The following is a 72,089-nucleotide window of genomic DNA, read 5'->3' on the forward strand; positions in this document are numbered from 1 at the left end:
TCTTGTGCTATTCAATTCTATATTGCTTGCATCTTTTTTTTTATTATTATCATTTTGTACTTGTGTTACTAACTCTTATGCTTCATATCTCATTCGTTCCATAAGCACCTAATCTTTGTACCCTCATTGCTCCTAATTTAGGTTTTCTTTTTGTATTCATTTCTATGCCAACTGGTTTGTAATAAATTTAGTTAGTTTAGTTTAGTTTACATTCTTGCAAGACCATAGCATGTATCTAGGACTCGATGTAAAGGACTATGGACACTATAAGTGATGTACACCGACACAAGCACCGACACGCACACACGTTGCATGATTATCGTTTAGATGTATGCTTAGGAAACGCGATTTTTAGACAAATGTCAATTTTCAAAAATAATAAACCAATTCCATCACTCAAATTTTTCCAAACAAACCTTGGAGTCAAAACTCCATTGAATTTCTTCCTTTATTTTCTTAAACAAATCCAAATGAATCCTAATCCCTACTTAGACTTTTTTTAATAACAATTGAACCAACCATTCACCATTTTCTTCTCTTATGCCTTTAAGGCCTCTTTCTTTTCTTCAAAACCATTTTCCAACAAAAATTAAAATCAACCAAACACACAAAAAACATTTTTTGAGAGAGAACTACATGGAGTTTGATCCCTTAAATGGGTATGTAGGCATGAGGTCAAAACCTCTCCAAGTCCACTAAAATAAAACCTCAAACACTTTCTCCCCCCATTCTTAACATAAATAAATTTCCTTTTTCATAAATAGCATTAAAAAATAAAGTGTAGACATAAACTAAGAAAACGGCTCCTATAGAGTACTATAGTCACCGCGGGTGCCTAACACCTTCCCGTAGTGAAAACGACCCCCGAACTTAGAATCTAAGGGTTTTTTCTCAATTTTGCCCTTCCCAAGAAAAAATAGAGAATATCAAAGATTGAAGGGTTCAAGCCTAATTAATGACTTGACACCCGAAAATCGTGATAACAATAAGCTACCACCTTACCTTCTTGCATAAGCACACCTCCTAAACCCAACTTGGACGCATCACAATATACCACAAAAGGATCATCAGACTTCGGCAAAATCAAAACTGGAGCAGTCGTCAAACGCTTCTTCAATTCACCGAAACTTTTCTCACAATGGACGTCCCACACAAAAGTTTTACCTTTACAAGTCAACTGCGTTAGCGGAAGAGCTAACTTAGAAAATCCTTCAATAAACCTTCTATAGTAACCAGCTAAACCCAAGAAACTTCTAATTTCAGTAACGGACTTAGGAGTATCCCATTGCGATACAGCTTCGACTTTAGACGGATCCACAGCAATACCATCTCCGGAAATAACATGGCCAAGGAAACTCACTTCATTCAACCAGAATTCACACTTAGACAATTTAGCATAAAGTTTCTTCTCTTTCAACACTTGTAAAACAATCTTCAGATGCTCAGCATGTTCTTCTTCAGTCTTGGAGTAGATCAAAATATCGTCGATAAACACAACCACAAACCGATCTAAAAATGCATGGAAGATGCGATTCATATACTCCATAAACACTCTAGGTGCATTGGTCACACCGAAAGGCATAACTTTATATTCATAGTGACCATAACGCGTTCTGAAAGCCGTCTTCTGCATATCTTCATCCTTTACTTTAATCTGGTGATAACCTGATCTCAAATCAATCTTGCTAAAAATGCGTGCACCCACTAACTGATCCATCAAATCATCAATTCTCGGAAGTGGATACCTATTCTTGATAGTTACCTTGTTCAACTGCCGATAATCAATACATAACCGCATACTACCATCTTTCTTCTTTACTAACAAAACCGGCGCTCCCCAAGGTGAAACACTTGGTCTAACAAACTTCTTCTCAAGCAAGTCTTCCAACTGTTTCTTCAACTCAGATAACTCGGAAGCAGACATACGATAAGGTGCCATCGAGACCGACTTCGTTCCAGGAACAAGATCAATAGAAAACTCAACTTCTCTCTCTGGAGGCACATCAGGAATCTCATCTGGAAAAACTTCAGGAAATTCACATCACTGCTTGATTCTCAACAGATAAAGAAGCCATCAATGAAAACATCAAGATACCATCGCGTTCCAGTTGCTTCAGCTGCTTAGTAGATAAAAACTCTGCACCACTTTCCTCTTCGACGGAAGAGAAATGCACTGACTTGCTAAAACAATTAATAAGAACGTGATTGTACTCTAACCAGTTCATACCCAGAATCACATCCATACCACTCAAAGGTAGACAAACTAAATCCATTTCAAAATCACGACCAAACATAGACAAAGGACATTTCAAACATACGAGAGAAGTAGTCACCGAACCCTTAGCCGGAGTTTCGACAACCATCTCTCCATTCATATCAGACAAATCAAGACCCAAAGCAGAAACACAATCGAAAGCAATAAAACAATGCGTAGCACCAGTATCAATAATAGCAACTAAAGGAGTATTATTAATATAGCAAGTACCTCTGATCAAACGATCCTCATTCTCTGTCTGAGTCCCAGTCAAAGCAAAGACTCTACCAGTAGTCGGCGCCCTCTTAGGCTGAGTACACTGTGAACTAATGTGACCCTCTCCATTGCAATTAAAGCACACAATGTCTGTACGATTGCAATCAGCTACAACATGACCTTTCTTACCACACCGGACACACTTCTTGATTTCCTCGGGGCAGGCGTTGCTCTTGTGGCCTTTCTCACCACAATTGAAGCACACAATCTCTGCAGCATCCTTCTTCTTAGGCCGCCTAACATCGACCATCTTCTGTTTACCTTTGTCAGCGGGGGCACTGTACGGCTTAGGACGACTCTGCTGTCCCTTGCCCTTCCTTTCATTCACTACCTTGTAGTGAGCCTTGGTATCCTCCTCATAGATTCTGCAGCTGTTAACCAAATCCTGAAAAACTCTCAGTTGTTGGTATCCAATCGCCCGCTTGATGTCGAGCCTCAGACCATTCTCGAACTTGATGCATCTCGAGAACTCAGCATTCTCAGCAGTATAGTGCGGATAGAACTTAGACAGCTCCACGAACTTGGCAGCATACTCTGTCACGGACATATTTCCTTGCTTCAGCTCAAGGAACTCGATCTCCTTCTTCCCGCGAACATCTTCCAGAAAGTATCTTCTCAGGAACTCTCTCCTGAACACAGCCCAAGTCATAACAGCTCCCTCCTGCCCAAGGGTAGGCAGAAGAGCAACCCACCAGTCATCAGCTTCCTCGGCTAGCTGATGAGTACCAAACCGCACCTTCTGTTCTTCAGTGTACTGCATAACTCGGAAAATCCTCTCGATCTCCTTAAGCCACGTCTGGGCTCCATCAGGGTCATAACGTCCTTTGAAAGTCGGAGGGTTCTTCTTCATGAACGTCTCCAACATCCTAGCTTCAGCATTCGCACCAGCATTCACGTTAGGTTGTTGTCCCACAGCTTGGGCAACAGCTTGTAGAGCAGCAGCTAACGCAGCATCGTTTCTTCCAGCCATTTCTGATATTCTACAAAAGTAGCAACAACAACATAAGATAGTAATATAAATATTACTAAGACTCGACACGACTCTCTAATTGACCGGACCGACCGACCTGCTCTGATACCAATTGTAACACCCCGTTTTCCCAATATTTAAAATTTCTTTAAAAGCATAACATTTATCAGAGTAAGCATCAAGCAACGGGATATCACATATAACGTAATCCAACAGTTAAATAATAATTTAACCAATATCTTAAACATTTGCAGCGGAAAATCATAAACATAAATCATAAACGTTTTGGCACGCAGGCCCAACAAGTATCTCAAAAGAGTTTATCAAAGCATAAATTATCATGGCAGTTCACGTAAAAGAATGAAGCATGTTATAGCATTAACCCCATCCCGTTACGTATCAGAGCGACCTAGACGACACAGTGAGGCAAGGCCACTCACAGAAGCAACTGCACACTAAGCACGATCACCTGCAAGTTACCCATACGAAGGGCAACATTTTCAAGCAGAAGGGGTGAGATTTCATAATAAAATAACATTAATCAATGTAATTGCGAATCATAAATTAACATCATAATCATTCCATTATTAACTTTGCATAAATGCTAAACAGTTATCACGTAATCATATATCCAATCATTATAAACAACATAACATAATCAATGAACACTTATCATGTAATCACATATTCATTCATCATCAACAAGGCATCTTAATCATGACAATGTGACAATGCTCCTAGACTCCTTATATGCATGTGGTACCAATCGTCATCATAAGTATTAATATACTTTAATCGTGCGGAGGACAAAGCTCCTATAAAACGTGCGGAGGACAAAGCTCCTAATATTCGTGGTGAGGACTAAGCTCAATGATATGCTATGCATGGACACATATGAACAAAACATCGTAATCACTTATCAACATGCATCCAATAATTTGGAGCTAAACTTCATCATATAATTATGCACTTAGTTAAATAACGGAAGCAGCATAAACAGGTCACATAACAAGATGATATCATTATATCAAAGCACATAATTTGTATCATTATCACATCTTCTTATCTTGCATGAATATACAATACAATAGTTCATATTCAATTAATATTAATATAACTTAAACAACTCTACAGTTTGCATTAAACGACATCACTAGGTCTCATTACCAGTTAGGGGTTCACAGATCGCATAAACACATAAACAAGCTCTTCCTGGTTGTACTCGCGAGGCGAGAGTACTTACTCGCCATGGCGAGTACCACTCAACTCCCAAACTAAGGTTGTTCTGGGTTCCCTCTGATCCTACATTCATTCCTAATCAATACTAGGTATGTTCAGGTACTCAAAGGCATACAAGATTCAACTAAAAAGGTCGAAACACGAAATATGACATGCACTCTGCCTAAGCTCGCGAGGCGAGGAAAGGTTGCTCGCCATGGCGAGTTGCACCAAACAACTCGCGAGGCGAAGGAAAGGGGCTTGCGTGGCGAGCGATGAAGTTCATCACTCGCGAGGCGAGGATCATCACTCGCCGTGGCGAGCGATGAATAGAAGCACGGGCAGACTTGGGTTTTTCTCAAAAATCCATCACACAACATGGTTCAAAGCCTAATTTTGATTCCAGAATTCATCCTAAACATATTCTAAGGTTAAAGGACGGTTCTATCATTAATCTAACAAGTTTTACCGTTTGATCATCAATTTTTAGGGTTTTGACCTAATTCTAAAACTTCTCTAAATCAATCCTAACTTTGTCAACTAATCATCAGAATTACAGCAATTAACATTATTGAATTATTAGTCTCACCCTTACCTGGTTATGAAGAAATCACAGCCCTCTCTATGCTCTTCTCCCTTCTAAGCTTTTTCTCCTTTTTTTTCCAAAAGTTTTCACATACAATGAGTTTCTAAAATATTAGGTCTTCTCCTATTTATATCTCTTCCAAATTACTTATCTTATCTCGCTTTCACCCCCAAAACTATCTAAAATATCAAAACGGCCCTCAACTAAATATTTTATATTATTTTCAATCTTTATTTTATTTAACAATAAAATAAATTCTCTAATCTTATCAAATCCTCCAAAACTCATAACTTATCACGTCATCAATCAAATCATCAGAATCACCACAAATCATCAAAACATATCAAAATCATGTATATATTATATAATTATAATATAATTGCCTAAACTCGATTAAATAACGATTAAGCGAAAGTGGGCGTTACAGCTCCCTCCTGCCCAAGGGTAGGCAGAAGAGCAACCCACCAGTCATCAGCTTCCGCGGCTAGCTGATGAGTACCAAATCGCACCTTCTGATCTTCAGTGCATTGCATAACTCGGAAAATCCTCTCAATCTCCTTAAGCCACGTCTAGGCTCCATCAGGGTCGTAACGTCCTTTGAAAGTCGGAGGGTTCTTCTTCATGAACGTCTCCAACATCCTAGCTTCAGCATTCGCACCAGCATTCACGTTAGGTTGTTGTCCCACAGCTTGGGCAACAGCTTGTAGAGCAGCAGCTAACGCAGCATCGTTTCTTCCAGCCATTTCCGAGATTCTTAAAAAGTAGCAACAACAACATAAGATAGTAATATAAATATTACTAAGACTCGACACGACTCTCTAATTGACCGGACGGACCGACCTGCTCTGATACCTGTAACACCCCGTTTTCCTAACATAAAAATTCTTAAAAACATTTATCAGAGTAAGCATCATAAACAACGGGATATCACATAAAACATAATCCAAAACAGTTAAATAATAATTTAACCAATATCTTAAACATTGCAGCGGAAAATCATAATCATAATTCATAAAACGTTTTGGCACGCAGGCCCCATCAAAAGTTGATAATCACAATCCATAACATTATAAAAATAACATATTAGTCACGTAAGAGAATGAAGCATGCATAAACATAAACCCCATCCCGTTACGTATCAGAGCGACCTAGACGACACAGTGAGGCAAGGCCACTCACAGAAGCAACTGCACACTAAGCACGATCACCTGCAAGTTACCCATACGAAGGGCAACATTTTCAAGCAGAATGGGTGAGATTTCATAACAAAATAATGCTAATCAAAGTAATTCGAATCATAATTAACATTAACATCATAATCATTCTTGGATAGCTTCGCATATTCAAATAACAAGTATCACGTATTCATATATTCAATAAACAAATATCATGTATTCACTTATTCAATCGTCATCAACAACATAGCATTATGGACATGACTATGTGACAATGCTCTTAGACTCCTTATATGCATGTGGTACCAATCGTCATCATGAGTATTAATATACTTTAATCTTGCGGAGGACAAAGCTCCTAATAATCGTGCGGAGGACAAAGCTCCTAATAAACGTGGTGAGGACTAAGCTCAATGAGATGCTATGCATGGACTCTTATGAACAAAACATCGTAATCAACATATCAACATGCATCCAACAATTTGGAGCTAAACGTCATCATTTCATCATGTATAAATATATACAATGCACTTAGTTAAATAACAGCAGCAGCATAATCAAGTCACATAACAGGATGATATCATTATATCAATAGCACATCAATTATTTCATAATTCAACTTCCATATCTTACATAAATATACAATACCTTAATCATACTCAATCAATATCAACATATCTTAAACAGCTTACAGACTGCATTTAACATCATCATTAGGTCTTATTATCATAAGGGGGTTCGCTCTTGATCAAAACGTGCGATACAAATCGCATAAACACTCATAACACTCAAGGCTGGAGGTGCTCGCGAGGCGAGGGTTCTTGCTCGCCATGGCGAGTACTAAACAATTCCCAAACTCAAGTTGTTTTGGGTCTAATCTTGCCCTACATTCATTCCTAATCATTACTAGGTATGTTCAGGCACACTAAGGCATTCAAGGTCCAACTAAAAAGTCGAAAATACAAAATCTAACATGCTCTCTGCCTTAGCTCGCTATGGCGAGTAAGGTCGCTCGCTATGGCGAGCTGCATTGCACAACTCGCGAGGCGAGAAAACAGGGTTCGCGAGGCGAGCGATGAATGTTCATCACTCGCGAGGCGAGATTCATCGCTCGCCGTGGCGAGCGATGAATGTCGCTACGGCCAGACTTCCTAAATTCACAAAAACTCGACGTTTCACATGGTTCTAAGCTTGTTTTTGATTCCAAAGTTCGTCCTAAACATTATCTAAGGTCTAGGAACACTTTCTACATCAATTAAACCAATTCTCACCGTTTGATCATCAATTCTAAGGTTTTGACCTAGTTTTGTTTTCTCCAATTCACTCCTAATTCTTGTTAACTAATCATCAGAATCACATTCAATTAACAATACTGAGTTATTAGTCTCACCCTTACCTGGTTATGAAGAAATCGCAGCCCTCTCTATGCTCTTCTCCCTTCTAAGCTTTTTCTCCCTTTTTCAAAAGTTTTCACGTACAATGAGTTTCTAAAATATTAGGTCTTCCCTATTTATACCTCTTTCTAATAACTTATCTTATCTCACTTTCTCCCCCAAAACTATCTAAAATATCAAAACAGCCCTCAACTAAATATTTTATATTATTTTCAAATCTTTATTTTATTTAACAATAAAATAATTCCCATATCATAATCAAATCCTCCAAAACTCATAACTTATCACGTCATCAATCAAATCACTAAATTCACCACAAATCATCAAAACACATCAAAATCATGCATATACTATATAATTATAATATAATTGCCTAAACTCGATTAAATAACGATTAAACGAAAGTGGGCATTACAACTCTCCCCCACTTAAAAGATTTTCGTCCTCGAAAATTTACCTCAAGCAAACAACTCTGGATAAGACTCCAGCATCTTACTCTCGAGCTCCCACGTCAAGCTTTCACTAGTCGCTCCCGTCCAAACGACTCTCACGAGAGGTATCTCCTTGCCTCTTGTAACACCCTGTTTTCCCAATATTTAAAATTTCTTTAAAAGCATAACATTTATCAGAGTAAGCATCAAGCAACGGGATATCACATATAACGTAATCCAACAGTTAAATAATAATTTAACCAATATCTTAAACATTTGCAGCGGAAAATCATAAACATAAATCATAAACGTTTTGGCACGCAGGCCCAACAAGTATCTCAAAGGAGTTTATCAAAGCATAAATTATCATGGCAGTTCACGTAAAAGAATGAAGCATGTTATAGCATTAACCCCATCCCGTTACGTATCAGAGCGACCTAGACGACACAGTGAGGCAAGGCCACTCACAGAAGCAACTGCACACTAAGCACGATCACCTGCAAGTTACCCATACGAAGGGCAACATTTTCAAGCAGAAGGGGTGAGATTTCATAATAAAATAACATTAATCAATGTAATTGCGAATCATAAATTAACATCATAATCATTCCATTATTAACTTTGCATAAATGCTAAACAGTTATCACGTAATCATATATCCAATCATTATAAACAACATAACATAATCAATGAACACTTATCACGTAATCACATATTCATTCATCATCAACAAGGCATCTTAATCATGACAATATGACAATGCTCCTAGACTCCTTATATGCATGTGGTACCAATCGTCATCATAAGTATTAATATACTTTAATCGTGCGGAGGACAAAGCTCCTATAAAACGTGCGGAGGACAAAGCTCCTAATATTCGTGGTGAGGACTAAGCTCAATGATATGCTATGCATGGACACATATGAACAAAACATCGTAATCACTTATCAACATGCATCCAATAATTTGGAGCTAAACTTCATCATATAATTATGCACTTAGTTAAATAACAGAAGCAGCATAACCAGGTCACATAAAGATGATATCATTATATCAAAGCACATAATTTGTATCATTATCAAATCTTCTTATCTTGCATGAATATACAATACAATAGTTCATATTCAATTAATATTAATATAACTTAAACAACTCTACAGTCTGCATTAAACGACATCACTAGGTCTCATTACCAGTTAGGGGTTCACTCTTGATCAACAAGTGCGACACAGATCGCATAAACACATAAACAAGTTCATCCTGGTTGTACTTGCGAGGCGAGAGTACTTACTCGCCATGGCGAGCACCACTCAACTCCCAAACTAAGGTTGTTCTGGGTTCCCTCTGATCCTACATTCATTCCTAATCAATACTAGGTATGTTCAGGTACTCAAAGGAATACAAGATTCAACTAAAAAGGTCGAAACACGAAATATGACATGCACTCTGCCTAAGCTCGCGAGGCGAGGAAAGGTTGCTCGCCATGGCGAGTTGCACCAAACAACTCGCGAGGCGAAGGAAAGGGGCTCGCGTGGCGAGCGATGAAGTTCATCACTCGCGAGGCGAGGATCATCCCTCGCCGTGGCGAGCGATGAACAGAAGCACGGGCAGACTAGGGTTTTTCTCAAAAATCCATCACACAACATGGTTCAAAGCCTAATTTTCATTGCAGAATTCATCCTAAACATATTCTAAGGTTAAAGGACGGTTCTTTCATTAATCTAACAAGTTTTACCGTTTGATCATCAATTTTTAGGGTTTTGACCTAATTCCAAGACTTCTCTAAATCAATCCTAACTTTGTCAACTAATCATCAGAATTACAGTAATTAACATTATTGAATTATTAGTCTCACCCTTACCTGGTTATGAAGAAATCGCAGCCCTCTCTATGCTCTTCTCCCTTCTAAGCTTTTCTCCCTTTTCCAAAAGTTTTCACGTACAATGAGTTTCTAAAATATTAGGTCCTCTCCTATTTATATCTCTTCCAAATTACTTATCTTATCTCACTTTCACCCCCAAAATTATCTAAAATATTAAAACAGCCCTCAACTAAATATTTTATATTATTTTCAAATCTTTATTTTATTTAACAATAAAATAAATTCTCTAATCTTATCAAATCCTCCAAAACTCATAACTTATCACGTCATCAATCAAATCATCAAAATCATCAAAATATATCAAAATCATGTATATATTATATAATTATCATATAATTGCCTAAACTCGATCAAATAACGATTAAACGAAAGTGGGCGTTACACCTCTCAACATCTTCACTTTACGATCATCAATCCTCACCGGTAAAGTCTCTACCGTAAGGTTGTCTCTAACTTGCACATCATCACTTTGGATTACATGAGATGGATCTGGAACATACTTTCGAAGTTGCGACACATGGAAAACGTTGTGCAAATTCGAAAGATGCGGCGGTAAACCCACTCGGTAAGCCACCGTTCCAACTCTTTCCAATATCTGATACGGACCAATGAACTTCGGGGTCAACTTCTTTGACTTCAAAGCACGTCCTACACCAGTCATAGGAGTGACTCTCAAAAACACGTGGTCTCCTTCTTGGAACTCAAGATCTTTCCTACGCTTATCATGATAACTCTTTTGTCGACTCTGCGACGCTTTCATTTTCTCTTGGATCATCTGAACTTTCTCAGTAGTTTGCTGAACAATCTCTGGTCCTAAGACTACTCTTTCACCTGACTCAAACCAGCACAACGGAGTTCTGCATCTCCGACCATATAAAGCCTCGAAAGGTGCCATTCCAATACTTGAATGATAACTATTATTGTATGTGAACTCGATCAACGGAAGATGACTATCCCAAGTTCCTCCTTGCTCAAGAACACAAATTCTCAACAAATCCTCTAGCGACTGAATTGTCCTCTCTGACTGACCATCTGTTTGTGGATGATACGCCGAGCTCAACCTCAACTTCGAACCCAAAGCCTCTTGCAAACTTTTCCAAAATCTAGAAGTAAATCTTGGATCTCTATCTGACACAATGCTCGAAGGAACACCATGCAACTTCACAATCTCCTTGATATAAATCTCTGCCAACTGGACAACGGGGAAACTAATATTAATCGGTAGAAAATGAGCCGACTTCGTCAATCTATCAAGAATAACCCAAATTGCGTCGTTCCCTCTAGGAGTATTTGGCAAACTCGTCACAAAATCCATGGATATACTATCCCATTTCCATTATGGCACGTCTAAAGGTACCATCATTCCAGCAGGTTTCTGATGCTCAACTTTCGACTTCTGACAAACTAAACAGGAATACACAAACTGTGCCATATCTCGTTTCAAACCAGACCACCAGAAAATCTTCTTTAAATCATGATACATCTTCGTAGCTCCCGGATGAATACTCAAGCTACTTCTATGACTCTCTTCAAGAATCATCTTCTTAATCTCTTCATTGTCTGGGATACAAATTCTTCCTCGGAATCTCAACACACCTTGATTGTCGATTTTAAAATCACTGTCTTCAGTCTGATCTCTAGCAACCAACAAGTCCACAAACTTTACATCAACTTTCTGTGCTTCCTTGATACTTTTCAGAAATTCACTATCAATTTTCAGCATACCCAATTTCACACTCTGAGGTGACCATTCGCAAACCAAACTCATATCTCTAAACTGTTCAAGCAATTCGAAATCTTTGACCATCATAGCGGACATATGCAATGTCTTCCTACTCAAGGTATCAGCAACAACATTAGCTTTACCTGGGTGATAATTCAAACCAAAGTCATAATCTTTCAACAATTCAAGCCATCTTCGCTGTCTCATATTCAATTCCTTCTGATCGAACAAATACTTCAAACTCTTGTGATCACTAAACACCTCAAATCTCGAACCATACAAGTAATGTCTCCATATCTTCAATACAAAGACTACGGCCGCCAACTCGAGATCATGCGTAGGATAATTCTTCTCATGGATTCTCAACTGTCTTGAAGCATAAGCTACCACTTTACCTTCTTGCATAAGTACACCTCCTAAACCCAACTTGGACGCATCACAATATACCACAAAAGGTTCATCTGACTTCGGCAAAATCAAAACTGGAGCAGTCGTCAAACGCTTCTTCAATTCACTGAAACTGTTCTCACAATGGACGTCCCACAAAGTTTTACCTTTACAAGTCAACTGCGTTAGCGGAAGAGCTAACTTAGAAAACCCTTCAATAAACCTTCTATAGTAACCAGCTAAACCCAAGAAACTTCTAATCTCAGTAACTGACTTAGGAGTCTCCCACTGTGATACCGCCTCAACTTTAGACGGATCCACTGCAATTCCATCACCAGAAATAACATGGCCTAGAAAACTCACTTCTTTCAACCAGAATTCACACTTAGACAATTTAGCATAAAGCTTCTTCTCTTTCAACACTTGCAAAACAATCTTCAGATGCTCAGCATGTTCTTCTTCAGTCTTGGAGTAAATTAAAATATCGTCGATAAACACAACCACAAACCGATCCAAAAATGCATGGAAGATGCGATTCATATACTCCATAAACACTCCAGGTGCATTGGTACCACCAAAAGGCATAACTTTATATTCATAGTGACCATAACGCGTTCTGAAAGCTGTCTTCTGCATATCTTCATCCTTTACTTTAATCTGGTGATATCCTGACCTCAAATCAATCTTGCTAAAAACACGTGCACCCACTAGCTGATCCATTAAATCATCTATTCTCGGAAGTGGATACCTATTCTTGATAGTTACCTTGTTCAACTGTCGATAATCAATACATAGCCTCATACTACCATCTTTCTTCTTTACTAACAAAACCGACGCTCCCCAAGGTGAAACACTCGGTCTAACAAACTTCTTCTCAAGCAAGTCTTCCAACTGTTTCTTCAACTCAGAAGCAGAAATACGATAAGGTGCCATCGAGACCGGCTTCGTTCCAGGAACAAGATCAATAGAAAACTCAACTTCTCTCTCTGGAGGCACATCAGGAATCTCATCTGGAAAAACTTCAGGAAAATCACACACCACCGGTAACCTATCAATCACTGCTTGATTCTCAATAGATAAAGTAGCCATTAACGAAAACATCAAGATACCGTCGCGTTCCAGTTGCTTCAGCTGCTTAGTAGATAAAAACTCCGCACCACTTTCCTCTTCGACGGAAGAGAAATGCACTGACTTGCTAAAACAATTAATAAGAACGTGGTTGTACTCTAACCAGTTCATACCCAGAATCACATCCATACCGCTCAAAGGTAGACAAACTAAATCCATTTCGAAATCACGACCAAACATAGACAAAGGACATTTCAAACATACGAGAGAAGTAGTCACCGAACCCTTAGCTGGAGTTTCGACAACCATCTCTCCATTCATATCAGACAAATCAAGACCCAAAGCAGAAACACAATCGAAAGCAATAAAACAATGCGTAGCACCAGTATCAATAATAGCAACTAAAGGAATATTATTAATATAGCAAGTACCTCTGATCAAACGATCCTCATTCTCTGTCTGAGTCCCAGTCAAGGCAAAGACCCTACCAGTAGTCGGCACCCTCTTAGGCTGAGTACACTGTGAACTAATGTGACCCTCTCCGTTGCAATTAAAGCACACAATGTCCGTACGATTGCAATCAGCTACAACATGACCTTTCTTGCCACACCGGACACACTTCTTGATTTCCTCAGGGCAGACGTTGCTTTTGTGGCCTTTCTCACCACAATTGAAACACACAATCTCTGTAGCATCCTTCTTCTTAGGCCGTCTAACATCGACCATCTTCTGTTTCCCTTTATCAGCGGGGGCACTGTACGGCTTAGGACGACTCTGCTGTCCCTTGCCCTTCCTCTCATTCACTACCTTGTAGTGAGCCTTCGTATCCTCTTCATAGATCCTGCAGCTATTAACCAAATCCTGAAAAACTCTCAGCTGTTGGTATCCAATCGCCCTTTTAATGTCGGGCCTCAAACCGTTCTCGATCTTGATGCATCTCGAGAACTCAGCATTCTCACCAGTATAGTGCGGATAGAACTTCGACAGCTCCACGAACTTGGCAGCATACTCTGTCACAGACATGTTTCCTTGCTTCAACTCAAGGAACTCGATCTCCTTCTTCCCGCGAACATCTTCCGGAAAGTATCTTCTCAGGAACTCTCTCCTGAACACAGCCCAAGTCACAACAGCTCCCTCCTGCCCAAGGGTAGGCAGAAGAGCAACCCACCAGTCATCAGCTGCCTCGGCTAGCTGATGAGTACCAAACCGCACCTTCTGTTCTTCAGTGCACTGCATAACTCGGAAAATCCTCTCAATCTCCTTAAGCCACGTCTGGGCTCCATCAGGGTCATAACGTCCTTTGAAAGTCGGAGGGTTCTTCTTCATGAACGTCTCCAACATCCTAGCTTCAGCGTTCGCACCAGCATTTGCGTTAGGTTGTTGTCCCACAGCTTGGGCAACAGCTTGTAGAGCAGCAGCTAACGCAGCATCGTTTCTTCCAGCCATTTCCGAGATTCTACAAAAGTAGCAACAACAACATAAGATAGTAATATAAATATTACTAAGACTCGACACGACTCTTCTAATTGACCGGACGGATCGACCTACTCTGATACCAATTGTAACACCCCGTTTTCCTAACATAAAAATTCTTAAAAACATTTATCAGAGTAAGCATCATAAACAACGGGATATCACATAAAACATAATCCAAAACAGTTAAATAATAATTTAACCAATATCTTAAACATTGCAGCGGAAAATCATAATCATAATTCATAAAACGTTTTGGCACGCAGGCCCCATCAAAAGTTGATAATCACAATCCATAACATTATAAAAATAACATATTAGTCACGTAAGAGAATGAAGCATGCATAAACATAAACCCCATCCCGTTACGTATCAGAGCGACCTAGACGACACAGTGAGGCAAGGCCACTCACAGAAGCAACTGCACACTAAGCACGATCACCTGCAAGTTACCCATACGAAGGGCAACATTTTCAAGCAGAAGGGGTGAGATTTCATAACAAAATAATGCTAATCAAAGTAATTCGAATCATAATTAACATTAACATCATAATCATTCTTGGATAGCTTCGCATATTCAAATAACAAGTATCACGTATTCATATATTCAATAAACAAATATCACGTATTCACTTATTCAATCGTCATCAACAACATAGCATTATGGACATGACTATGTGACAATGCTCTTAGACTCCTTATATGCATGTGGTACCAATCGTCATCATGAGTATTAATATACTTTAATCGTGCGGAGGACAAAGCTCCTAATAATCGTGCGGAGGACAAAGCTCCTAATAAACGTGGTGAGGACTAAGCTCAATGAGATGCTATGCATGGACTCTTATGAACAAAACATCGTAATCAACATATCAACATGCATCCAACAATTTGGAGCTAAACGTCATCATTTCATCATGTATAAATATATACAATGCACTTAGTTAAATAACAGCAGCAGCATAATCAAGTCACATAACAGGATGATATCATTATATCAATAGCACATCAATTATTTCATAATTCAACTTCCATATCTTACATAAATATACAATACCTTAATCATACTCAATCAATATCAACATATCTTAAACAGCTTACAGACTGCATTTAACATCATCATTAGGTCTTATTATCATAAGGGGGTTCGCTCTTGATCAAAACGTGCGATACAAATCGCATAAACACTCATAACACTCAAGGCTGGAGGTGCTCGCGAGGCGAGGGTTCTTGCTCGCCATGGCGACTACTAAACAATTCCCAAACTCAAGTTGTTCTGGGTCTAATCTTGCCCTACATTCATTCCTAATCATTACTAGGTATGTTCAGGCACACTAAGGCATTCAAGGTCCAACTAAAAAGTCGAAAATACAAAATCTAACATGCTCTCTGCCTTAGCTCGCTATGGCGAGTAAGGTCGCTCGCTATGGCGAGCTGCATTGCACAACTCGCGAGGCGAGGAAACAGGGTTCGCGAGGCGAGCGATGAATGTTCATCACTCGCGAGGCGAGATTCATAGCTCGCCGTGGCGAGCGATGAATGTCGCTACGGCCAGACTTCCTAAATTCACAAAAACTCGACGTTTCACATGGTTCTAAGCTTGTTTTTGATTCCAAAGTTCGTCCTAAACATTATCTAAGGTCTAGGAACACTTTCTACATCAATTAAACCAATTCTCACCGTTTGATCATCAATTCTAAGGTTTTGACCTAGTTTTCGTTTTCTCCAATTCACTCCTAATTCTTGTTAACTAATCATCAGAATCACATTCAATTAACAATACTGAGTTATTAGTCTCACCCTTACCTGGTTATGAAGAAATCGCAGCCCTCTCTATGCTCTTCTCCCTTCTAAGCTTTTTCTCCCTTTTTCAAAAGTTTTCACGTACAATGAGTTTCTAAAATATTAGGTCTTCCCTATTTATACCTCTTTCTAATAACTTATCTTATCTCACTTTCTCCCCCAAAACTATCTAAAATATCAAAACAGCCCTCAACTAAATATTTTATATTATTTTCAAATCTTTATTTTATTTAACAATAAAATAATTCTCATATCATAATCAAATCCTCCAAAACTCATAACTTATCACGTCATCAATCAAATCACTAAATTCACCACAAATCATCAAAACACATCAAAATCATGCATATACTATATAATTATAATATAATTGCCTAAACTCGATTAAATAACGATTAAACGAAAGTGGGCGTTACAATACCAATTGTAACACCCCGTTTTCCCAATATACAAATTTCATAAACAATTATCAGAGTAAAAACCATAAACGGGATATCACATAGAAACGTAATCCAAAAACAGTTAAATAATAATTTAACCTTCACAAATATCTTTAACATAGCAGCGGAATATTAATTCGAAAGTCATAAATTAGTTTGGCACGTAGGCCCCATCAAAATAGTTGATTATCCATAACATAATAAGAATAACATATTATCCACGTAAAAGAATGAAGCATGTATAACATTAAACCCCATCCCGTTACGTATCAGAGCGACCTAGACGACACAGTGAAGGCAAGGCCACTCACGACGGCAGCTGCACACTAAGCACGATCACCTGCAAGTTACCCATACGAAGGGCAACATTTTCAAGCAGAAGGGGTGAGATTTCATAACAAAATAACATTAATCAATGTAATTGCGAATCATAATTAACATCTTAATCATTCCTTTATCAACTTTGCATAAATGCTAAACAGTTGTCACGTAATCATATATCCAATCATTATCAACAACATAACATAATCATTAAACACTTATCACGTAATCACATATTCAATCATTATCAACAAGGCATCTTAATCATGACAATGTGACAATGCTCTTAGACTCCTTATATGCATGTGGTACCAATCGTCATCATAAGTATTAATATACTTTAATCGTGCGGAGGACAAAGCTCCTATAAAACGTGCGGAGGACAAAGCTCCTATTAATCGTGGTGAGGACTAAGCTCAATGAGATGCTATGCATGGACACTTATGAACAGAACATCGTAATCAACATATCAACATGCATCCAATAATTTGGAGCTAAACTTTATCATATACTTATGCACTTAGTTAAATAACGAAAGCAGCATAAACAAGTCACATAACAAGATGATATCATTGTATCCATAGCACATAAATTGCATCATTATCAAACCTTCATATCTTGCATGAATATTCAATACCTTAGTCCATATTCAATTAATATTAACATAACCTAAACAACTCTACAGACTTCGTTTAACGGCATCACTAGGTCTCATTACCAGTTATGGGTTCACTGTTGATCAACGCGTGCGACACAGATCACACAAACACTCAAACAAGTACATTCTGGTTGTACTCGCGAGGCGAGAGTACTTACTCGCCATGGCGAGTACCACTCCACTCCCAAACTAATGTTGTTCTGGGTTCCCTCTGATCCTACATTCATTCCTAATCAATACTAGGTATGTTCAGGCACTCAAAGGCACTCAAGGTCCAACTAAAAAGGTCGAAACACGAAATCTAACATACACTCTGCCTTAGCTCGCTATGGCGAGTAAGGTGGCTCGCAGTGGCGAGCTGCATCACACAACTCGCAAGGCGAAGGGGATTGCTCGCCATGGCGAGTTGAACTAAACAACTCGCGAGGCGAAGGGAAGGGCTCGCGTGGCGAGCGATGAAGTTCATCACTCGGGAGGCGAGGATCATCACTCGCCGTGGCGAGCGATGAACAGAAGCACGGGCAGACTAGGGTTTTTCTCAAAAAACCATCACACAACATGGTTCAAAGCCTAATTTTGATTCCATAATCCACCCTAAACAAGTTCTAAGGTTAAAGGACGGTTTCTACATCAATCTAAACAAGTTTTACCGTTTGATCATCAATTTTTTGGGTTTTGACCTAATTCCAAAACTTTTCTAAATCAATCCTAACTTTGTCAATTAATCATCAGAATTACAACGATCAACGTTATTGAATTATTAGTCTCACCCTTACCTGGTTATGAAGAAAATCGCAGCACTCTTGGTCTCTTGCTCCTCTCTAAGCTTTTCTCCCTTTTTCCAAAAGTTTTCACGTACAATGAGTTTCTAAAATATTAGGTCTTCTCCTATTTATATCTCTTCCTAATTACTTATCTTATCTCACTTTCACCCCCAAAACTATCTAAAATATCAAAACAGCCCTCAACTAAATATTTTATATTATTTTCAAATCTTTATTTTATTTAACAATAAAATAATTCTCATATCATAATCAAATCCTCCAAAACTCATAACTTATCACGTCATCAATCAAATCACTAAATTCACCACAAATCATCAAAACACATCAAAATCATGCATATACTATATAATTATAATATAATTGGCTAAACTCGATTAAATAACGATTAAACGAAAGTGGGCGTTACAGCAATTCCCTGACACAGATGGTCAAATCCTACTATAGGGTAGGCGCAGAGGAGGCACAAAACGGGAGGGAAAAAGCGTGGGTGTACTGCAATTTGCGAGGGGTTTAGCCCCTGGCAGGCCTGCAACGGACCAGCTTTCCCAGTGCCTTGTCAAGTCAATCGAAAAAAGGCTGACATGCGAGGTGTTTAGCCTCTGGCAGGCCTGCAACGGACCAGCTTTCCCAGTGCCTTGTCAAGTCAACCGGAAAAAGGATGACATTCTTTGAATTTTGCGCATCCGAGGGGCGCATCCTTGGCAGAAGCCGTTGGTTTTCTCTGACACAGCAGAGATTCCTTCAGCTTTTGAATTTTCAAACTGGCGCCTAAACAAAAGCCACGCCATTTTACAAAAAACGAGGGGCAAAGTCCCTGTCTTTTATGCCAACGGTTGTCCTTGGCATTTTCCCTGGCAAATTTGCCAGGGGTTTCAAACCCTTGACAAAATCCCTGGCAAAAGGTCATTATTCTTGCAGTGTTTGTAGTCTCTTGCTATTTTGAGTAGTGAGCAGTTGTAATCAGATATTGATTTTAGTGAAATCTCCTTGGAAGTGCAAGGGGGTCATGACTACTTCCGGTTTGTGGAAGAAACCTATATAATTGTTGTGTCTTTCTTCTCTATCTCTCTCTTTACTTATTCGCTGCATTTGGATTCTGAACATCACTTCAGAAGTTGAACTCTATCAGGTTGTGAACAGCGATTTCAGTTTTAGGAGAAGAAAAAGAAACCACAATTCAACCCCCCTTCTTGTGTTTTTCTCACCTTCAAATTAAATCACTCGTTGCACCACTGAAAGGGGAGGCTACATCGCAAAGGCAAGGATTTGGATCTGTGAGGGATGAAAAGGAAAGTCGGTTACTGTTTGTTTCAGGAGTGAGAAGAGAGCTTGTTTTCAACAACATAAGTTTTGTGTTTACATATCATTCATTTGTTTTTTTAGTCCATCCAAGATTATTTTTTTTGACTACGTTAACAACAAAAAAAGTATCGCAACTAGTTTTTTTTTTTTTTTACAAAGGTAGTTAAAATATGATTCATTTATTTTTAAATCAACTAATAAAATAATACACATAGTATTCATTTAACCAAATAAAAAACATTTAAAGCATACAAAATAATTGCAAATTACAATAAATATCAAAGACTTAAGACTAATTATTTAATTTTAGTATTATATAAATTTATAGTTATAGCATATATAATGTTCGAGATGAGCACTAAAGTGCCCGTACTTGCACTCGCACTTGTTCAAATTTCGAGTACTCAAGTTCAGGCCAAGACCCAACAACATCGACATTTAGCCTGGCCATCATGAGTATATTTTGTGGATGTCCATTAGATTTGAGTCCAATTGTCATCCATACGAGTTGTGTATGAAGAAAAAGTTTTTGAAAAATTCTTAGATATTTTAAGTTTGAATCGATAACAATAAGTATAAGGTCATACTAACAAATACGTAATGACACATGTTAAGAATTTAAAAAAGAAAATAACTAATAAATTTTATATAAAAAAATGTTTCCTTTTATAGTTTTAATATGATAAAATTCTCTTTTTTAAACCCTTAACAAATATTTTTACAGCTTTATTAGCATTTTTCATAAATTATTTACAATCTTTATTACTAGTGTAATTCTTTTTTTTTTTTTTTGACAAAATTACTAGTGTAATTCTGGAGACTTAAGTTTTGCAGTTACGCGGGTAGTATTATTTTTTACTCGTTTTATGCCAAAATTAAAAACGTTTTTCTTATCTTAGTCGTTAATCGTTATATTAAGTGTCAAGGTTTGACCAAAAAAACAAAGTGTCAAGGTCAATCATAGTGAGAGGTTGAAATGCACAACACAGATTTAGAGAGAGAAAACTTTTACCAAACGAAATGAGGATAATTGTGACATAGAAAAATCATATAGTACATGCATAACTCAAATTTTATTAGTTTCAATAAATCATAAGTTAAAGGCTTAACTTGATGTCTCTGTTTAATGCTTACTCCATTTGTGAAATTGGTAAAGATGCAGCTGGAATTGCTGGTACTACATTTTCTTCCTCAAATTTTCAGTGATTTTATTACATTTAACATTTTAAACTTATCTTTATCTTGATCTCAATTCTTCCTTGTTTATTTGTAGGTAATATCTTTGCATTTGGGTTATTTGTATCTCCAATGTAAGTTTCTTAAAGTATTTTTTTTATTAAATTAAAAATTAAGCTTAGAAATTTTTTCATGTATGTATTTTGATTATTAATTAATTTTGATTATATTGTGAATTGTAGACCCACATTTAGGAGAATTATGAGAAATGGGTCAACAGAATTGTTCTCAGGATTGCCATATATTTATTCTCTATTAAACTGTTTGATCTGTTTGTGGTATGGTACTCCTCTTATATCATGTGATAATTTGTTGGTTACCACTGTTAATTCAATTGGAGCAGCTTTTCAGCTTGTGTACATTTTCTTATTCTTAATCTATGCTGAGAAACCAAAAAAGGTTATTTTTCTAATACTATATATGGAAAGTTTATGATAAATTTCGTCACATGGATTTTGAAGTGTTACTAAGATGTGTTATTATTGTATACTTCTTTTTGATAGGTGAGAATGTTTGGATTATTGCTGGCAGTTTTAGGTATATTTGTGATCATACTAGTCGGGAGCTTGAAAATAACCGATAGTTCTATTCGCCGAATTTTAGTTGGATGCTTGAGTTGTGCTTCTCTCATTTCAATGTTTGCCTCTCCGTTGTTTATAATTGTAAGTTTAACATTTTCCTAGATATCCATGTAATACTGAGTTTTACTAGTTTGTGTGAATTCAAGCTTGGTGAACTTGTTTATATCAATATAATTTCGCAGAAATTGGTCATTCGCACGAAGAGTGTTGAGTTTATGCCGTTTTATCTTTCGTTTTCGACCTTCTTAATGAGCATCTCCTTCTTTCTTTATGGATTACTCAGTGACGATGCCTTCATTTATGTAAGAGTCTTTTCATCTCATTTCTTTCTGAAATATTGATAACAGTTTTAGAATTCAGATGTTTATTCTGTTGGCTTATATTTGTATACCTACATTTTGTGTTTGATTTGTTAGGTACCAAATGGGATAGGTACTGTTTTGGGAATGATACAGTTGATTTTATACTTCTATTACAAGCGTTCATCTAGCGATGACTCTACAGAACCCTTGATAGTATCGTATGGATAATCTATGCTGACAAAGGTAAAGGCAAACGAACACACAGTTTGTGATTATGATTTATTAGTCTTCCACAGTCTGTGTTAGGCGATTTTCTGAAATTAGTCTCAAACATTCATTATGTATGAAAATATTAGCAATCAATGAGACAATGATGTTAATATCCACCTTGTGATATTAAAAGCTAAGGCCATAATTGTAAACCGTTCAAAAATCTTGAACTTTTTTCTTTATGTATTTAATTTCTTCTGTACCAGTATAGTGAATAATATGTTCGCTGATAGGCTCATTAAGAGGAAAAAAGTGAGGTGTTATGAGGAGCATGAAAGAGTTCTGTTTAGTGGTTTAAGGCCCATTTAGATTTCATCCATCTTATAAGGATCTAGTGTCCAACCATTTTCAAAGTTCTTTCATTGATTTTCTAAGGTTATTGTAACAGAGGTATATTTCTCCAAGATAGCCAAAATTCATTATCAGTGTTATTCACTTGAGACCTTGAGGAGGAGCGCACACTCCAATGTGTGATGTCTTGATTAGTAGGGTTATCCATTCCTCGATTAAACTATGCTAGATGGAAAGTTTAGCTCTTTCTCATTCTGTATTTGTGGGATATAGGTCGGTATTTAGCAGCCTTACAAAGAGAACACCTAAATGCTATACTTAATTGATTGAAAAAATGTTGATGCATATTACATGTGACGTGATCATGAATAATGCTGTAAACATGTTGTCAAATATAAATTTAGAGTGAAAGAGAAGCATCGTTACATAATAGTATTAAGATTTAAATATTTCATCCAAGTAAAATTTCCTTCTAAATGAAGTATTGATTTGACCAAAAAACTACATGAATATTCTCCTGTGATGACATGTTAGTTGAATTGAATATCATTCTGTGTCTGTTTCCAAATTGTCCAGTTGACATTGGACTATCTCCATTTTGTGCTTAGAAGCTGTATTTTGAGGAGTGAAAGAGAAGCATTGTTGCAGAATAGTGTTAAGATTTAAATATTCCATTAAAATAGGTTATCCTTCTAAATGAAGTCTTGATTTGACAAAAAAAATATGAAAATTGTCCTTTATGGTGAGATGTTAGTTGAATTGAATATCTTTTTGCGTCTGTTACCATATTTTCCAGATGGCATAGAACTATCTTCACTTTTGCTTATACACTGTATTTACAAATGAGTCATTTGAAAATACTACAGAAAGTGTAAGAAGGTTATCGGTGTGTTTTTGCTTTGGAAAAATATATATTATGAGAGTGATATGATAATTACCTTTGCAAAGAAAAAAGTGTGATATGATAATTTCATTACAGTAAAACCTCATTGTCTATCTGATACAACTTAGAGCAGAAAGAAAGACAGTGTAACATAAGTACTATAGTAAATCTTTTAGTGTAGTCCTCACTGTAACATCTCTTTCTTCCTGCACAAAAGAACGATCTCAAAGTCAGACATAGAAATAATAGATGCTGTAAATATGTTGTCTGAAACTAGAGGTAGCAACATTGTTTTGATTCAATATTTTGGAACAATTAATGTTGCATTCTATAGAGTGATAAGTTATTATTGAGTATAGCTCATAGGCTCAGAAGAGGGGCGATGGATCTGAGCTAGCGTAGAGAAGCGACCTTCACCCTAATCATTCAAGTACGGTTTAGGGTATTGTTGTAACCTGGACCGTATTATACACACACACACACACACACATATATATATATATATAGTTTGTGACACTGTAAACCCTAATCATTCAAGTAATAATACAGCTACTCTGTAATTGCAAATATAGGCACACTTGTCAAATTGCGTAAACAAATGATCGTGTTCCATTGTCTGCAATTTTGTTTCTTTCTTTTACTAGTTGTTGTTCCAACAGTTACTAGTACCTCAGAATTTTTGTGTCTTTCTAGATAATCATCTCTGGGTTTTCAACTATATTAAATTTTCTTTGGTAGTATAGACACAGCCCTTCTCTCATGTCATGTTGCCTTTATTTTGATTAAAAAAAGGTGTTAGAAATTAAAATTTGTGGTGTTTAAACGCAGGTCCCTTTATATGTAGACCCTGTCAAAGACCTGCTGCATTCCAGTTTTAAATTTTCTTAATAATAATTTCAAAACAAATTTGCACCAAACCCTGCGTATGCGGAAGCTTTGTGGATCGGGCAGCCCTTTTTAGTTTCAAAACAAATTTTCTCAATCTCTTTAAAAAATAATTTCAGGGAAGAACAAAATTAGATGCATTGATTAATTATGTGAGTAGTTAATTAATTGAGAAAATAGTCATTCTGAGTTTCAATCATTTGATAAAATAGTGATCTTACGCTCAGTGACAGAGGTAGTAATATTATGAATGAAGTTCAAAAGTTTTACATATTAATGCATTCATTTGAGTGTTGCAATGTGCTTTAAAGTGGTACTATTTGAAAGAAAAGCATATCGCATCGTTCGTTATCGAGGCCAAGTTCAGTAGATTTAACATGACATGCAGCTACAAACAAGTAATTTCAGCAATTTGATCTCACAATTGTCTTACATTAATAGTTATATCATGCACTTTACTTATGAATAAGTACGCCATCAAATGGTATTTGTAGGAACAAATATACATTATACTATCTACAATAATGGATTTAATGAAGGAAAAAATTGATTACCTGTTCAGAAATTTCCATGCATTGTTGTATCTCATTCACAGAATCATTAAGCAATCTTCCTTTTTCATCATAGAGAATGAGTCCACTAAAACTTGGAAGCTCACATTTCTCCCCTCTCAATATTGGTCTTTGCCACACTGCTGATGCTGAATCATGACTAACACTTTTCCACCCATTTTCAACCCCATGCCTTTGTAAACTTCCAAGCAATGGTGATCCCCTCTCTCTCTGCCATCTAATACTCTCTTCCAATTTTCTTGCCTTGCTCCACACCATTGAACCCATCAACACCCTTTTCACTGAAATCCATCCACAATTTGGTTCTAACCATTCTGTAGAAGCAGTAGTAGTACTAGAGTTAGTAACATTCGTCGTAGTGGTGGTGGTGGTAGTAGTAGTCGTCGTGATAGTCGAACTAGACTCATTCTCTTCTATAACACCCTCTTGGTTCAAAACCTTATTATTATTATTATTACTACCTTTCCTTTTTAGTACAATAATAGTGCAAAGACAAACAAGTGCAAAAAATGCACATGCAAGTAGAAGAATAGCACCTAGTGTTGAAATCTTCAATTTGTCTACCAAATCCCATAAAGCTTCCATGAGTTGCTTGCTCTTTTCCTATTTTAGTGTAACAAAGTGAACATGGAAATGATGAGCAAAGAGCCTTGGTTTGATTTGATTGAATATAGTTGGTGATGTGGAATAATGAAGTAGTAAAAGGAAATAAAATAAAAAATAAAAAATTTGCATGAACCATGTTTGTTTGGTTAGGTTGGCAAGGTTCATATGAGGTCCACCGCTAATATGAATTGTTGAAACTTGGGCCCCATTTACGTTTGTGGGGCATACATGGAATCGTAGCCGTTGGTGTTGAATTAATTGATGGCTCACCGTTCAAAGATAAATTAATGGCTTCTCACGAGGACTATGTTGTTGCTATTAAGTGATGATGGAAAAGCACAGTTGAAATTTTGGGAATCGGATGTTGTCTGTTACACTGTTAAAGGGATGTAAACGTAGACCAGCGTACGACATAATACTCCCTCCGTTTTTAAATATAAATAAAATTAATTTTTTAGGTTCATTTATTTAATAATATATATGGTTCATAATGTGGACCACATACATTATTAAATAAATAGACCTAAAAAATCAATTTTATTTATATTTAAAAATGGAGGAAGTATATCATACGATTGGGAAAATGAGGTAATGAAGAAGAGAGTAATATGAGTACCCTTCAAAAAAAAAGAGAGTAATATGAGTAAGTTGCTAGGGACCTTAATTGTTGTTGTTCAATGCACCGTGGGGACCTTCCATACTAATCAGTAAGCACTCTTTCAGTAGTACTTCCTCCATTTTCTCTGTGCTTAATTCTAAGACTGTTTTTTAAAAAAATTGTCCTTAAAATTTAAGACTATCTATAAATTTTTAGGTGCAATTATTACTTTTTTTTTCAACTATACCTTATTAATGCCAGTGTCTTTTCCGTTTTTTTAATGAGTCAATGTTTGAAAATTATGAACGATGTTTTTTTTATGAAATTTTGATTTACAAATTGTATCATATGGTTGGGAAAAAGGGCTTAGGATCATCTTCTTCAGTTCGGCCATCTTGTGGGGTTACCACGTTCTTCTCATTCTTTCCTTAGGATAATCTGGCTAGCTTGTGTTTGAGTTATCTGGAAGGAGCAGAACAACAGAGTTTTTAATCGCAAATTCTTGGATTCACAAAGTATTGCACACAAGGTTAAAAGACAATCTTACCTTTAGCTAAAATTTATGATTAATGGCGACACCCTTTACTATGCATGGGTGTTTTGATGTAGTGTTATTATTATTATTATTATTTTTGTTTTCTTCTTTGCGGTGTTCCAATTTTTGGCACCGGTGACTTGACTTTGTTAGTGCTTTGGTGTTTCTCTTTGCATGTCTTGTTCGAAATGAAACACCTTGGTTAATGTTATATCCCATTTGGGCTTGATAAAAAAAAGAGTTATGATACATAAACACCCTTAGGTGGCAATACACCCCTTGACACCCACACAAAAATCTGACATGTGGCCATATGGACCCCGCACAAGTACACTTTCTCTTTCTTCTTCTCTTCTCTCTTCCTAATACATGGGGTGTACAAGTAGGGTTGGGAATAGGCCAGGCCGGCCTATAGGGGCCTATGGCCTGGCCTGTTTAAGCCTGGCCTGGCCTGGCCTGTTTATTAAAAAGGCTAGGCTTAGGCTTTTTAAAAAGCCTATTTAAGTAAATAGGCCAGGCTTAGGCTATCAAAAAAGCCTATGAAGCCTAATAGGCCGGCCTGTTTATGCATGTTAGGCTTTATAGTGGACTTTTTAAATAGGCTTTAAAGCATTATAGTGAAATAGGCTTTTAAGGCCTTATAGTGATAGACAAGTCTTACACTCAAATAGGCTTTGAGGCCTATTAAACCTATTTAAAAGTAGATAAAATGGAATGTTTAGTGAGGCCTATTAAACCTATTTAAAAGTAGGCCTGTAAATAGGCTTTCAGGCCAGGCCAGGCTTTTAAATAGGCCAGGCCAGGCCAAAAAAATAGGCCTATGAAAGGCCATAGGCCAGGCTCAGGCCTGCAAAAAATTTTGTAGGCCAGGCTCAGGCCTATCAAAGCCTGGCCTGGCCTGGCCTATTCCCAACCCTATGTACAAGGGTGTATGCAATTAAAAGGTGTTTATGTAACATTTTAATAAATTTATACTTATCTATTTGTTACATGTGTTATTTGTATTCAAAATTAAGAGCATTTTTTGAAAGAGAAAAACTCAGCCCTAAAATGCTGAGAGGGAGTGTTTTCTTTATATATTGGCTTCTTGAAACACATTCTGTCCAACTTTTTCTAAATAAATAGCTATTGTCAAATTTTATCATTTGTTGCTGCTATAAGCTAACTTTCATGTATTGACTAATTTTTGGATTATTTTGTTTTTAGTCTCTACAATACTAGCAATTTTTAAATTTTAATCCTTAATTTTTTTGTTATATAGATTAAATCCAAGACCAAAAACATTTTTTTTTAAATTTAAAAAAATCAAAACAATGAATAATTTTTTTTAATAACTAAACCTAAAAGATTATAATTTATAGGACTAAAAACATATATTATCCTTAAACTTAACATGTTGGTTTTAAAACTTTGTTTTCTTTCAAAAAAAATTATTTTATTTTTTCTTTTTAGTTGGCCCCTGCGTAAATTTTTTGTTATCTTCGCAGGCTCCATAACAGTTTGGAACTGTGAAGCCCCGATACTTCAAAATGGATGACGTACCGTATCCCCTGAGTATCCTGCACCGATACCTGCCCGATACTTCCCGATACGTATCCGAAGAGTATCCAAATATTAAATTTTATTTTTTAAAAAAATAATTATCCGATACTTTCCGATACATCCCGATACGCACGGATACTTGTGTTTTTTTATATTATTTTGATTTCTGTTTTTTTTTTTTGTGTAAAAAATAAGAATAAAAAAATTATATTACTATAATATATATACATTTCCTTTATCTTTCTTTGGTGCCCGTACGATCCACACCACACCACACAACCAAATTGTATCTTTCCCTTTCTCTTAATCGTCAATATTATATTTATATTAATGTGCTACGAGCCTGGTTTCTTGTGTTTGTTAATATACTTGCATATTAAAAAAATGGTTATATTATATAATACATTTAATTATATAATTTTTTTTATTAACGTATCCCAGCCGTATCGTATCTTGATTTTTGAAATTTTTCCGTATCGGCGTATCGGTGCAGTATCGTATCCGTATCATATCTCGTATCCGGGCTTCACAGGTTTGGAACGTATCTCCCAAATGGTATTAACAGGGTCAAAAGTGAAATTTCAGGGAGCTTGTGAGATTTGGGGATGGGGGGCTAAAAAGTAATCTTCTTACAAATCAACAAACCCATGTCGTCAGCAGATCCGATCTGCCGCTTGAATTCAACAAACCGCGGGTTCCAAAATCCAAACTCAAAACGCCAACACTTCTACTCTCCCGCCTTATTATTTTTCACTTAAAAAAATTTCATTTTCATTTTTCCAATTTCTCCCTCCAGTTTTTTCTTTTTTCATTTTCCATTTTCCAATTCATTCCCACGCATTTTCCTCTCCCTCCCAGTTTCAATTCAAATTCCCGCAAAACCAAAAAAACTTTCCTTTCTTAATCAAAATCAAATCCTTAAATTAATAACACCAATCCTTCATCCCAAAACCTCATTCTCATATCTCAACCCTAAATCAAAAACAATCCAAACATGGATTTCACCAAAAACATCACCGACCTACCACCCAACAAACGACTAAGATTCATTTATCAGCAGCAACAACAACAGGAAGAACAGGATCTTAGTCATTGTTCACTCTTACCCACCAAAAAACGCAAAGAATCTCGTAACTCATCACTTTTTCACACCCCACCTTCATCACCAACACCCCCACCATCTACTTATTCTCTACCCACCAAAAAAAGAATAACCGCCCTTCAACCCCACCTTCACCACCACAATAACATCCCAAACGATGCTGTTCCGCTCATCGATCTCAACGTCGAATACAGTCCTTCTCTCCCATCAGCCACCCCAATCGAAAAACAATCTCAAAAACAGGACATTGAATTTGAAGTCGATGATGATGAAATTTTATGCTGTGTGTGCCATAGCACAGACGCTAATGCTGAGGATCCAATCGTTTTCTGCGACGGTTGTAACTTAATGGTCCATGCTTCCTGCTATGGTAACCCTCTGGTGAAACAGATCCCAGATGGTGACTGGTTTTGCGATCAGTGTCGTTTTAAAAACGACATTGATACTGACACCGGTCCAATTCGTTGCTCCCTCTGTCCTACGAAAGAGGGAGCAATGAAACAAACAACAGATGGAAAGTGGGTCCATCTGGTTTGTGCTTTACTTGTGCCTGAAGTGTTTTTTGTGGATCCAGAAGGGAGAGAAGGGATTGATTGTTCTAAAATTCCAAAGAAGAGGTGGTTGGAGAAGTGTTATGTATGTGGGTGCTTTGATGGATGTGCTTTGGTTTGCTCTGAACAGAAGTGTGGTTTGGGTTTTCATATTACCTGTGGAATCAAAGAGGATCTTTGTATTGAGTATAAGGAAGGGAAGAAAGGTGCTACTGTTGTTGCTGGTTTCTGTAAAACCCACTCTCAGATCTGGGAAAAGGTAACATTTTCTTTGATAGATTTAGTTTATTTTTTAATTAATAATTATATTAATTAACAATTGTATAGTAGTTTTTTCATTATTCATTGAGTTTCTTAAGAATATTTATTTTTTGGAGTAAGATCTATATTTTTGATGACTGAATCAATTATTATTAATACCATTTATTGTAATTAAATATGATAAGCTAAAAATGCTGTCAATGACTAAATTTTATCTGGTTTTAAAGAATTTTATTCATCAAAATTATTTTATAAACTAATTCAATTATTTTGCAATAGTGTAGACATGAGAATTATTGTTAGTGAATTATTTGAAGGCTAACTTTTCTGGCTTGGTAGATTTGTATTTTATGAGTAAGTTTAATTTAATTTTGTTGGTGCAGAACAAGGGATCTGGGAAATACAAAATTGTTGCAGTTGAAGATAAAGAGTAGCAAGATTGGTAGCCGAGGTCTTTTAATTCTGTTAATCTTCTTAGGGAATTCCACAGTTGGATACTTTAGGAGTTCATTTGAGTTTGTTTTAGCTTTTTTTAGTGTCGAATCTTCTTCGGATGAAGACAGATTACAACAGTACTTATCTTACTTTTGATTTTGGTGGAAACAGCATTTAGTTTACCTGAGATTGGAATGGAACAATAACATTTGAATGCATACAATAGTTTATAAATTTACGGTGTAGCATTATGCATACTTGTCAATTGGTTTTATTGAAGTTTGATGGCTGCAAATGTGAAAATCATGCTCATTCTAGTGGTTAAAATGTCGATTAATTGCTCTGTGGACTAATTGTGATCGCTTGATCACTGCAACACGTTTATCTATGCCTCTGCATTTCTTCGCCTAACCGGGTAGGGAACTCAATACTAGTATGAGTTTCTTCAAATTGTTTTGGATTTAAATTTATATGAACCCCTCTTAAATGTACCATGATTAATGGATGCATTCAATCTTGTTGAAAATCTCAACGATATTATCATGCTCACCTAGTACATTATTTTTGGCATTGGCTTATAGGTTTTTCAAACATTATTTCATTCATGTTGAACTCATTTTTTAGAGGAAACATACCTAACCATTGGTTGATGAGTTATGACAAGTACACTCATCTCTGCTATAAAAAACAAGAGGCTAAGGATATGGAGATTGTTGTTTTCAAATTCATTCTTTAAATGAGTGCTTTAAAGGTTCTGAGATTCTATCCCTTAGCCACTATCTGTGATCCAGGTACAGGTAGAAGTCATAGTTTTCAATCTTGTAAGCCAAAAACATAATATTAAGTCATGGCTTGTGAATTTGTATTAAAGTAATTATGGAGGGATTGATAACCATCAATTGAATTTCGACACTTAAGTGAGTGAAATAATCATTTACCAGTGAGAGAGAAGGTCAGTATGACTTGGCACATTTGGAGTTATGTGGCATATACAACACTGAGTTGTCATCATCAAAGCTTAAGTGTATGATTTAATAATAGATACACTATGCATTGAAACAAAATAATATACAACTAGCTTGTCTACAAACCATTCAAAATAAGGGTTATGACACCACCATCATCATGTATTTTTTGAGGTGGTTAAAACACCAGCATCATGCATCTTTGGTTGCTTGCTTTCTTTTAAAAACTTCCCACAGATAATACTCTGATTGAAATCCTACAAAATGGGTAATTCAAAATTTTGACACAATTAACAAACAATAAAGTTTAAATGAAGAAGTAGAATATACGTAATGAAATGTAACTCACTCTTATATTGGCTTGGGAGTATCGTTGAAGGAAAAATTAAAAGCTAAGATTTTTCAACAGAGCTATATGTTCACAGGGACTAGGCGAGAATGAGACAGCTGACACCTAGTCCGCAGCGAATTAGATATGTGTACTTTTGGATTATTTTGGTTTCTGATTTCAATTTTCATGAGAAAAGGTTTCAAAGGACTATAATTGATGGTACTAATCTTGTACATTGTGATATATTTTCTTATGTTATTATGTTCGACTGTTAGTATAATAGTTTTAGGCTTAAATATGTATTTCATCCTTGCAATTAGGGGTCGTTTAAAAATTGGTTCCTATATTCGCTAATCATTAATTATTTAAAATTTCGTGCTTTGATCAACTTAATCACTACCACACATGAAATTCCAATTTTGCACTTAAGAAGAGGACACAATATTGAAGAAAGAATTGGAAACCCAGGGTAAAATTGGAATTTCATGTGTGACAGTGATTGCCACGTCATCAAATTAGTGACGTGGCAGTGATTAAGTGGGGAGAGGGACGAAATTTTAAATGATTAAACAATGCAAGGGTAAATTGCCAGGATTAGCAATTACATGAACCAATTTTTAAATGACCCCTAATTGCAAGGATGAAATACATATTTAAGCCAATAATTTTATTATTTGGTTATTCTTGCATTTCAGTTTTTGAATTATTTAGCTGCTGAACCTGCCAACTGCAAGTATTAAGCCTTATCCTATACATTATACAACATATCAAGATCATATTCCAACTTCATTAGCAATTACTTAGCAATCTGGACTTATTGAACACAAAAGAGGAAGAGAGAGAGAGAGAATAGAGACGGTATATAAAAAATAATTGTTGACATCAATGTGACTCTGCAGACTGAAAATAAGACCAGTATTCCTTGACAAGTTTCCTGAACAACGATTCTTCTCTCTTCATCAAGTTCGTTGGCTCGTCATACTCCACTAGTTTTCCTGAAAGTACAGTCACAGAATTTCATTTATTTGAAGAAATCAAGCAAGTGATTAAACATATTCTAACTTTTCTTTTATATGATTTAAAGTTTGAAAATCAAGTACCACTCATTTTACATGTTATCATTTATGTGCTATACAAGATATTGTTTTCACTTCGCACTCTTACCTTGTCCACACATATATACCAACAGAAAATTATTTATCATCAACGAGAAAAATGTTTATGAGGTTATGGATTAGTCTGAAAAGTGCTTGTTAATAAAATAAAATAAAAGGACTATAAAATAGAAAAGGGGAAAAAAAAGAAAAAACACTTACCATCATTGATTGAAAGAACCATAGTGCAATCCATCACAGTTGGAATTCTGTGCGCTACTGTGATTACTGTACAATCTGCAAACTCGGTTCTAATGGTTTTCAGCAGAATATAATCAGTTGAATTATCGACTGATGCAGTTGCTTCATCAAGTACCAATATTCTACTTCTCCTTAAAAGCGCACGCCCCAAACAGAATAATTGCCTTTGTCCCATGCTCCAATTTGATCCATCCTCAACAACTGCGAAAAAGAAATTCACTAATCATTGCCAACTACTCTTTCTAGTCCTATTTTTATGAAACAAAAGTTGAAATCACCAACACCAAAAAAATACATTCAAAAGCATTAATGCTAAATAAGTTTTCTAAAAATATCCTAACATTCATCAAATAAAACTTACTGTCATGGCGAAGATGAATTTTCTATAATTAATACACTTCAAAAGTATGACAATTAAACATGAAAGCGTACCTGAGGAGTTTAAGCCCTCGTCTTTCTCTTGGACAACTTCTCGCAATTGACACTTTCCAAGAACCTTCATATTGTATAAGAATTATTCCACATTTCATATCGAATTTTTTTTAAATAGGTCATAGTATATCTTACCTCCCATATCTCTTGGTCACTGTATTGAGATAAAGGATCCAAGTTATATCTGACTGTCCCGGTAAAAAGCGTAGGATCTTGAGGTATAATGCCAAAACGCGACCTCAAATCATGAAGGCCAATAGATGAGATGTCAACGCCATCAATTATAATGTTTCCTCCTGATGGTTCCACAAGACGAAATAAAGCACTAATAAGAGTGGATTTTCCGCTGCCTGTTCTTCCGACAATACCAATCTTGTGACCTACTTCGAATGTGCATGTGATCCCATGAAGTACAAGTGGTCCGTCAGGCCTGTATCGTATCTAACATAGTAAAAATAAACAAATTATTTTGTTAATATGAGCTTCATTTTTTCTTCACATTATGCTTCGCATTTTGAAAATAAGTAACAATTACCTTCAAGTCATTTATTTCTACTTTGCCTGCAATTGGCCAATTCAAAGGAGGGCGATTTCCTTCTACGATTTCTTTGGCCTCACTTTGTATATGCATATATTGATTTAGCCTCTCGACTGATATTATTTGATTTGCAAGAGTGCACTGACTTTGAATTGAATTCACTAAGAAAGAATTTAGTGCAAGACCATAAGATAGAGCCATGCCAATAAAACCTGGAATGGAGAATTGATGCTATTTCTTTAGGAGAGATGAAAATAATACAGAAACAGTGACATTTCAGAGGTTAGAATAACCAAATTCTCACCAGAGGTGAAAGTCCCTGGTGGAAGTATAACCATGCAAAGTGCTGCAGAGGCAAGAACACCTGCACTTATTGTTTCTAACCGTTGGATCAACCACTCGTTTGAGGCAAAATTATGAAAAAATGAACTAGCATTAATGTCAATTAGATCAAGATTCTTCTGAAAGAAACGATCTTCCTCCTCAAAAGTTCTTATTGTCACTGCTCCAGAAACAGTTTCAGCTACATGATTTGCTACATAGGATTTTGTTGTGCCAGTTATCCGCATCACTTCTTTTGCTGAGGCAAAGTAGTATCTCTGCTTAAAACACAAAATAAAAAATGTTTTATCACTATTTGCTTTTTGTTGAAGTTATAATGAAGTATGTAGAAGAATATGAGGAAATACGAATATGATACAAAAGACCAAGCACTGACCACTATACGAATTTGTTACATGATAAATATTAAAATATGTTACCAAAGATCTGAAAGCAGAATACTTTTTAAAACTAAGAATGAGAGTTATATACCTACGCTATATGCAAAGATGAACAAGTTAACTATTACCTGCAAGCGAATCGTAATATAAACCATTGGTATAGCGACAATCAATACTTGCCAAGTGACAACTGAGAAAACTGTAAGAGTAGAATAAAAATTCATAGTGGTTCCGACCGCAAAAGTGAGGCTAAATGGGATATCAAGATCCATAATGCTCAGTTCAGATGAAACCTAAACAAGGAAAGAACAATTACATTATTACTTTTTCTATTGCATTTCATAGAAAAGGAGATGATCGTTTAATATGCTTACCCTACTTAGTATCCTTCCCAATGGTGTACAGTCATAAAAAGGCATCGGTGCACGAAAAAGGGAGTTCATCAACTGTAAAAATAAATATTTTGAGGATTGAAGACCTAAAGCAATTACAAATAGACTTCTAGTCAACATGAAAAATGCCGAAGAAGCTCCAAGTAGGAAGTAAACAAAAATCAACTGGAACGTGCTGACACGAGGATTGTCTACATTTGCTGCCATCCACAAGTTTTGCAATATCTGGCATACCAAAAAAATAAAGTGACCAAGTGAAGCCACAAAGAAGAATATATAGCCTTTCATCTGATTCAGATATTGTAAGTAAGGCTTCAACCCTTTGTCTCCTTTCTCTCTTTCTTCTTGCTTAATTAATTGATTACCATTTGCTTCTTTACCCTTATTTTCTACTAAAGTCTGTGTAATCTTTATAGAAGCTCGAGAAAAAGTAACATTTACAAGCTGGTTTGAACCATCAGTAACCTTGTGAGCATTGACAAGGTCTTGGAATTCTTTGCTTGTGGCCAATAGCTGCTGATATGGACCTTCTTGTTGGATTACCCCCTCTGACATCAACTGTACATAAAATTTAATATTTGAACAACCTTAGGCAAATCAATATAAGAGCTGCTGTGGTCAAATATCAACTTCTATGGTCTAAACAAACACTTTTAATTTGAGTTTAAGAAAATTGTTATTACAGAAAGTGTGAAAATAAAAGAAACGTAAAATGGAGGTTATAAAATACTACAAGACTCATATTCATAGTTCCTTAAGTCCTTCATACAAAATAAAATTGTTGGATATGATATAGGAGCAATAATGTGATAAGAATCCAACAGATGTCCTGTCATGAGTTTAGCTCAGTTGGTGGTATGAAAAATGCATAAAATATACAAGGTTTGGGGTTCAAACCCTGTCCACTAAAAAAATAAAAATTCATGCCCCGATGATAAAGGAAAGAAAAGTAAAATAAAAAATTTGTATAGGGTCGTTACCACTTAATCCTATATATAAAGTCAAATGAACACTTGCACAAGCACACTATTACAATCACAATCTTAAATCTCAAATGTCTTCAATTTTCAAGCTTCTCTCACTCACTGTATTCCTTGCACTCGTTTTCCAAGGTAAGTAATATACTACCTTTCATCTCTAACATGCATATGATGGTAATTTTCACAAGCCATTTATACCCTCAAAGATTATACAATAGCAAAATGCTTATTATTGTTTTTGATAGAAATTATTTTTAACTTCAAATGTTTAATACATTGTTCATATATATATTGCAGCTTATGGGATGTGCACTTTGAGTGACATTAGCATTAAGCATTACGAAACACATGACTTTGCACATGGCATGCCAGTGTGGAGAGTTAGCATAACCAACAATTGTGGCTGTCCTCAATCACAAGTGAAGCTTAATTGCACTGGATTTCAATCATATATTGGAATTGATCAAGCACTCTTGGCTGTTTCTGATACTGAGTGTCTTGTCAAACAAGGAGCACCTATTCCTGCTGCTCAATCTGTCTTTTTTCGCTATGCGTGGCTTCCAAAGTTTAAATTTGAACCTATTTCTTCCAAAATTGGATGTACTTAATTAGGATTAGTTAGGGCAAAAATATAATATATTGTAACTTATTAGGATTGAATAAGAAAAGCTTTGAAGCTTGGATTACCAATGTGCAAACTGGCAACATATATGACAAATCAAATCTACCCATATATCTTAATTTGAGTTTTGGTTCACTATTTTCACCATTTTGCAGAACTAATTTATTTATTTATTTATTTTTACAAACTATTCATTTATTTTATAAATAATAGTTTTGAGTTTTCCATCACATATTTGATCTACAATATAGTTTTTAAGATGACTTTTTTACAATTTCATCTTGATTGTTTTTTACTACTCTCTCCGTTCATTTTTAAGTGTCTTTTTAGAGTGAATTTTTCGTTCCTATTTAACTGTCTTTTTTGTATTTTAAAGGTACGATTTGTCAATTACTTTTAGCTTTTTCAATAAAACTAATTAATGCTATCTATTTGGAAAACTAAAGTTTGGTTTTTTTTAAACAAAGTTTATTTTTTGTTATCTTCAAATTTAAACAAAATTTTGTTCCAAACAATAGTTCCAAAAAGAGTTAAAATTCTATAAATAAGAAGAGTAGCAATCGTTAAAAATTTCAAGTGTGACACTAGCATTGGTTGAAACCATAGTTGAAACCTTAACTTTGATTAAAGGAGTTGGAAGAAAGTTAATTTTTTCTTAACTTTTGATTAATGTGAAGTTGGAATAACTTTTATATTGACTTAAAATAATCTATATAATATAAATTGGGTCCTGCTAACCGGTGCCCCCGGGGCATTGGTTAAGCATACCATAAAAGAGAATTATTAGCATAAAAGGAAACTGTTTTTGACTTTATTATCAATTAATTACATTATTTCAATGCATTAACTATTATATAATTTTCTTTTTCACATCCTTAACCAGTGCCCCGGGGGCACCGGTTAGCATTTCCCATATAAATTTAGGACCTATTTCAAGTCCTAATATGGAAGTAATTTTCTCTTCTCTTGGTGTTGACATGTGGCATCATAAACCAAACCAAACATTTGTTTTTTTAAAGTGACATGTGGCATCATAAATCAAACCAAACATTTTCGTGCATTTGACAATTAATGAAAAAAGGAATACTAAAGAAATATTGGATTAATGAAATGAACTAATTATTATTTTTATTATCTTTATTGGATTATAGGTCTCAACAAACCTATCCTCCTCATGCATTTGGTTTTCAATACTCTTCCATATTAATATTTGTAACCATATATATCATTTACATTATAATGAATGCAATATTAATATTTTCTATACAAAATATTATTGTGACATTGACCAATTGCTACCCTATCAAATTGATTTTTTTTGGCCAATTCACATTGTAATGAATTTATAAACTAAACAAATGAACTAACTTTTATTTTTATTTTCATGATGATAATATATTAATAATATTGTGAGACAATTTTATTATCGTATATTTTATAATTGATAGTAAAGAATGAAATTTTAATGACATTGTTTTACATGATATCATATTTCAATTATAATATTTTTAAATATACAGAAAAATTGTATATATTCTTAACCTATTAAAAAGATTATCAAATTTATAATTTATCACAAAGTATAAAATCTAAAAAACTAAATAGTAATAAAACAAATATTATTCACATTTTTATTTCGTTAAACTCTTCTTCCTTTTTTAAAGAAATTTCATTAAACTATTCAATTTTTATTTTAGGATAGAAAAAGAAAAACGGAAGTACATTGAATATGCATTAATAAAATTATTACTTTTAATCAAATTGAATCAAAGAAAATAACACTGAAATCTCACTTTTAAGTACATTGAATATGCATTAATATTACTTTTAATTTGGTCAATTTTATATTTGTTCATATGTTACTTTTTTTTTTTTTTACAAGAAGCGTTACTTATTTTATAAGAGGAAGTGTTACTTAATCACAACAAATATTATATGGAGAATGCATTAAAAATTAAAAATGTAGTCCAAATTTTTTTTTGGTGCATTAAATGTTTTCAAAAAATATGTTTCACCCAAATTAATAAACACGTCTAATCCAGAAGTCCTAACTCAACTGGTAAAATGCTGAAATTGTTAGGCCGGATACTATGACCGGGGTTCGAACCCCGGTACCTCCATTTGTGTGTGTGAGTTTATAATGACTTTGCCATTTCGTCTATCTACCAAAAAAAAAAACGCGTCTAAAATTAATAAAATGATTCACCAAAATAAATGTATCATATCCTTTATATCTAATGGTTGCAAACATGCAAACCCTAATTGTCAACCTCTAACCCTACTTTTTTGGCTCCATTTTATCCTGACCGTTAGATCATTGTAATTAGGAAGATTAGCACATCAGCTCTTAGATCATTTTATCCAACCTATTTTTTGGCTCCTAAATTTGAAATTTGAATTTCACATTGCAAAACCATGACAATTATTATGCACACTACTCAATACATATCTTAAGGGCTAGGATTAAAAAGTTATGCAAAAGGCTGAAAAACCAAACACAACACACCGTTTCCTCTTTCCCAAAACAAGCTCACGTTTTCTTCTTCTTCCTCTTATCATCATCACCACCGCCAACCCTCTCCCCCATTCATCGGCGGCAACCACCAAACCTCTGCCTCAATCCATCGACGTTCTCCCCATTCCCTACTCCTTCGTTTTGTCCCTCACCTCCAGAAATATAATGCCATCTCTTCACATTCAATCTAACTTATGATTCTCCCTTCTTCAACTCCACTGGTGCTGAACATGACGGCCATATCCATGCCTCTCAGTTGTGACGGTTATAGCAAGGGAACCTAATATGATACACAGGGTTACTGTTCTCCAATGAACGAGGTGATTACAGAGCTTTTGTATTATTCTCTACTTCAGAAATAATTTGGTGACGATTTGTTTTCATATTTGTCTTTCTCCACAAATCTATTTCATATATGTTCACGTTCCATTTTTTTTTGTTTCAACCATGGAAAATTCTCATGAGAACAAACAAAAACCACCGAATGTGAAAGATAAGCTAAAAAGGGTAAACACGAATTACTCTTTGTGAGTAAGTTTCTCTTCTTAATTCTGTCCAGCAGCTGTTTGATATATTGTCTCTATGAACTTTCACCTATAATTTGGTTTTTCATTCAATGTTTTAAAACCCATTTCAAATTCACAATACTCCATATATCCTTTTTAGTTTTTAAATTGTCGAACTTTGATTTTGAATTTGTTTCTCTTTATCTTTTTTTTGTTCGATTGTAGCCATGACTGATAATAACAAAGTTGGTTACACAATTGGTTAACCTTTCTCTTCTATTTTGGTTTAATTTTTTTTTGATTGATATTTTGCACAGAAGGTTATATCTATGAAGTGTAAGGTTTGGAGATGACATCGACGATTTCTTTTGCTTTAAAATATTTTGAACGGTTTGACATGTTCTTCAAATGAATTGTTGTTATAAAAGTCATAATTTATAACATTATATAACCAATACTCTATAAAAAGCTATAATCCATATATTGCTAAATGATTGTAGTTGTTGCCATGCCATGCCCAATCTCTTGCTTTTGATTAACTGATTTTGTTACATCATAGATTAAATGATTCTCTACTCATGATATTGTTGTTCATGATCATAGCTTTGACTTAGAAGGGCAATATATCAGTAGCTGCTCTGGTGATGGAAGCTTAGTTCTTCAAAGACAAAAACTATGTATATTGGAAGTCTTGCCCAATTGTCTCCTCTTCACATAACATGGGTACTCTCCCTTCTCCTTCTATTATTTACTCATACTCACATTCATTCAACCAATTATTAGATTGTGCGTGTATATTCTTAGAATTGAAATTGAAAATGAATTGAGAGTACTTTTAAATTGATTGTCTAGAATAGTTATATGCATCATGTTGAGACCACAAAATTTCAAAAAAAAAAAAAAAAAACTGATTCAATTATGTGTTTGGCTTTGGCTGCTTGAGCATGGGTTTATTTTGAGGTTTTTTTCTAATTAGTTTTTTCCTAGACAACCCTGGCTGTATCCTCAACAATTAGTTAAAATGTTGAGGGGCTGATGGTTTTATGCACAACCACAATGTAATATTGATATTAAGGTTTCCAATAACATGGTACTTAATTTTAAAAAGCTACATAGAAATTATGAAAATTAAGATAGTCTCATTTTTTTTTTAATGCGATTTGGATTCCAACTATATTTGAATTATTTTATGCATTTTCTTATACAATAGTTGTCTCTGATTTTTTTAACTATTTTTGGCTATAATTAATTTAATGAAAACATGCATTTTGATCTATAAAGATTAAATAGTAGAGGCAATATATGTGTGGTTAGGTTCTTATAAAATAGTTATCTATGTTATTTTTTTGAACTATTTTTGGCAATATATGTGTGGTTCCAGTTCACTTATGAGAAGTTGTCTAATGATGAAATTAAAGCTGGTGTGATGGTAATTGCAGGACTGAAGTCTTATGTCCATGTCTTTAGTGTGTATATTTTCATATACTTACAAGTTCATGGTTTTTCAGGAACTTGCTTATAATGGATTTTGTGAGCTAATCCTTGATAGGAGAACTACTGCTTTGAAGCTGGTGGATGATTGTGGGAATAAGTGGGATTGCACTCTCATCTTTGATAGTAGGCCATATCCTCATTTTCCAGTTGGTGGTGGTTTCCACCGGATGATTCTTGCAAGAAGGCTCAGAGATGGTTGCCATGTCATGGTTGGTGCACCTGGTGTTGGGAGCAATGACACACTGTATTTCAGAATTGTTCGCTACTAGGGTTTTATTTTGTGTTGTTTAAGAACAGTCTCCATAGAACTTGCTATTATGTGCCTGCTTGCTAATTTTAATTATTATGAACTTTGTGTTTTGCTGGAGTGTTGGGATAAAAGCACCTCTTTTATGAATTATTTTATGTAATTTCCTTATTATTAACTTATCCAGTGTTATTGCTTATTATTAATATTCCAGTTCAGTTTATTATAATATCCAGTATAAGTATACGCATACCATTATTCATTTTTTTGTCTTATGAATGATTGTGTAAGTATAACATCAGTAACTTCTGTTTGTGTTTACTGTAACACAGCTTTTGAAATATCAGAATTTTTATCATTTGGTGTTGTTTATACTTTAGCAATGAGATAGTCTCCTATGTTTGCTTTCAAGATGATTTTGGACCATAATCATTTCAATCATATGATATTGATCATGGTTATACTTGAAAGTTTCCTTGAGCTTATGATTTGCAGAACTATTTGACAATGCATACTAGCCGATATGTGTTTTATGTTAACTACGGTCTACGTATATGAGAAGTATATTCCACCATTCCATGAAAATTTTATTATTCCGCTGAAAACTCAAACAGTTTTGACGAATCCTAAATATGTATGTTAGTGTTTGGACAATTATGAAAACATCTTTCTAATCTAACTATGTTGACACATATGCTGGTGTGGTAATTCTCACTCCAAGTATGAATTAATTGGCAGCATAATAATCCAATCATGTTGTCACAAAAAAAAATTACTTACGGGTAAAAGCTTTTTTATACTAAACAATTATTGTATGTACGTATAACATGTGTTTTTATAAAAGTCTGGATGATTCACCCAAAAAAATAAAAGACCGGATTATATTTCGCACCTATAGTTTTTAATAAAAAAGGTAGGTAATGTTTAGAACTATATATCCGCACGGGTGAAAAGTCTAGTTTCAATAAAATGACATATTACCAAATTACCCAGTGAAATACGTCTATATATTAGACATTCGAATCAGTCTAATTTCACAAGACACACTTCTATCACATTTTTTTTCTATTTTTCATTTTTGTTTTGATAGAGTAGCAAATCAAGAATCATGATCAAACACATCGCATTTCCACAAATTCGCTGATCGCAATCAAAAGCAGAGGGGTTTTCACATAGGAGTGTCAATCATTTATAAAAATTATGTAATTGAATTTCTACCGTGTTTGATAGTCCATTTGTCATCTTATTTCAGTTTGTATTTTTCTAAAGACTTAATGCATGAGACTTTTACATGTAATCGAAATTTTGTAGTTATGTCTTATGTTTGTACAAAAAAAATAATTTATACATTTAATGGAAATTTTATAGTTATTATGTTTATACAAAGGAAAAATGATTTGTATTTGTGAACAATCATTCTTTCTAATTGACATTCCATCATTTATGCTCTAATTTTTCTTTTTCATAATTATGTGATCTATATATTCTTATAAAGATCAAACGTCGACGTTTGCAACAATATCAATATTATTTTCTCTTTTTTTATTTTTTTTATTTTTTTATTATGATGAGATTTTACAATTAGTTATATAACATCAAAGACCTAAGTATATTCATTTATTTTATTCTGGATAAAAACATTTGATGATCAAATGAAATCTTATTTTTCAAAAAAAAACAATTGACTAAAGCATAAAAGTGATTACCAAAGATTAAATTATTAGTTTCAATGAGAATGAATTATTTTCAAAAAAGTATGATCACAAGATGTAACAATTTGACTGCAATTTTTTAAGGGAATAACCAAATTGTCATCAAATTGAGAAAAGTGAGGTGATGGTTTTTTTTTTTTTTTTTTTTTTGAGATCATGTTATTAATATTGGTCTCAAAATTAAAAATAGTATTGAATCATCAAATAGTATTATACCTCTGAACAACTTCTGATCTACCTTTGCGTCTGCATCTTCTTCGCTTAAGGTGCAAGTTGGATGCATTGGGGTGTTCATTTCATTACAGTCATCAACCTTGAACTTCATCAGAAGGTCCTTAGTGTATTTGGATTGATGAACATATACTTCATCTTTGCATTGGTTGATTTGAATTCTAAGAAAGAATTTTAATTCACCCATCATACTCATTTCAATCTCATCCTGCATTAACTTAAAAAATTCCTTGCAAAGAGATGCATTAGTAGAACCAAATATTATATCATCAACATAAATCTGCACAATTAAGATGGCTTTCTCAAGTTTTCTTCTAAAAAGCGTTGTGTCAACTTGACCTCTTTTAAAATCATTTTCAAGTAAGAAATTACTTAGTCTATCATACCAAGCTCTAGGGCTTGTTTTAGACCATATATTGATTTCTTAACCTTATAAACATAATCAGGATGTTTTAAATCCTCAAAACCTGGAGGTTGTTTGACATACACTTCTTCAGAGATCGCACCATTGAGAAATGCACTCTTAACCTTCATTTGATATAATATAATGTCATGATTAACTGCATAGGATAGATGTAACCTGATTTCTTCCAATCTTGCAACTAGAGCAAATGTTTCAGTATAGTCAATACCCTCTTGTTGAATGTATCCTTGTTCAATAAGTCTAGCTTTGTTTCTAACAACCTCTCCTTGTTCATTAAGCTTGTTCCTAAATACCCATTTTGTTTCAACAGTTTTTTTTATTTGGTTTAGCTACCAGATCCCATACATCATTTATTTGGAATTGATTGAGTTCTTCTTGCATAGCTACTATTCATCCATCATTTGAAAGTGTTTCATCAACAGAATATTTTTAAGCTTTCCTATCAGCCATGTTGGAGTCAAGTTTATGCCTTCACCCAGACCACACCGAGCTTGTTTCACGGACAGCTTCGCAATAGAATTGAAACTTCCAAGGTCCTTCTTCTTTAGAGGTAATCGTCCTTGAAATATTGCCTTGCAGCTTTTGGAAAATGCATTCATGTCTTTTCTCTTCAACTTACGCGAATAAGACACTTGCATTAAGTTAGGGAGTCAAATTACTGCACGTAGGTCACAGTGAATTTTTATGAATTTCAGCACAACTTTGTCCGAATTTGAAATGAAATCTGGTATTGATAGGTCCAGAATTGGTTTAGGTGTAAACACGAAAGTTGTAGGTATGGATGTTAGCTTTCTAATGCCGTTGGTTTGACGTCAAAAAGATTTATAGAACTTGAGTTATGGTCAAATTACAGCACGTAGGTCACAGTGAATGTTTATGAATTTCAATACAACTTTGTCAGAATTTGAAATGCAAACTGGTATTGATTGGTACGTAATTGGTCTTAGGTGTAAACACGAAAGTTGTAGGTATGGATGTTAGCTTTCCAACGCCGTTGGTTTGACTTCAAAATGATTTATAGAACTTGAGTTATGGTCAAATTACAGCACGTATGCCACAATGAATTTTTATGAATTTCAGCACAACTTTGTCCGAATTTGAAATGAAAACTGATATTGATTGATACATAATTGGTCTTAGGTGTAAACACGAAAGTTGTAGGTATTGATGTTAGATTTCTAATGCCGTTGGTTTGACTTCAAAAGGATTTATAAAACTTGAGTTATAGTCAGATTACAGCAGGTAGGTCACAGTGAATAATTGAATATGATTGATGAATTAGTATATGTATGTGTATGTTTGTGAATACTATATTGTTCATGATTGATGAAGTGTTATACGAATGTATATGTTTATGAGTATGATGTTGTTTATGATTGATGAATTAGTATATGTATGTATATGTTGCGAATACGATATTGTCCATGATTGATGAAATGTTATATGTATATATGATGTTTAAGTTGATGTTGATTATCATTTGAATTTGATGTTGTTATATCTTGAGATGTTTACGTGCTGCCTATGTTGCTGTTGTTGGTTATGTGAAATATTTATATGCGTTATGTGGAAAATGTATGATGTTTAAGTTGTTGATACTCTTCATTAATATTGATGAATCGTTGAAGTTGTTGATAAAGACAAACCATGGAATATTGATGAATATGTTGTTGCTTATGTTATTATAAGATGGTGAATATGTTGTTCCTTATGTTATTATAAGATGCTGAATATGTTGTTTCTTATGTTATTATAAGATGATGAATATGTTGTTCTTTATATGATTATGAAATGATGATTATGTTATGTTGTTTATATTATTATGAGATGATGATTATGCTGTGTTGTTTATGTTATTATGAGATGATGATTATGTTGTGTCGTTTATGTTATAAGATGATGTTTATGATGTGATGATTTATGATGTTATATGATGATGGTTACAATTTGATTATTATGTGCTAAGTGATGATGTATATAATGCGATGAATATGAAGTTAATAATAATTAGAAGTTGGTTGAGTTATTAAGAATCATTACATAAATGATTATTATTACTAATATATGAAGTTATTTATGTTGTTAAATATAATTAATGAATTATATGCTTGATATTATTGTTTTGTGAAATCTCACCCCTTCTGCTTGGAAATGTTGCTCTTCGTATGAGTAACTTGCAGGTGATCGAGTTTAAGTTGTTGTTAGATTGCTGCCGTGAGTGGATTATCTCTCATGTGTGTCTTTAGGTGCTCTGATACGTAACGGGATGAGAACTTTGTTGCATGATTTTCTATTCCTTACGTATTGCTTATGAATTTACATGATTAAGTTGTTAATTGGATTTTTATGAGATACTTTGATGAGGCCTTCGTGCCAAAATTATTTTAGATGTTTGAATAAATTCTGCTGCGAAGTATTAAATATTATGTTATTGAATTTTGAAAGATAATTAATTAATTATTCCGTTTATAATTTTAAGAAAAGAAGTGTGACATTCCGTTTATGTGAATTACTCTGATTAAATAAATGAAATTTTTACGTTGGAAAAACGGGGTGTTACAGATTGCACTCCTAGTGCTTCTTCCTTCTTCAGATAAGTTTCCGACAAGTGATAACATTGTTCTCCTTTCTTGATTTTAGGTCGAATGTATCCAACAATCTTTTGGACTACAATTTCAGGCGAGGATTTGTTCGGGGTATTTTCCTTTTTATCTTACTCCTGTCCTATTGTCCAAGTAAAAAGATGAATATGATGTAGAGGGACTGAGTGTGCATTTTGAGAGACTGTTAGCTCGTTTTCATTGAGTCCGCTTGACTTGACACTTAAAGTGGTTGTTCTGCTCAAAATATTCTACGATGTTAATACGAAGTTCAGAAATCTCTTTATTTAAACAATCCATATTCTCAAAGTCCCTATTACTTCTTCTCCTAATAGCATCTATTAAATCCTCAATACTTTCATTGAGTGCAGCGTATGCCATAGTCATCGCTTTTGTCATTAAATTGTATCGAGCTTGTTCGTACTCCCATAAGTCAGAAGCAGACATCTGATACTTCTTGGGATAGATTATGTTGTAATGATTGAACTGGTTTGCAAAAGAACTATCCATTATTCGTTCTCTGAAATAATCACAAACAAAAATACCCAAGTAGAACTATTCTAGAAATAAATGTAAATAATAATAATTATAGTTATAATTATAATATTTACTATACCCTTTTTTTATTATACAGAAAAAATAAAAGATAGAAAATAAGTAATTTGAATCGTTCAGTCAAAAAAATCAACAATCCCCAACAGCAACGCCAAAAATATGATGCGTGCAATATACAGTTTTTGTAGTATTGTATTGATTAACGTAATTGCACAATGGCAAGTGTACCAGTCATTTTCATTAAATAATAAAGTTAGTATGTAGAGTATCGTATCCACATGGATTGTCCTTTCGTCCGAACAATTCTTGTTACTTATTTTTGTAAGTTTTCACGGTATAAAAGTGAGTTGCAATTTTTATTTGTTTGCAACAGAGCGAATTTACCTATTTTGGCTGCAGAAAAATAAGCAGCGGTTAGGATTCTTCGAATCCCCTCGGGATATTTATTGTTAGATAATACGTAATCTAAATGTCGCGTTTATTTATCTCTTGGTGACTATTGAAGTGATAAGGCCGTTGGGAGTTTCCTAAATAGGTAGGGCACCACCTGACCCAATGGGTTTTAGCCACTATGTACGTAATTAGGCATTTTCCTTCGATGGCTAACTGCACCTGTTGATCGCACGATGATCCTTACGTGCGAGGTCTTGCTGTAACAACCCGATTTTTAGCTAGATTTATTTTAATTACTTTTATTATGTGTTTTATGTGTTTGTGTGTGATTATTCATCATTGGGTGCATTTGCATGGGTTTCCGTGTTAGAAGGGTATTTTAGTCATTTTGCACTTAGGGGTATTTTGGTCATTTTGTGAGGAAGGGTAAAATTATAATTTTAGTGTGAATTACTTTTAGTGATTAGTGAGAATAGTTATTTTACTAAGTTACTAGAGTAAAATTGAGATTTTACCGTTTAGTGACCGTTACCGTTATTAGTTATTTACCCGTTAGGGTGTAGAAATTTTGAGATGTGAAAAGAGATGGGTTAAGTCCACTAGAAACTAGGTTAAGCTATTAAGGGGTATACCAAATGAGTTTGTCTTAGGAAAATATCACTTCATTCATTTCATAAGATATTTTCTAGAGAGGTAGAGAGAGAAAGTGGGTGAAGAGCAGAACAAGGGTTAGAGAGAATAGGAACTTGAAGAATTCAAGGGTTTGAAGAATCATAGGAGCAAAAGTGAAGCTAGAGCTAATAGTTGGAGATAATTAAGGTAAGGGGGTTAGTCTTCATCATAATCATCATTATTTGTAAATTTTCAAATGTTGTATGAATTTTTGCATGATGGATAATTATTGCTAAATTCGTGCTCCAACTGTGATGATATGTTTGTATGCATGAATTGATGATAATTGTATGATTGTTGGTGAAATTACATGTTCAAATAGGAACAAATGTTAAGTTGTGAAAATTGTGCTCAATTGGTGAATTTTGCTAAGTTGTTAAATTGACATATGATTCTTGTTCAATTGATGTTATTGTTGTTAATTGATGTTTTAGTTGATGAATCACTGCTTGGGTATGCAAATTCATGAATTGATGATGATAATTTGAGATGTTGTTGGTGTTTTGATGAAAATGATGAGTTGGTCCAATTGTCAAGTGTTTTCAAGTTTGATTGATCCTTTGTGAGTTGCTTTAGTCATATTGACCTATAAACATGTTCTGGAAACACATTTGGGTAATGAGGGATCAAAATTGGGAATTTTGGGTGTAAAGGGGTCCAAACCCGTAACCTTTTTTGCAAACCTGTGAAGGTTCGCTTAGAGGTTCGCTTAAGCGACCTGATAAGCAAACATTCATATGGATTTTTCTGGGTTGGGTCGCTTGATCGACCGGTGAGCGAACTAGTAAGCGAAGATTTCTGGTTGCTACTGGAACTCGTTCGCTTAAGCGAACTGGTGAGTGACCAGATAGTGAACAAAGTGATTTGCTACTGTAACTTGTTCGCTTAAGCGAACCAAGTGGTCGCTTAAGCGAACAGCTCCAGTTTCAGTCACTTTGATCTTTTGTTCCGGGTCTTTGGGGGCCATTTCGAGGTTTCTTAAATGATTCTTGAAGCATGTTTAACTACTGTTAATCCCCAAAAAACCTACTGGAACAATGATTGCTTGCCTAAACTTGAATTTCTTCAAATGAGTCTTAACTTGGAAAATTTTGGGAATTCAACTTTGTCGAAAAATAACTTTTGTAAACTAATGAAGCTTGCAAGTTGAACCTACAGTTCATATAGGCTTAGGTAATACTTGTAAGAGTGGTCAAACATCTTAATCATGTAGAAAGTGATAATTCGTGTGGGAAAGTGAAAGGTTGTGAAAATGAGATTTTCATATGAACTTAAGTTGTGCTTGGGTTAATGTTAATGATCCGGAGGCGACTTAACTTCATGATTATATTGTCGATTAAGATTGTTTGAAGGTTTTCAACTTGTCTTTTGTCTTGGGTTTTGTCAATGTTGGCCGGTGGCCACATGATATGGTTTTTGGTCGAAAACGTTTCTTGAACCAATTGTCCTAAGAATTGAGGTGACTATGTTTGTATGACTAAGTGAAGTTGTATGAATGAATGATTGTTTTGGATATGATATTTATCATGAGATGTGTATTATAACGCCCACTTTTATTTAATTAATTATTTAATCGAGTCTAGATGAGTTATATTATATTTATATAATATATGCATGAATTGTAACGCCCACTTTTATTTAATTAATTATTTAATCGAGTTTAGACGAGTTATATTATATTTATATAATATATGTGTGAATTTTGATGATTTATGACGATTTAGATTATTTGGAAGATTTTTAGATGAGTTATGTGTTTTGATGATTTTATGAGATATGAGACTTATTTTGTTGTTTAATAAAATAAGATTTGAAAATAAAATAAAATATTTAGTTAAGGGTTGTTTTGAGATTTTAGAGAGTTTTGGGGGAGAAAGTGAGATAAGATAAGATTTTAGGAGGAGATATAAAAAGGAAAGACCTAGGTTTGTAGAAAATTAGTACGTACGATCAAACTTTGGAAAAAGGAGGAAAAAGCCATAGAAGGGAGAAGACCAAGAGAGAGCTGCGATTTTCTTCATTCAAGGTAAGGGTGAGACTAATGATTCAATAGTGTTAATCTATACAATTCTGATGATCAAATTAACAAATTAGGATTGAATTAGAAAGTTTATGAAATTAGGGTTAATAGGTGAAATTGATGATCCAATGATAATAAGCTGTTAGATTGATGCATAAAACGTCCTTTGACCTTAGATTATGTTTAGAATGAATTATGGAAATGAAATTAGGCTTAGAACCATGTGAGATCATGAATTTTTCATAAAAACTGCATTCTGCCCGAGCCTGTATTCATCGCTCGCCCTCGTGAACGATGATCCTCGCCTCGCGAGGGATGAAGTTCATCGCTCGCCATGCGAGCCATTTCCCCTCGCCTCGCGAGTTACAAGTCGTAGCTCGCCACAGCGAGCATGACCAGAGAGCATGTTAAAGTGGTAGCTTATGCGTCCAAGTTGGGTTTAGGAGGTGTACTTATGCAAGATGGTAAAGTGGTAGCTTATGCTTCAAGATAGTTGAGAATTCATGAGAAGAATTACCCGACGCATGATTTAGAGTTGGCGGCTGTGGTCTTTGTATTGAAGATATGGAGACATTACTTGTATGGTTCGAGGTTTGAGGTGTTTAGTGATCACAAGAGCTTAAAGTATTTGTTCGATCAAAAAGAATTGAATATGAGGCAACGAAGGTGGCTCGAATTATTGAAAGATTATGACTCCGCCTTGATGGTTAGAGAGTTCGAGTTAATTGAGCAGTTTAGAGATATGAGCTTGGTTTGTGAATGGTCATCTCAGAGTGTGAAACTGGGAATGCTGAAGATTAATAGTGAATTTCTGAAGAGTATTAAAGAAGCACAAAAAGTTGATGTCAAGTTTGTAGACTTGTTGGTTGCTAGTAATCAGACTGAAGATGGTGACTTTAAAGTCGATGACCATGGTGTGTTGAGATTCCGAGGTCGGATTTGCATTCCTGACGATGAAGAGATGAATAAAATGATTCTTGAAGAGAGTCATAGAAGTAGCTTGAGTATTCACCCAGGAGCTACGAAGATGTATCATGATCTAAAGAAGATTTTCTGGTAGTCTGGATTTGAAACGAGATGCGGCACAGTTTGTGTATTCCTATTTAGTTTGTCAGAAGTCGAAGATTGAACATCAGAAACCTGCTGGTATGATGGTATCGTTAGACGTGCCAGAGTGGAAATGGGATAGTATATCCATGGATTTTGTGACGAGTTTGCCGAATACTCCTAGAGGGAATTACGCAATTTGGGTTATAATTGATAGATTGACGAAGTCGGCTCATTTTCTACCGATAAATATTAGTTTTCCTGTGGCCCAGTTGGCAGAGATTTATATTAAGGAGATTGGAAGTTGCATGGTGTTCCTTCGAGCATTGTATCAGATAGAGACCCAAGATTTACTTATAGATTTTGGAAAAGTTTGCAAGAGGCTTTGGGTTCTAAGTTGAGATTGAGTTCGGCTTATCATCCGCAGACAGATGGTCAGTCGGAGAGGACGATTCAGTCGCTAGAGGATTTGTTGAGAGTTTGTGTTCTTGAGCAAGGAGGAACTTGGGATAGTCATCTTCCGTTGATTGAGTTCACATACAATAATAGTTATCATTCTAGTATTGGAATGGCACCTTTTGAGGCTTTATATGGTCGGAGATACAGAACTCCGTTGTGTTGGTTTGAGTCAGGAGAAAGAGTGGTCTTAGGACCGGAGATTGTTCAGCAGACTACTGAGAAAGTTAAGATGATTCAAGAGAAAATGAAAGTGTCGCAGAGTCGACAAAAGAGTTATCATGATAAGCGCAGGAAAGATCTTAAGTTCCAAGAAGGAGACCACGTATTGTTGAGAGTCACTCTTGTGACTGGTGTTGGACGTGCTTTGAAGTCAAAGAAGTTGACTCCGAGATTTATTGGTCCGTATCAGATATCGGAAAGAGTTGGAACGGTGGCGTATCGAGTGGGATTACCACCGCATCTTTCGAATTTGCACGATGTTTTCCATGTGTCGCAACTTCGGAAGTGTGTCCCGGATCTATCTCATGTGATCCAGAGTGATGATGTGCAAGTTAGAGACAACCTTACGGTAGAGACTTTACCGGTGAGGATTGATGATAGGAAAGTGAAGACGTTGAGAGGCAAAGAAATACCCCTTGTTAGAGTCGTTTGGGACGGAGCGACTGGTGAAAGCTTGACGTGGGAGCTAGAGAGTAAGATGCTCGAGTCTTATCCAGAGTTGTTTGCTTGAGGTAAATTTTCGAGGACGAAAATCTTTTAAGTTGGGGAGAGTTGTAACGCCCACTTTTATTTAATTAATTATTTAATCGAGTTTAGACGAGTTATATTATATTTATATAATATATGTGTGAATTTTGATGATTTATGACGATTTAGATGATTTGGAAGATTTTTAGATAAATTATGTGTTTTGATGATTTTATGAGATATGAGACTTATTTTGTTGTTTAATAAAATAAGATTTGAAAATAAAATAAAATAGTTAGTTAAGGGTTGTTTTGAGATTTTAGAGAGTTTTGGGGGAGAAAGTGAGATAAGATAAGATTTTAGGAGGAGATATAAAAAGGAAAGACCTAGGTTTGTAGAAAATTAGTACGTACGATCAAACTTTGGAAAAAGGAAGAAAAAAGCCATAGAAGGGAGAAGACCAAGAAAGAGCTGCGATTTTCTTCATTCAAGGTAAGGGTGAGACTAATGATTCAATAGTGTTAATCTATACAATTCTGATGATCAAATTAACAAATTAGGATTGAATTAGAAAGTTTATGAAATTAGGGTTAATAGGTGAAATTGATGATCCAATGATAATAAGTTGTTAGATTGATGCATAAAATGTCCTTTGACCTTAGATTATGTTTAGAATGAATTCTGGAATTGAAATTAGGCTTAGAACCATGTGAGATCATGAATTTTTCATAAAAACTGCATTCTGCCCGAGCCTGTATTCATCGCTTGCCCTCGCGAACGATGATCCTCGCCTCGCGAGTGATGAAGTTCATCGCTCACCACGCGAGCCATTTCCCCTCGCCTCGCAAGTTACAAGTCTTAGCTCGCCACAACGAGCAACCTTACTCGCCATAGCGAGCATGACTAGAGAGCATGTTGAATTTCGTAATTTTGACTTTTGAGTTGAACCTTAGATGCTTTTGAGTGCCTTAAGATGTTTATTAAAGATTAGATGATGATTTAGAATGAGATTGAACCTGGTTTAGCTTAGAATAACTTTAGTTGGAATTCTGGCTTGAACTCGCCATGGCGAGCAGATGCTCTCGCTTGGCGAGCACCTTCAGAACTGAATGCAAATTAGGATGTTGCGATCTGTGTCGCACAAATTGATTAGGGTTGGACCCTTAGGTAGTAATGTGACCTATTTAAGATATTAACTGAAATATGTGAGGCTGTTTGAACTGCTAAGTTGTTTGTAATGTGATTTAATGATTAAATGCATTACTTGAAATATTATTGAATGATCAAGATGTTGTTGAAATGAATTGGTATTATGAAATTATGCTGTTGTTGTGATCTGCCTATGCTGCTATTGTTATTTCACTAAGTTGCATGAGTCATTATAAGATGATGTTGAATATCCAAATTATTGGATATGTATATGAGATGATGATTAAGATGGTTTAGATGATTGAGTCCATGCATTAGCATACATTTGTTGGGGGCTCATGCCCTGGAGCTTTGTACTCACCATGATGGAGCATTTGCTCAAAATAACTGTTGGGGGCTTATGCCCTGAAAGTATATTAATACTATAATGTTGGGGGCTCATGCCCTGAATTGGTACCACATTCATATAAGAGGTTTAGGTTGCATTGTCGCATTGTCGAGTTAAATGATGAAAGATGTTATGTTATTTATTATGATTGAATGAAATGAGTACTTGATATTTGATTACCAAAGATGTATAATGTTTAAGGTGACCATGTTGAAGATGTTTATGTTATTAATTGCGATTGTTGAATTATATTGATTAATATTATTGTTTTGTGAAATCTCACCCCTTCTGCTTGGAAATGTTGCTCTTCGTATGAGTAACTTGCAGGTGATCGAGCTTAGTGTGCAGTGTTGCTGTCGTGAGTGGCCTTACCTCACTGAGTTGTCTAAGTTGCTCTGATACGTAACATGATGAGGTTTATGTTATGCATGCTTCATTCTTTTACGTGTTCATTTATGATGATTAACTGAATTTATTAAGATGTTTTGATGAGGCCTGCGTGCCAAAACTTTATGATGATTTGAATTTAATTCCGCTGCTATTTGGTTGATGAAGGGTAAATTATTATTTATCTATGTTTTTAAGATTTTTAAGAATGTGATATCCCGTTAATTGATGATTACTCTAATTTTTGTTAAGAAATTTTTATATTGGGAAAACGGGGTGTTACATGAATTATGATGAATTATGACGATTTAGATGGTTTGGATGAGTTATGTGTTTTGATGATTTTTATAAGGTTATGAGACTTATTTTATTGTTTAATAAAATAAAATTTGAAAATAAAAATAAAATATTTAGTTAAGGGTTGTTTTGAGATTTTAGAGAGTTTTGGAGGAGAAAGTGAGATAAGATAAGATATTAGGAGGAGATATAAAAAGGAAAGACCTAGGTTTGTAGAAAATTAGTACGTACGATCAAACTTTGGAAAAAGGAGGAAAAAGCCATAGAAGGGAGAAGACCAAGAGAGCTGCGATTTTCTTCATTCAAGGTAAGGGTGAGACTAATGATTCAATAGTGTTAATCTATACAATTCCGATGATCAAATTAACAAGTTAGGATTGAATTAAAAAGTTTATGAAATTAGGGTTAATAGGTGAAATTGATGATCCAATGATAATAAGCTGTTAGATTGATGCATAAAACGTCCTTTGACCTTAGATTATGTTTAGAATGAATTCTGGAATTGAAATTAGGCTTAGAACCATGTGAGATCATGAATTTTCGTAGAAAACTGCATTCTGCCCGAGCCTGTATTCATTGCTCGCCCTCGCGAACGATGATCCTCGCCTCGCGAGTGATAAAGTTCATCGCTCACCACGCGAGCCAATTCCCCTCGCCTTGCAAGTTACATGTCGTATCTAGCCACAACGAGCATGACCAGAGAGCATGTTGAATTTTGTAATTTTGACTTTTGAGTTGAACCTTAAATGTTTTTGAGTGCCTTAAGATGTGTATTAAAGATTAAATGATAATGTAGGATCAGATTGAACCTAGTTTAGCTTAGAACAACCTTAGGTGGAATTCTGGCTTGAACTCGCCATGGCGAGCAGATGCTGTAACACCCTCTTTGAAATATTTGATTGTTTTAATAAGTTTAGAATATATTTATATGATTATGTGATTTATTAAGTGACTTATTTTATTATTTAATGGAATAGGATTTGAAAATAAAATAAGATTAAAGTTGTGGGGGCTGTTATGGAAATTAGATGAGTAATATTTTGTTATGTTATATGTTCGTATTTATTAGTATAATATATATGTTATTTGGTTTAGAAATATATATGTTATTTGTTATAGAAATATATTTGTTATAGAGATATGTTGTTATTTGTTATAGAAATATTTTATATTATATTATATTATATTTTATATATATATATATATATATATATATATATATATATATATATTAGAATAGAATATTGAGACTTGTATGACATATTTGGAATTAAGAGAAAATAAGTAGGTTAAAGATTTATATAAAAAGGGAGAGTTATAATTAGAAAATAAGGATTACGTGCAAACTGCTTTTGGGAGAAAGTGAGAAACTAAGAGAAGTGAGAAGTTAGAGAAAAACAAGAGAAGAGAAGAACCATGAGGAAAGGCTGCCGATCGTTAATCTTAAGGTAAGGGTGGGACTAACATTCAATAATCTTGAGTCTATGATTCTGAAAATTGTATTTAACATGTTGTAGGTTTAGTTTTTGAGAATTTGAGAATTAGGGTTAAGAGTGATGATTGTGATGATTTTGAATGAAAGTGAAGTTGAATAATATAGGTTGCTTTTTTCTGATTTTTCTTTTCATCTCTGCCGCGAATTTGAAATGAAAATTGGTATTGATTGGTACAGAACTGGTCTTAGGTGTAAACACGAAAGTTGTAGGTATGGATGTTAGCTTTCTAATTCCGTTGGTCTGATGTCAAAAAGATTTATAGAACTTGAGTTATGGTCAAATTACTATACGTAGGTCACAGTGAATTTTTATGAATTTCAGCACAACTTTGTCCGAATTTGAAATGAAAACTGGTATTGATTGGTACATAATTGGTCTTAGGTGTAAACACGAAAGTTGTAGGTATGGATGTTAGCTTGCTAATGCCGTTGGTTTGACTTCAAAATGATTTATAGAACTTGAGTTATGGTCAAATTACTTCACGTAGATCACAGTGAATAATTGAATATGATTGATGAATTAGTATATGTATGTATATGTTTGTGAATACGATATTGTTCATGATTGATGAAGTGTTATATGTATATATGATGTTTTAAGATGTTGATTACCATTTGATGTTGTTATATTGTGATATAATTATATATGCATTACTTGAATTATATGTGAATAATTGAGACGTTGTTGACTTGCATTTGATATTATTATGTCATGCTGTTTTTGTATACTGCTGTGTTGCTGTTGTTATTTAACTAAGCTGCATGAGTCGGTCTAAGTTGATTAAGATGTTCCAAATTATTGGACTATTTAAGAGGTCATTTAATTAAGATGTTTAAGTGGTCGAGTCCATGCATTAGCATTCAGCGATTGGGGCTTGATGCTCCGGAAGTATAATAATACTCAAATAGCGATTGAGGCTTGATGCTCCGAAAGTATAATAATACTCAAATAGCGATTGGGACTTGATGCTCTGGAATTATAATAATACTCAAATAGCGATTGGGACTTGATGCCCCGTATTGGTACCACATGCATATAAGAGGTCTAAGTTGCATAGTCGAGTTGAAGTTGCATTGTCGAGTCAAAGTCGTTGTTGATGAATTATCATACATGAGTTATTAAGTTGTTGATGAATTATCATCCATGAGTTGTTAAGTTGTCTTCTATCCATGTGTAGTTAATGAAGTACTTATGAATAATTATGATTATGACATTGTTATGTTGTTTGTGATATTGACTATGATGTTTACGATGTGATGATTATGTTGTTATGATGCTTATGAAAATTGATTATGATATTGTTTATGATATTGATATGATGTTGATTATGATGATGTTATGATATTGTTATATGTGATGAATATGATGTTTATGTTGTTATAAGATGATGTTTATGATGTGATGATTATGTTGTTATATATGATGAATATGATGTTAATGATGATTAGAAGTTGATTGATGATTTAATGAAGTATTACATGAAGTATTATTATTGCTAAGTGATGAAGTTTAAGTTGTTAAATGTAATTGATGAATTATATGCTTAATATTATTATTTGTGAAATCTCACCCCTTCTATGTTGCCCACCATGGGTAACTTGCAGGTAACCCACCATGGCGCATTGGATATTCCAAATGGCATCACAGAATACTCATAGTGTCCATACCTTGTTCGGAATGCGGTTTTGGATATATCTTCTACCTTTCCTCTAGTATGATGATATCCTGATCTCAAATCAATCTTACTAAACACCTCTGCACCAACCAGCTGATCCATCAAATCATCAATCCTTGGAAGTGGATACCGATTCTTAATCGTCACTTTGTTCAACTGCCGATAATCCACACACATCCTCATGCTTCCATCTTTCTTCTTAACCAACAACATTGGAGCACCCCACGGAGAAATACTCGGTCTGATAAACTGCTTCTCAAGCAATTCTTCTAACTGTTCCTTAAATTCACCCAACTCTGATGCAGACATTCGATACGGCGCAATCGAAATAGGACTCATGCCTGGTACCAAATCAATTGCAAACTCGACTTCCCTCTCCGGCGGTAACTCGGTAATATCATCCGGAAAAACTTCAGCAAACTCTTGCACTACCGGCCAATCACTAGCTCCTTTCTCACCACTAACCTTCAATGATGCAAACATCATGAACACACAAGCTTCACCATCTAAAGATTTCTTCACTTGCTCCACGTTCAAGAACTTCCTATCTAACTCTTCTACCGGCTTAGAAAAAGTTACACTCTTAGTCAAACAATTAATGCTAACCCCAAAAGCTAACAACCAATCCATACCAAAAATCACATCCATATGCTTCAAAAATCACAAGATCCAACTCAAAATCAACATTACCAAAATTAACAGGACACTTAGCACACATAAAAGAAGTAGTCACCGAACCGCTAGCCGGGGTGTCAATAACCATTCCCCGCAACAAAGGAGTCAAAATCAATTTCAAACGTTCAACACAACTAACCGAGATAAAAGAATGAGTAGCACCAGTATCAATAATTGCAATCAATGGAATACTATTGATAAAACACATACCTCGGATAAGGTTATCCGGTTGCTCCACCTCCTCCGCATTCAAGGCAAACACCTTTCCCACCACCTTCTTCGGCTTGGTACACTTAGTACTAATATGACCTTTCTCTCCATAATTGTAGCAAGTAATCTCCTTTGCAACACTCTTGCATTCATAAGCCTTGTGACCCGCTTTCTCACACTTGTGACAACTGATATCCTTCTTACAATCATTAGCATAATGACCCATATTTCCACACTTGAAGCATTTGACATCCGCCAAATTCGGCTTAGAGCCCCCACCAGATTCTCTCTTCTTTCCTTTGTCCTTGTTGTACGGTTTTCCAACTCCATGGCCCCTTCCTCTCTTATCATTCTGAGCCTTGTAGTAATTAGTCTCAGCTTTCCCAGCATCATCAAACATCAACAGTTATGCACCAAAGTATCAAAGTCTCGGATCCCCTGGACACACATGTACTGATAGATATCCGGCCTAAGCCCACTCTCAAACTTCACACACTTCGAAACCATAGCATCCTCAGCATTGATGTAGGGACAAAACCTCGAAAGTTCCTCAAACTTCGCCGCATATTCGGCTACAGACATGATCCATTGTTTCAGATTCAGAAACTCAATCTCCTTCTTGGTCCTCAAGTCTTCGGGGAAATACTTCCTCAAGAATTCAACCTTGAACTTAGCCGAGGTCACCACATTCAACTGAGCCTCCACAACCAAAGATACCTTCCCTTGCCAGACTAACACAAACCACTAACCGATAAGAAAACAGCACAACAAAGCAAATGCCGAAGGTACTATGCTACCATTCGCACACGACAGGGAAATACAACAAGTATTAGTCTAGACACGACTGACCATGGCTCTGATACCAACTTGTAACACTCCTATTTCTATTAAAGCAATTAAACATGCGAATAATACATTTATTCAAGAAATAAAGGCTACGCCACATTCAAAATTCAAAAACCAATAAACATGTATATAAACCTCAATAGTCGCAGCGGAATATAAACCAAAATAATCCAAATATACATGTCATGAATAAATAATTACATCAACATAAATGCATCTCAAAATCCCAACATACGGGTAATCTCCAAACATAACAAATTCCAAGCAAAAGATAATCTAGACTGACATAACGAAGCCTAGATCAGAGCCGACTAAACACTAAACACCGATATCGGAGAAAGCTCCCGATATCACCAAGCACAAACTCACCAAGCACTACTCCTGCACAATGTCTACCCATCCATACAGACAGGTAGACAGCTAAAACCTCTGGGGGTAAGTATTACATCATCATAATCAAAATAATAATTAACATGGATAGTTCAATATAAACATCATACATTTGATCAATAATGATATTCAAATATATACATATATACTCACATCAAAACCCCAATATCTCACATCAATAATCAATAATCACATGTGTCATGAACAAATATCAATTTCCAATTATTCACACACAATCACCGAACACATATATGAATAAGACTCATGTCATGATATGCACCTATCGACACATATATGCATGTGGTACCAAATCACCTCAAGGTCATCACCTAAATCCAGACCACTAAAGGTTTTTGCAAGACCGAAGTCCACAACTAGATCTCAAAAGATCTCTGCAAGGCCGGAGGCCAATAATGAATAAAACATCATATAAAATCTCCACACGACTATGATGCATGGACATGTACAAAGACTCGATAATGTGACAATTATCCACAATTTTCACCTCAATATATAGGACAACACCCAATTATATTGATTATCTCCACAACATTTGCATTATCAAGAAAACATGTCCACGCACAATTAAATCATAGCATTCATCATCACCACATCAACATGATCATCAATACTCAACAATGTTATTCCACATCAACTATCACATATAGTTTCACCAATTCAAGCATTTCTTACATCCTAAGTAAGGTAGCATGCACATCTCACGATAAGCATCATATCTCATACAATCATTCAATCATACAATTTCACTTAGTCATATAAGAATAGTCTCCATAATTCATAAGACAATTGTGATGAACACTATTTTATGAAAATTGTTCATATTTGACTTTTAATTATGAATTGATAAAAGTTGCTTGCTGAAAGATTAATTAAAGGCGCAAAACACAAGAAATGAACTAAAAATATTGTTAATGAAAGGGTGTGCCAAAAAGAAACGAAAATTATGTATTGAGATTAATTTTGACAATGATTTGAGTTGAAAATGAGAATTTGGTTTTGAATTGGTGTTTAGGCTGATTTGTGGTTTCAATCAAGAAATGGAATGGAGAGTTTAGGGACGCCACACTTTCTAATCCTAGAAAATGATAAGTCTATGGAATGAAGATCACCACAAGAAAGGATTCTTGATATGATCAATACAAGGTCCAATCCAGAACCTAAAGAGCAATTACTCACTTTTTTTTAACAAAAATTAACTTGTCTTTTATTGATGAGATAAAACCGCAAGTGCACGGTCTTACCGAAGTAGTATGAAAAGAGTATCGTTCCGACAGGGAGTAGTTTAATTCAATTAACCTTTGATAATGATTAGAGGAGAAAAGAATTGTAAGTTGGGGTTTTCAAGCGTTTGAAAGATAATAATAATAAAAGGAGCCTTGGGATCGTTGGTTCATCTAAATGACAAGTCCTTCACAAACCAAACTATAAGCTTATAACTTTATGTTAGACCTAATTTCTCAAGACAGTTTCTCTTTTGTTCCTCTAGCAGCCAAGCCTATTTCGCTGACTTGATTACTATTAGATTTTGGTTCCTCTAACAACCAAGCCTATTTCGCTGACTTGATCATTATTAGTTCCCTTGAAGATCGAGACTATATGTCTCAAAGATTGCAAAGACTATTTCGCTGCCTTTGCAATCCTTGTCTAAATTCACTTGTTCAAATATCAAAGCTCCACTTTCGTTTTATGAATTGATATTTGAGATCATGGATAAACAATTATCAAATCCTCCACTTTCGTTTCTACAGTTTGATAATGGTTGATCCATGTTAAAGCGGTGAATTTAGATAAGAAACTAGGGTTACATAAAATTAAGGCTTAGAGATTGGCTTGATTAGGATTATTTCATTTAGACTTATCCAACAATCCCAAGACAAGGAGAAGTCTACTCACTCATGTTCATCGTAGACATGGGGAAGAAGAGAGAAAATAAAATAAAATGCAACAATCCCTTTCTTTTGCTCCAAGACTCAATCCATCCAATATTCATTCTTGAAATAAAATAAAATGCAATTTGTAGTAAACTATCTTAAAAAGGAAATAATACTAATATAAAATAAAATAAAATCTAATTAAAACTAAACTAAATAGCATATAAAAATAAGCAATAAATGACTCATCAAACTCCCCCACACTTGAATCTTTGCTTGTTCTCAAGCAAAAGGCATAAACATGGTAGCATAAAATAACATTATCATATGACAATTACATTAAAACACATGTCTCCTCAAAGGCTTTTATTTCAAAGAGTACACTAATCACAAACTCAAGCATTTCTTATAATCCTTTTTCAACCCAACAATCAAGTCTTAAGTGAGTGTGTGTGTGTAGTCCAACCCTTTTCTTGCTCCTGTATAAGATAGATATAAGGAGGAACATGTTCTAATCCTAGTACTAAATTAACCAAGAAAAATTCTTCTTTCAATTCATATAAGAGAGATGGGAGTTTTTGTGATCTTTTTGATCTTTTGCCAATTACATTTTGGGTACTTTATTTAAGGAACAACACCTTCACGTAGGAGGTTGGAGGGCCTACCCCCTTCCCCAATCTAGATTCAATGGTGCCCCTTAAAAACATCATCGTCACGTAGGAAGTCGGAGGGCCTACCCCCTTCCCCAATCTAGATTAAATGATGCCTTTTAAAGTTTCTTTTCCAAGATAACATTACCTTCACGTAGGAAGTCGGAGGGCCTACCTCCTTCCCCAATCTAGATTCAATAATGCAACCTTGAAATAAATTTTGAGCTTGGCTTTTTATAATCTCCTTTAAACTAACTTATATTATTTTTACTTTGAGAATTTTTAAAGATTAACGTACAACTAAAATTAGAACGCATTTCCTTAAAATACCTATTCATACATTTACTCAAGGGAAGCAACTTGTGCATTTTTTTTATTCACTTTAAAACAAGATGTGGGTATATAAGGAGAACTTAAAACACAAGAGTTTACTTTCATGTACAAGAAACGACCAATAAGAGGAGACAATAAAAAAAAAATTATGTCATGATTTTTCAATAAAAACAAGCTACTTAATCATGCCTTTCACTATGAAACAAAACAAAAAGAATAAAGTTCAAGGGAGTTTGGAAACACTACGACTAAAGACACTTTATTAGGCTCCCCCCACACTTAGGAGAAGCATTGTCCTCAATGATTCAAGATAGAAGAAAGAGAAGAAGGAGAAGAACGAGATAGAGATTGAAGAGATAAGGTGAAAAAGAGGAAGAGGAAAGCTCACATTTTTATTGAGGTCCATAGGGAGGACCTTGGAGGTGGAAGTGTTGCATCATGTTCCGAAGCATTTGGTTATTCTCTTCGGATATGCGGTTGCCTCTTAGGACATCATTCCTTAGCCCGGATAATTCAACACCTTGCCTTTGTTGTTCGGTGCTTATCCTTTGTACCTCAGTTTGCATCCATGCCCATCTTTCATTGTTGGCATTATGGTCATGGGGCTCCTCTTTATGGTGCATGTTTGCACCGTCTTCTTCACCTTGATTATGCTCTTCATGTACGTGTAATCCATCACCAACATACAACAAATTCGCCTCCACCTCGGTGTTAGTCCAAGATGGGTTAGGAAGCAGAAATAAAAGAGGTATACGAAGTTGAAGTGCATAAGTCATGGATGGATGAAGCTTAATGAAATTCATAGATACCAGGGTTTCAATATTAAACCTATTGTTGCCCTCAATTGAATTTATTCCTTCGGCTTCACTCACTCCAAACTTCCTAGCGATGAAGGTGATGATACCACTGACTACTATCTTAGCTCTATTATCAGGTCTAGCACCTATGGAGGAAAGGTAATCAAGTAGGTAGAAGCAAGTATGAACGGGGTTGTTACCAAGCATTGCCCAAAGCATAAAGAGTTCATCCGTCCTAGTTGTTCCTACTTCTATTCTACCCTAAATGGTACAAGCCATGACTCTTTAGAGGTATCTAAGCACTGGGTTGTGAATGTTACTAGCCTTATTGTTGCGAGGATTATATTTCCTTAACCCGGTAATGCGTTTCCAAAAGAGAGCGGGGTCATAGTCTTCCGACTTTAGATTTGGATTCCAAGAGTCATGGATGAACCCCGCATTTGCGAAGTCCATCTCTAAAGAAAATTTTTTAAGAGACATCTCGTAATCTATATTCAAAAGTCGAAAGGAGACTCTATGGTCGGGGTTATCAAAGTTCACTTTATTCTTCGGAAATTCAATAGAACTTAAGAATTCATAAGTGAAATTTTCAAAACCTTTCATAGGTCTAAGCATATCAACCCATCCTAAATTTCCTAGTAAGCTAAACACATTATCCCTTAGTCCTAGCACACTCAAAGTATAAGAATCGGGATATCGACAAGGGTGCAAAGGTTTAGAGATAAGAATCTTATACCTGTTCCTTTGCTTGGTGTCCTTGAAGATTATGCCTTGATTCTTGGCTTGCGTTTTCTTCTTTGATTGTGGTCCTCCGGAAGAGCTTGCTCCACCTTTCCTAGATGCCATTATCCTTAACCTGGGTTTGACCTTTTGTGATGGTGGTAGAGGTTGGTTTAGTGATGGGGTTAAGGGTTAAGTGAGTTTTAAGAGTTGGGTTGTGGAGTTTGGTGATGAATTTGTGGGTTTTGGGTTAGGTTAATGGGGGTGACGCATTTGGGTGATTTTGGTTTGGATGGATGAAAGTTGTTTTTGAATGGTGTGTTATGATTGGAATGTTGTTTGTGATTGATGGGGTAAAGAAATGGTGTGAATTGGTGAAGTTTTGAGGGAGATATGGAGGTTTGAGGTTTTGTGGTTATGGAGGTTTTAGAGAAAAATGGAAGGATGAGGGATGTTTGTGTTTGAGAATGGGGGATGAAGAAGATGAAAGGTGAGGTAAATCTGTACCTGGAGTCGGGCACGGCCGTGCCAACCTTAGCACGGGCCGTGCCAAGTTCCTGGAGTTTTGGTGGGTTTTTGAAAGGCAAGGTCTGGCATGGCCGTGCCAGTGTGAGCACGGGCCATGCCAAGGTTCTGGATATAGTGGTTTCAAAATTTTCCGTTTTCTTGAATCGTACTCGGACAATTACCTACAAAACATTTAAAAACAAGCAGTTAAGTGTGTGGGTTTTGTAACACTCCTATTTCTATTAAAGCAATTAAACATGCAAATAATACATTTATTCAAGAAATAGAGGCTACGCCACATTCGAAATTCAAAAACCAATAAACATGTATATAAACCTCAACAGTTGCAGCGGAATATAAACCAGAGTAATCCAAATATACATGTTATGAATCAATAAATTAGATCAACATAGATGCATCTAAAAAATCCCAACAAACGGGTAATCTCCAACAAAACAGAAACCAAAGTAAAAGATAATCTAGACCGATACAACTAAGCCTAGATCAGAGCCGACTAAACATCTAAACACCGATATCGGAGAAGGCTCCAGATATCCACCAAGCACAAGAACTCACCAAGCAACTAAACCTGCACAACGTCTACCCATCCATACAGAAAGGTAGGCGGTCCATCATAAATCCACTGGGGTAAGTATTACATTATCATAATCCAAATAACAGTTATCATGAACATTTCAATTAACATCATGCATTTGATCAATAATAATATTCTCATATCAATACTTACATCAAACCCCAATATCTCACATCAATTATCACCAATTACATGTGTCATGAACAATTATGAATTCACAGTTATTCATACACAATCACCAATCATATACACCATGAACAATCATTAATCACATTTCATTAACAATCATTAATCACATTTCATGAACAATCACCAATCATATTCCATGAACATTCATTAATCACACGTGTCAAACATCAATTCACAAATATTCATTCACAATCGCCAATCACAATCATCATTAATCACATTTCATCACCAACCACATATATCACATAAGACTCATGTTATGATATGCACTTATTGACATATAAATGCATGTGGTACCAATTCTCCAAAAAGGTCGTCACCTCCGATGATAAAACACATCGTATGTAAGGGTTCACCCCCGCCTTACATAATCTCCGAAGTAAAAGAGCTCAACCCTTTTACAACAACTCGACTATGATGCATGGACATGTATAAGGACTCGATAATGCGACAACAATCCACAATTTCAACCTCAATATATAGGACAACACCCAATTATATTGATTATCTCCACAACATTACATTATCAAGAAAACATACCCACACACAAATAGATCATAGTATTCACCATTCACACAATAACTTGATTATCAACAATCAATAATGTCATTCAACATCAACTATCACATATAGTTTAATCTATCCAACATCTACTACATCATAAGTAAGATAACATATACATCTCATTAACATATCAATCATTCATACAATTTCACTTAATCGTATAAGAAGTCACCGTACCAACTTGTAACAAAACTACATAGACAAGTTGAAAACCATTAAACAATCTTAATCAACAATGTATACATGAAATTAATTTGTCTTCGGATCATCAACATTAATCCAAGCACAACTTAAGTTCATAGAAAAATCCAATTTTCACAACCTTTCATTTCCCACCCGAAATATCATTATAATTTGATTAAGATATTGACCACCCTTGCAAGCATCACCTAAGTCTATAATAGCTGTAGGTTCAACTTGCAAGCCTTATTAACTTACAAAATTTGTTTTCGACAAAGTTTGAAATTCTCAAAATTTCACAAGTTAAGATTCAATTCAAAAATTCCAAGTATATGCAAGCAATCATTGTTCCAGTAGGTTTTGGAGGATTAACAGTGGTTAAACATGCTTAGGATATCATTTAAGAAAACTCGGATTGGCCCCCAAAGACCTGGAACAAAAGATCAAAGTGACTGAAACTGGAGCTGTTCGCTTAAGCGACCACCTGGTTCGCTTAAGCGAACAAGTCACAGTAGCAACTCACTTTGTTCGCTTAGGCAAACTGGACCCAGAAAAACTATGAGTGTTCGCTTACCAGGTCGCTTAAGCGAACCTCTAAGCGAACCTTAACAGGTTTGCAGAAAAAGTTACGGGTTTGGACCCCTTTCCACTCAAAATATATCTCAAACCATCAACACATTCACATTCCCAAGTACATAAATGCATACTCAATTATTCACTCTAAGTACTTCATTAAACCCAATATCAAGTTTGGAAAAGTTTCACGGCTCAAAGAAAAAGTTATGATAAGTTTTCATAAAAATTCATATGACCCATGTGTAGTAATTTGATCATAACTCAAGTTCTAAAACTCATTTGGACGTCAAACCAAAGCCATTAGAAAGCTAACAAAATTATCTAAAACTTTCATGTTTACACCGAAGGCCAATTCAAAACAGAAACGTGTGAAAAAGACACAAGAACGCGAAATAAGAAATGCTGTCAAAAGGGCATTTCGCTTAAGCGAACGAGTATTCGCTTAAGCGAACTACTTACAGTAGTTGTTCGCTTACAGCTCGCTTCCGTATCGCTTAAGCGAACAGTCATCATTTCTGCATAATTTTTCACGTGTTTAAACCATTTTTCACCCCAAAACCCAAATTTTGATCCCTCGATGCCCAAATGTGTTTCCAGAACATGTTTATAGGTCAATATGACTAAAAAGACTCACAAAGACACAATAAAACTTGAAAACACTTGACATTTGAGCTAACTTATCATTTTCACCAAAACACCAACACAATTCAAATTCTCATCATCAATCCATGAATATGCATACCCAAGCAATTACTCATCAACCACAACATCAATTAACAACCATAACATCAATTGAACAAGAATCAAATCTCAAATTAAAAACAACTTAGCAAAATTCACCAATTGAGTACAATTTTCACAACTTATCATTTTTGCATATTTGAACATGTAATTTCACCAACAATCATACAATTATCATCAATTCATGCATACAAACATATCATCACAGTTGGAGCACGAATTTAGCAACAATTATCCATAATCACAATTCATACAACATTTGAGAATTTGAAAAGTGAAGATGATTATGATAAAGACTAACCCCCTTACCTTAGATAGAGATTAACCCAAACTCTTGCTTCAATTCAGCTCCTAAGCTTACCCCAATTGATTCCACAAGCTATTCTCTTCAAAACCCTTGTTCTTCTCTTCACCTCTTTATCTCTCTACCTCTCTCTCTAGGAAACTTTTATGAAGTGAATGAAAGATATTTTTCTATGACAACCCTAATGTTATCTCCCTTAATGGGCTCAATCTTAGACCCTAATGGGCTTAACCCATTCTAACACAATTCTAAAAAGTTTCTATACACTCAACGGTAATTACTAACAACGGTAAAATATAACCAACGGTCACTAAACGGTAAAAACTAATCACTACACTAGTAACTTAGTAAAATAAAGGTTCTCACTAAATATTAAAATAATTCTCACCAAAATTACCATTTTACCCTTACCCGCCAAATGATCAAAATACCCTTCTAATATGGTAATCCATGAAAATGCACCCAATGATGATTAATCACACACAAACATATAAAACATATAATAAAAGTAATTAAAATAAATCGAGCTAAAAATCGGGCTGTTACAGGTTGCCTCCCACAAAGCGCTTCTTTATAGTCATTAGCTTGACGTTAAGAAAGTGTCCTTAGAAGGGATCAAATAGGTCATATTGTGTACATGACGCTAATGAGCGTTCTTTCACATCATGACCTTTAATCATGTTACAAGAATAAAGAGCGGGACCTTTCATAAAATTCTCCAACTCAAATCCTATCAGCTCATCACTCACTTGAAAAACAATGCTACCATTCTGAACATCTACTATAGCACCCGCAGTGGCGAGAAAGGGTCGTCCTAAAATTATAGGGCACTCATTGTCCTCATCTATGTCAAGCACCATGAAATCAGTTGGGATGTATATCCCTTCTATTTTAACGGGGATGTCCTCAACATATCTGACAGGTTGGATATCAGAACGATCGGCTAACTTCAATACTGTTTCGGTAGGCTTTAACTCCCCTATTCCCAGCCTTTTAAAGAGGGGTAAGGGCAACAGACTAACACTAGCTCCTAAATCACATAAGGCTCGATTTAAGGTTTCACTCCCTATCATACAAGGGATGGCAAAACTTCCTAGATCTCTAAGCTTTGGAGGTGACTTCTTGATGATTTCACTTTTTTCTCTTGTCAAAGCTATTGTGTCATTTTGCTCTATAGCCTTTTTCTTTGAAAAAATGTCTTTTAAAAACTTGGCATATAGAAGCATACGAGACAAAGCTTCAGCAAACGGAATCTGAATGCAAATCTTTTTAAGTTTGTTTAAGAATTTATTAAATTGAGCCTCCAAGTTAAGCTTAACGAGCCTTAATGGGGAAAGGGCTTTGTTCTCGTCAAGTGGTTTCTCTATCGCATCCTTCTCACCTAGAAGCTTAACACTCTCTCCCTTGACACTTTTGGCTTTAGCAACGGTCTCTTCTAACTTACTACCCCCAAGAGAAATAGCATTGACATGAGCTTTGGGGTTTGTTTCAGGTTGACCGGGAAAGACTCCTGGTGTTTGAGAAGAGGTGGCCACTTGTTGGGCCACTTGGGAGATTTGGGTTTCGAGCATTTTGGTGTGTGTGGCGATAGAATCAACCTTGGTAGTGAGTTTGGAGAGAGAGAGTCGTTCAGAAATCCTGTTCGCTTTTTTAGTTCTTGGAGTTGTTTATTCTGATTCATCATGCAATTTTCCAACAGAATTTTCGAACCTAGATTTCTGAGCCACCCTCTGGTTGTTTGTATAGCTAGGTGGTGCTACTTGCCCATAGGAACCTTGAGGGTTTTTGTAAAAGTTTTGATTTGGCCTCGTTCCTTGGTTGTATTGAGCATAGTTTAATTGCTCAATACTGTTAGTAGCACTACCTAACTAACAATCAACACCAATATGACCAAATATACCACAGATTTCACAAGGAGGAGATGTAGGAGAAGGTGTGACAGCATTAACATTAAGTTTTTCAAATTTTTGAGTTAAGGCATCAACCTTTGCAGCGAGGTGATCATAATCGGAGACCTCGTACATACCTGCCTCCTTTTTGGAGGGAGTAGAGGCGGTAATGGCTCTTTCGTTGGTCCATTGGTAATGATTCTGAGCCATGTCTACAATCAAAGCATAAGCCTCCGTGTAGTTCTTATTCATTAGTGCTCCACCTGCAGCTGCATCAACAGACATCTTAGTGGTATATGTTAGGCCATTATAAAAAGTGTGGACTATGAGCCACTTTTCTAAACCATGGTGGGGACAAAGTCTAAGCATTTCCTTGAAACGCTCCCACGCATCATAGAGAGACTCCCCATCTTTTTGGTTGAACCGCGTGATTTGGTCTCTTAGTTTGGCGGTTTTAGAAGGGGGAAAGAATCGGGCAAGGAATGCTCGCCTCATTTGATCCCATGAAGTGATGGAACCGACTTCTAGGGAATGGAACCAAGCGCTAGCTCTATCCCTTAAGGAAAAGGGAAAGAGATGAAGTCTTACGGCTTCTTGGTTCTCTTTTATAGTTCCACTGAGTCTAAGGAAGGAAGAAATATGGAGATTTGGATCCTTGGTGGGTGATCCAGAAAACTGATTTTGCTGCACCAAATTGAGTAGTGCAGGCTTGATCTCGAAATTGTTACCCTCAACCGTTGGGTACACGATAATAGCTTGTGGCTCTTACGTTGAAGGAGTAGCATACTCTTTGAGAGCGCGTTCAACGATAGCAATATTATTTTGTGCCTCTCTTTTTTTCTTATGCAAATATCTTTCGATCTCAGGAATAAATTCTCCGAGACTTTTACTTCTTCGCATAAGAAATCGAGAACCCAAGAAGTTAATGGTAATATAAAGAAAGAAAGAAGTAGAAGAAGGAGTTCTAATCACAAAGAAAGAGTTAATTATATTAGTTTACTCCCCCCCGGCAACGGCGCCAAAAACTTGATGAGATAAAACCGCAAGTGCACGGTCTTACCGAAGTAGTATGAAAGCGTATCGTTCCGACAGGGAGTAGTTTAATTCAATTAACCTTTGATAATGATTAGAGGAGAAAAGAATTGTAAGTTGGGGTTTCAAGCGTTTAAAAGATAATAATAATAAAAGGAGCCTTGGGATCGTTGGTTCATCTAAATGACAAGTCCTTCACAAACCAAACTATAAGCTTATAACTTTATGTTAGACCTAATTTCTCAAGACAGTTTCTCTTTTGTTCCTCTAGCAACCAAGCATATTTCAATGAATTGATTACTATTAGATTTAGGTTCCTCTAACAACCAAGCCTATTTCGCTGACTTGATTACTATTAGTTCCCTTGAAGATCGAAACTATATGTCTCAAAGATTGCAAAGACTATTTCGCTGCCTTTGCAATCCTTGTCTAAATTCACTTGTTCGAATATCAAAGCTCCAATTTCGTTTTATGAATTGATATTTGAGATGATGGATAAACAATTATCAAACCCTCCACTTTCGTTTCCACAGTTTGATAATGGTTGATCCATGTTAAAGCAATGAATTTAGATAAGAAACTAGGGTTACATAAAATTAAGGCTTAGAGCTTGGCTTGATTAGGATTATGTCATTTAGACTTATCCAACAATCCCAAGACAAGGAGAAGTCTACTCACTCATGTTCATCGTAGACATGGGGAAGAAGAGAGAAAGCATAAAAGTAAATGACAAGAAAATAAAGGAAAAGAAAAGAACTTTTATTAGAAAAGCAATTGTCACTTATTGAATTCCAAGAAAAGATGAATATTTGTGATGGATGGCTACTCTATTTATAGCATACATTCGACTTAAAATCTAAGCAATTATATTCGGGCTAAAAATAGAGTAGCTTAAAATCTAAGCAAAAGCAG

At 35.3% G+C, this 72,089-nt stretch overlaps 6 protein-coding genes and 1 non-coding gene across 10 annotated transcripts; 5 read left to right on the forward strand and 2 right to left on the reverse strand.

The window, feature by feature from the left end:
• The first annotated feature begins 21,092 nt into the window (after positions 1-21,092).
• Positions 21,093-22,737, forward strand: LOC25501110 (bidirectional sugar transporter SWEET2). Its single transcript, XM_013589711.3, has 6 exons — positions 21,093-21,320; positions 21,420-21,456; positions 21,565-21,781; positions 21,886-22,044; positions 22,146-22,265; positions 22,380-22,737. The coding sequence occupies exons 1-6, from the start codon at positions 21,260-21,262 to the stop codon at positions 22,491-22,493; spliced, it is 708 nt and encodes a 235-aa protein (XP_013445165.1). The 5' UTR covers positions 21,093-21,259; the 3' UTR covers positions 22,494-22,737.
• A 1,023-nt stretch (positions 22,738-23,760) lies between these two features.
• Positions 23,761-25,943, reverse strand: LOC25501111 (uncharacterized). Its single transcript, XM_013589712.3, has 2 exons — positions 25,149-25,943; positions 23,761-23,915 (listed from the first exon to the last, which is right to left on the reverse strand). Exons 1-2 carry the CDS (start codon positions 25,749-25,751, stop codon positions 23,868-23,870), a joined length of 651 nt encoding a protein of 216 aa, XP_013445166.1. The 5' UTR covers positions 25,752-25,943; the 3' UTR covers positions 23,761-23,867.
• A 3,333-nt stretch (positions 25,944-29,276) lies between these two features.
• LOC25501112 (protein AF-10) lies at positions 29,277-31,102 on the forward strand. Its single transcript, XM_013589713.3, has 2 exons — positions 29,277-30,359; positions 30,745-31,102. Exons 1-2 carry the CDS (start codon positions 29,442-29,444, stop codon positions 30,793-30,795), a joined length of 969 nt encoding a protein of 322 aa, XP_013445167.1. The 5' UTR covers positions 29,277-29,441; the 3' UTR covers positions 30,796-31,102.
• A 1,690-nt stretch (positions 31,103-32,792) lies between these two features.
• Positions 32,793-36,086, reverse strand: LOC25501113 (ABC transporter C family member 10). The gene is made up of 8 exons (XM_024772037.2): positions 35,514-36,086; positions 35,268-35,432; positions 34,722-35,016; positions 34,415-34,629; positions 34,015-34,320; positions 33,880-33,943; positions 33,409-33,648; positions 32,793-33,087 (listed from the first exon to the last, which is right to left on the reverse strand). The coding sequence occupies exons 1-8, from the start codon at positions 36,084-36,086 to the stop codon at positions 32,975-32,977; spliced, it is 1,971 nt and encodes a 656-aa protein (XP_024627805.1). The 3' UTR covers positions 32,793-32,974.
• A 481-nt stretch (positions 36,087-36,567) lies between these two features.
• Positions 36,568-37,130, forward strand: LOC25501114 (uncharacterized). Its single transcript, XM_013589715.2, has 2 exons — positions 36,568-36,643; positions 36,809-37,130. The coding sequence occupies exons 1-2, from the start codon at positions 36,586-36,588 to the stop codon at positions 37,117-37,119; spliced, it is 369 nt and encodes a 122-aa protein (XP_013445169.1). The 5' UTR covers positions 36,568-36,585; the 3' UTR covers positions 37,120-37,130.
• Positions 37,131-39,588: 2,458 nt separating this feature from the next.
• LOC25501115 (uncharacterized) lies at positions 39,589-42,073 on the forward strand. Of its 4 annotated transcripts, none has more exons than XM_013589717.3 (3): positions 39,589-40,179; positions 40,758-40,877; positions 41,663-42,073. In XM_013589717.3, exons 2-3 carry the CDS (start codon positions 40,830-40,832, stop codon positions 41,915-41,917), a joined length of 303 nt encoding a protein of 100 aa, XP_013445171.1. In that variant the 5' UTR covers positions 39,589-40,179; positions 40,758-40,829; the 3' UTR covers positions 41,918-42,073. The 4 variants fall into 4 exon arrangements, with proteins under 4 accessions (XP_013445171.1, XP_024628036.1, XP_024628038.1 ...); XM_024772268.2 differs by having other exon boundaries at positions 39,589-40,175; XM_024772270.2 differs by having other exon boundaries at positions 39,589-40,155.
• Positions 42,074-70,485: 28,412 nt separating this feature from the next.
• LOC120577771 (small nucleolar RNA R71) lies at positions 70,486-70,592 on the forward strand. Its single transcript, XR_005643753.1, has one exon. It is a non-coding gene; the product is annotated as a small nucleolar RNA R71 (small nucleolar RNA).
• Positions 70,593-72,089: the final 1,497 nt, after the last annotated feature.

This window comes from Medicago truncatula, chromosome 8 (genome assembly GCF_003473485.1).
Source record: "Medicago truncatula cultivar Jemalong A17 chromosome 8, MtrunA17r5.0-ANR, whole genome shotgun sequence".
Lineage (NCBI taxonomy): Eukaryota > Viridiplantae > Streptophyta > Magnoliopsida > Fabales > Fabaceae > Medicago > Medicago truncatula.

Bases quoted from the DNA above. Each gene is read 5' to 3' on its own strand.
- LOC25501110 (XM_013589711.3), top strand. From the start codon at position 21,260: ATGTCTCTGTTTAATGCTTACTCCATTTGTGAAATTGGTAAAGATGCA. The intron at 21,321-21,419 runs GTACTACATTTT...GTTTATTTGTAG, and splicing joins AGATGCAGCTGGAATTGCTG to GTAATATCTTTGCATTTGGG. The intron at 22,266-22,379 runs GTAAGAGTCTTT...TTGATTTGTTAG, and splicing joins GTGACGATGCCTTCATTTAT to GTACCAAATGGGATAGGTAC.
- LOC25501111 (XM_013589712.3), bottom strand. From the start codon at position 25,751: ATGGAAGCTTTATGGGATTTGGTAGACAAATTGAAGATTTCAACACTA. The intron at 23,916-25,148 runs GTAATCAATTTT...TCTTTTGTGCAG, and splicing joins GCATGGAAATTTCTGAACAG to GAAGAAAGAGATGTTACAGT.
- LOC25501112 (XM_013589713.3), top strand. From the start codon at position 29,442: ATGGATTTCACCAAAAACATCACCGACCTACCACCCAACAAACGACTA. The intron at 30,360-30,744 runs GTAACATTTTCT...TTGTTGGTGCAG, and splicing joins ACTCTCAGATCTGGGAAAAG to AACAAGGGATCTGGGAAATA.
- LOC25501113 (XM_024772037.2), bottom strand. From the start codon at position 36,086: ATGTCAGAGGGGGTAATCCAACAAGAAGGTCCATATCAGCAGCTATTG. The intron at 35,017-35,267 runs GTAATAGTTAAC...TGTTTTAAGCAG, and splicing joins ATATTACGATTCGCTTGCAG to AGATACTACTTTGCCTCAGC. The intron at 33,944-34,014 runs GTAAGATATACT...TACAATATGAAG, and splicing joins GTGACCAAGAGATATGGGAG to GTTCTTGGAAAGTGTCAATT.
- LOC25501114 (XM_013589715.2), top strand. From the start codon at position 36,586: ATGTCTTCAATTTTCAAGCTTCTCTCACTCACTGTATTCCTTGCACTC. The intron at 36,644-36,808 runs GTAAGTAATATA...TATATATTGCAG, and splicing joins CCTTGCACTCGTTTTCCAAG to CTTATGGGATGTGCACTTTG.
- LOC25501115 (XM_013589717.3), top strand. From the start codon at position 40,830: ATGTATATTGGAAGTCTTGCCCAATTGTCTCCTCTTCACATAACATGG. The intron at 40,878-41,662 runs GTACTCTCCCTT...ATGGTTTTTCAG, and splicing joins CTCCTCTTCACATAACATGG to GAACTTGCTTATAATGGATT.